General features: G+C 37.8%; 4 protein-coding genes across 10 annotated transcripts; 3 read left to right on the top strand and 1 right to left on the bottom strand.

Annotated features, from left to right (window-relative positions):
- The first annotated feature begins 14,098 nt into the window (after nt 1–14,098).
- LOC108674936 (vegetative cell wall protein gp1) lies at nt 14,099–24,067 on the top strand. Its single transcript, XM_018162921.2, has 4 exons — nt 14,099–14,180; nt 19,897–20,258; nt 21,303–21,474; nt 22,563–24,067. The coding sequence occupies exons 1-4, from the start codon at nt 14,144–14,146 to the stop codon at nt 23,666–23,668; spliced, it is 1,677 nt and encodes a 558-aa protein (XP_018018410.1). The 5' UTR covers nt 14,099–14,143; the 3' UTR covers nt 23,669–24,067.
- A 385-nt stretch (nt 24,068–24,452) lies between these two features.
- On the top strand, nt 24,453–28,988 carry LOC108674941 (proclotting enzyme). Of its 2 annotated transcripts, none has more exons than XM_018162929.2 (6): nt 24,453–25,707; nt 25,967–26,018; nt 26,877–27,078; nt 27,283–27,569; nt 27,807–27,958; nt 28,202–28,988. In XM_018162929.2, the coding sequence occupies exons 1-6, from the start codon at nt 25,276–25,278 to the stop codon at nt 28,370–28,372; spliced, it is 1,296 nt and encodes a 431-aa protein (XP_018018418.1). In that variant the 5' UTR covers nt 24,453–25,275; the 3' UTR covers nt 28,373–28,988. The 2 variants fall into 2 exon arrangements, with proteins under 2 accessions (XP_018018418.1, XP_018018419.1); XM_018162930.2 differs by having other exon boundaries at nt 24,454–25,707; nt 25,970–26,018.
- Nucleotides 28,989–33,729: 4,741 nt separating this feature from the next.
- On the top strand, nt 33,730–51,892 carry LOC108674937 (cholinephosphotransferase 1-like). Of its 4 annotated transcripts, none has more exons than XM_047880233.1 (10): nt 33,730–33,935; nt 36,786–36,917; nt 38,009–38,156; nt 38,499–38,621; nt 39,146–39,249; nt 42,239–42,379; nt 45,694–45,804; nt 45,943–45,990; nt 47,412–47,537; nt 49,463–51,892. In XM_047880233.1, exons 1-10 carry the CDS (start codon nt 33,840–33,842, stop codon nt 49,637–49,639), a joined length of 1,206 nt encoding a protein of 401 aa, XP_047736189.1. In that variant the 5' UTR covers nt 33,730–33,839; the 3' UTR covers nt 49,640–51,892. The 4 variants fall into 4 exon arrangements, with proteins under 4 accessions (XP_047736189.1, XP_018018412.1, XP_018018411.1 ...); XM_018162923.2 differs by having other exon boundaries at nt 45,694–45,822; nt 45,961–45,990; XM_018162922.2 differs by lacking the exon at nt 45,943–45,990 and having other exon boundaries at nt 45,694–45,852.
- Nucleotides 51,893–54,639: 2,747 nt separating this feature from the next.
- LOC108674939 lies at nt 54,640–66,370 on the bottom strand. Of its 3 annotated transcripts, none has more exons than XM_018162926.2 (10): nt 66,056–66,370; nt 64,811–65,799; nt 63,786–63,886; nt 63,067–63,148; nt 62,461–62,600; nt 61,749–61,882; nt 61,089–61,175; nt 59,248–59,418; nt 58,395–58,405; nt 54,640–56,493 (listed from the first exon to the last, which is right to left on the bottom strand). In XM_018162926.2, the coding sequence occupies exons 1-10, from the start codon at nt 66,110–66,112 to the stop codon at nt 56,415–56,417; spliced, it is 1,851 nt and encodes a 616-aa protein (XP_018018415.1). In that variant the 5' UTR covers nt 66,113–66,370; the 3' UTR covers nt 54,640–56,414. The 3 variants fall into 3 exon arrangements, with proteins under 3 accessions (XP_018018415.1, XP_018018416.1, XP_018018417.1); XM_018162928.2 differs by having other exon boundaries at nt 56,437–56,493; nt 58,367–58,405; XM_018162927.2 differs by lacking the exon at nt 58,395–58,405.
- Between the last annotated feature and the right edge of the window lie 5,719 nt (nt 66,371–72,089).

Here is a 72,089-nt window from a genome sequence, read left to right as displayed (position 1 = left end):
CAGCAACCTACGTTTATTTGAGAACGATCGCATATAGGCCTGTAACAAGCAAAATTATTGAATAGGTGCATTATTTATGGAAATGGGCACGAAAAATGTCACGAAATTTTTTCTTTCAGTATGGTTTTACACAAAAATTAATTCTTCTTAAGAAGCAAAATATGACAAAAAAAATTATTTTAATTTCTCGAGTATATTATCAATTACAAAGTCGGGGACATTTATATGGTATACTCGATCTGTATATTAACAACCTTGTCATTTTAAACCGAAAAATACTCGTTCATTATGTAAACGTTGATAACAAAAGCATCAATATACTAAATGATGTCAGCATAAACTCAGCTTGGGAAATTTCTTCATAAATAATCAAATTTTGTACTTGTTTCATGACTCGTATTTTTCATAATATGAATGGCGGGGCATGAAACTGTCTGACGTTCCGGCACGCTTCGTCGACGCTACCCCGTTATTTAAAATTCATCCCGTCTGTTCGCCCGTGCTGTAACTTATGCCGCCTATTCGTCTGTGCTATAACTTATCCTGCCGGTTGGTCTCTTATGTAACTTATCACTCCTGTTCGTCTGCGTTAGAAGTCATCCCTCCTGTTTTATAACTTACTCCGTCTGTTCGCCTACATTACACCTTTATACTGCCTGTTCACAAGTGTTCATCAGTAGTGTCGCAATGTTCGTAAGGATTCCCTCGCTGTTTTAATCTGAGATGAAGAGTGCAAACGCCTCCACGTCGCCCAGTTCGTGTAATGCTTTGCGTGAGAACGATGCGAGCAGAAATCTATATATTTCTTCCACGGTCTTGAACCTTGCATGTAAAGGCCACAAATATCGCTTGTCGTCGATACGCTTGTCCGAAATATTTAACATATTCGGAAGACGATGACTTTCACTTCGACACGGACTCATTTTTTGCCGGGTCGAGTTTAAAGTTAAACTAGAATTTGTTCCAATTAATCAAGAAGACGTGTCGCTCCCCTAACAAAATTTAGTTAGGCACGAGCGCGACTCTGAAACAGGGAACACCTAGAACTGGGGTAGCGTGTAAATCAGCTTCTATATGTCCGATTTTTGGTCAAAATTCCGATCCCAGGTCAGACAGCTACGAGAGTCTGGTCCCGACTATAGAGACCACTGATCAAGTGGCTCGTATACGGGGGTCGTCCCCGTATCCGGGGCAACTCTGGCCGAGTCTGACAATTTAATAAAAAATCTCCATCCATCCTCCGCTGTGGGAGGAAGGAGGGGCAATTGAATTTATGCGTTATTTACTATCAATGCTTGTGTCTGTAGCTCGCTGAGATCATAGAGCATATTAGGAACAGTCAGAATCGTGGGTAATAATGCTCGAGGGTAATGCTCACAACTGAAGAAGTAATGTAAAAATTTATCTACAAGACTACAATCAACTAATGGTAAACCAAACAATATCACTATTTTGAAGTTTCTGTTACGTGGGACGTTGCCACATCGAAATTTACCGAAGCAATAGAAAATGGACGAAAAAATAAACGATTGTGCTATTAATTTTCGTATGTATGAATTGATTGATAACTGCTTCACACTCTATGCAACTCCATAGGTTAGCATTTACAGCCATACAGTATATGCTAACATACAATTGCATACATACCCTGTATAGCATTGCAAGCGACATCAGCAAACAGTGAAGAGTTAATATAATAGCTCAACTGCAGTCTGGTGAAAGAACTACCCGCTGCTCACAATTCTCGAACGCGGGACTATATGGACACATTCTAACACGCGCTAGGACAACGTGTGGGTTATTCAAAATTTCTGATACTAACTGATCAGTACTATGGACAATAAATAAAGTTTTCTTCTCTTGACTATGCAGAAAATAATATTTAAGTTTCCTAAAAAATACTATGGGCTATTAAATATACGCAGTCAAAAATAAATACTTTCATTTTATCGATGAGCGATTGCTTCTATTTCCATTATTCGGGAAAACTATAGATAATCGCGATTTTTTTAGCCTTCAAAAATCGATTTTTTAAATAGTGGTTCCTAAATTTCGGTATGCGAGAGTATTTTACAATATATTAAATTACATCATTATTCATTATGTTCCCTGCCAGCACGCGTGAGTACCTGGCAATGATAACAGTCGCCACACGCCGCCATCATAGTCCCAGTGACACACCATTAAGTTAGAATTGAATATTTACTTGATTCTCTTATATTAGAGTGTTAAGAAGAAAGAAATACAAATATTAAATTAATGTTATTGTATAAATCGCAAACTTATGCAATCGAGAACGAATGCTGACTAGCTCGTCCATGTGCGTCCGGGCGGTTTCAGCCCACTGCTTTTCTCTGTGAGCTTGAAGGACAGCCCCTGGGCAGTTTACAGTCTCGGTAGGCTTGGCCAAGCCCACTCTTGCCATACTTTAAGGAAACTATAAGATTGGTAAGGCAATTCTGACTGGTCGCTGATTGCGATCGGGGCCAACAGGAGCCAGAATAACTTAACCCAACTAAAGCGAGCCTGCCGCACCGTCTATAAAAGCATACCTCAAATTTTGTTAGGGACAAGTCTATTTTACATTGTAGCTATATCTTTTAATATTGTCCATTACATGAATTTATTGGAGAAAAAATGCGTTTGAACAAATTCTTGCCCGAATTTTTAGATTAGTGTACGCCAGCTGTTTCATTCTTGATCATATTTCTTAGAGTAAATGCTCTATTACACGTTTCTAAAGCGCGTAATTATCCTTTAATTCAGTCGTGCGAGAGCAGAACCATTTACAAGAATGTGTAGGTCAAGGACTCTCACGACCTCAGTTGCACACTCTAAAAAATAACTGAGATTGTCCAAATTGTCGTGCACTTTTTATATTTATTCTGGGTCAACCTGAACAAGGTGGTCCGTTAATTAAAGAAGAGGATTAATGCAACGTCCGCTCTCTGCTCGTGCTCAGGGAATGAAAGTGTTTCACGATTTAGAAAATATGCCCCATTCAATTTTATGAGTGGATGCTTCACACACACCAAGGGAAACCCGCTAGAAGGTTCAACTTGACGACGCACCCCGCCATGTTTCCCGCTAAAAGCACAGTAATATTTCCTTCAAGAAACAGCAATTGTTGCGCGGTGTCGATCCTTGGGAAGATACAGCAAAAAATGAAAGATCAAGCCCTGCAGTGCAAGCACTCCCAAGCACCGACCTCATATAGTGAGGGATCTTCCTTTGTATCAATATTCTAATACTTCAACGCTTTTCACATTTTTCTATTACATGTATTTCCTCATGGTCTATTTTTATTTAAATGAATAATAGATACATGTGAGATTCATCATAGCTTTATTCATGGGAATATGAACAGTAATATAACACTGTCTCTTAGAATTGGTACCTCATGGTCTATTTATAATCCAAAAAATGAATTAACTATATGATTTTATTCATAATATCTCAGGCAGTTAACGCAAATTATCCAGTAATAGAGTGCGTGAAACACGCGAATGAATTTACCCAAATATCGCCTAATACAAGCGGTATAAACATCTGCCATCAATCTTTAATTAGGCGCGGTGAACGTATGCGGTTGTATACTTGATTTTATTGGTGTTATATAAAAGTTTTTTTCTGGTGAAAGTAAATTGTAGTCATGCAACAAACTATTACCTTATCACAAATAAAATTCAATTATATTGAGCTAAAATTTGCTTAACGTTAAGTTTGTGTTCCACGAGCAGATTCTATGACTGCATCGGAGATATCATGTCAATCGAAAATGCATCACCTTCCCAAACTCGTGATGAATCTTTGGAAATTACGACTATATCACATTTATGGGCCCTTGGAGAGCTAATGGAATGTGGTGAACGCGACTGTGATCGCTGTTTTCTCACTTATCGATGTCAGACCAAAGTCATAACTCATATCGTATCACGTCACGTAATCTCTATAAAGTTCGATGTCACTGGTAATGTGATCTATCGAACATGTGATGAAATGGGTGTTGGATAACATTATCAGATTAGTATTCATATGAAAAAGTTGTTGATAAAGTCTCCACGAAATTATTTCTTAATTTGTTGCGAAAAAATCTGGGCTGTACTTCCCAAACGATATCATTAAAAAATATGAGGATATTGTATATATTATATAATTAATAAAATAAGATATGGATTTATACTTAATTTTAAATCTATTCATTTTATAACAACATCCTAGTAACAATATCAAATGTTATAGAAATTACGGCAGTATTTTCAATTAAAATGTTACCTCGAATTACTGTATGAGCAAATCACATCCTGAAGGCATCTATATCACAAAATACCACTTATGGTCTATGGCACGAACTATTAATTTTGTATTGACTTCATGAAGCCTGGCATTGCATGGAGGTCAGATTCCTTATTCTTTTATTTAGTTATATATTTCATTTTAGTTTTTTTATTTTGTTATGGCTCGGCGCTTAAATCATGTCCACGCATCCTCGGTGTTGGTCTAATAAAATATGCATGGTTTTATAAAATATTTATTTTTTTTAAATAATACACCATCGGCAGCAACTGAAAAATCATTGCTTAAGCAATTACCATGTGTTATTTTTAGTTGCTGGAGCAATATTCTTACGTAATATTTAGCAGTTGTGCCACTATAAAAATATCGTTCAAAGCTGTCGGATTACTAAATAAATATCATCTATAGCTGAGCGATCAATATCGATGCTGCAACAATATCAATGTATAATATTTATCTCCTGTATCCAGGTATAGTATTCATAATATTTTGCTTCGTGAGTAATATCCGCATACACAAAGCCAGCACAAGACGAGAGCAATGCTTCCAAATTTTTTATACATGAAGACATTACGTAGCTGCCATATACAGCAGCATGCCGTCATTCCCACGCTGTCATTCCTCGCTTTATTTCGTAGACGTCGTGTCACAAGATGAACGTGGACAGAAGGTCAATGGATGCAGTGCAAAGTTCCGTGTCATGTTCCGTCATTTCCATATAATTAGTTCACTGGAGTCACGGAATAAGATTACGTCGGGTTTCTTTTATCGTCCTCGAGTTTTTAGTGATTCAATGTTTAGTAGTAAAATGAAATTTATTGTATCTCATTACTATACGTTTTTAGATTCACTTTCTGGAATTCTCGCCCCACAGCTCATGATCCAAGACCGCAAACTCACGCAGGTCATGACAGCAATTAAGTACCGCCATATTTTTGCAAGTTATCCTGCACTCAAGAAAATTAATGTTAAAATTGTCCAAATAGTGAAACACTTTTTTATCCACAGCACAAGCAGAAAGCGTACGATGCATTAAAACGCAATTTTGCTGGTACAAACTGGGTCAAGATAACCCAGTTTGTAATCAAGATGACGCAATGGCTAAATTTGCTGCTTTTTAGCGCATTTTCTCATTTATGGAAAAAATGCACTATTGTGCTCGCCATGTCCGTCTGTCTGTCCGTCCGTCTGTCCGTCCGTCTGTCCGTCCGTCCGTGACCTCAAGTTTTCGTCGACGATAAAATGCGCTCTCTGTCACTCACTGCAGTGAGTGCTGAGATATATTTTTTAGACATAAATTTACTTATTTCTTCAAGTGTTAACAGGACCATTGCACGGGCATGCATCAATGCAGGACATGAACTTACACGTTCAGTAATATTCATTATTTCGGAGGGCAGCGAGTCACGGGAACGATGAATGGCCCGCGTTATAAGGTATTCACGCAATTTACTGAATTTAATTGGTAATTAAAGATGTAAAAAGGTCGAGTCTGGGCACGATTTACCAGTTCATCGTGAGGATCGTAATGATAGTTCATCGTGAGGGTCGTAATGATGAGATTGAGGGCATGAACTGCAAGGGCCAAGGACAGCCCTTAATGATGACAATGGAATGGGCTTCGTTGGCCTGAGATGTAACAACAAAAAATTATGTTTTAGGACTCCAGATGGCTACTCAAAGGACATTTTAGGACTGCAGATGGACCTTTTTTAAGCACATTGAATGACACCAGATGGCTACTTTAAGGATATTTTAGGACTCCAAATTTATATTTTAAGGATGTTTAATTAGACTCTAGATGGCGGGTGAAGCAAAATCATTAACATAATTGTTACCTAACAGTTATGCAATAATTGTTCAAAAAGCGCTTGATTTATTTACTTAACTATATTTAATTCTTTAGCAATGAAGACGAGAGTATGATTTTGACACAATAAAAACTTTGAAGCGCTAGGTAATGAAATCAAATTCAACAAGATGGGAAAAGAGCGAATAAATTCTGAGAAGAACAGCTTTGGGAAGGTAAAGGAATTTGTTCTATTTGTATTAATTGAATGAATGCATTCCATGTTTTTTGCGCTGATATAAAAGCGCATGTCAACGCATCTGCAAGTTACAAATCTAAACATACTTTCAAATAATTTTACGAGTTTTCTTGACTCACTCGCCATTCGATTGAAACGCTCGAGCAAATACAAAAAAACGAAGACGTCTCGTAACAGATACGAAATTTAATAATATGGTATTAATATTAAACTGCCTTGCAGTTAATTTTAGGAAAAGTTATGAATGTTTTTATATTGGTTGCAGTTATTTTTGCAGTGTGCACACAGATACCGCCCTGCAGTTTATTTTTGAAAAAGTTACAAGTAATTTTATATAGTTTACAGTTATTTTTGCAGTGTGCACACAGATAGCGCCCAGCTGTTCATTTTTGAAAAATTTCTAAATAACTTTATATTGTTTACACTTATTTTTGCAGTGTGCACAACAATAAACATGAACAACAGAAACAGAAGATGTGCTCAGTACACGTGAACGTGACCGCGCTGCGGTTGAGGTCCTAGGTCATGTCAGGTCACGATGTCACCTCTTGATGTTGTGGCCACCAGTCCCCTGTCGTGAATGTTCATGTTTTATTCAATAAAATAATAATGACTTTGCGTACGATATAAAATTTTTAAATTAAATCTAACATTTAAATCTCAAATTCATTGCATGCATCTATTTTCAATTTGTATTTCGTCACTAAACGTAACAGAAATTTAAATTCGCGAAGAAAAGAACCAAAAATGTCTATGCAAAACATTTATCCTTTTTTATAAGCAAACAAATGATAAAGGTACTTATATTGTTTTCAGTTGTAATAAATTCATTAGTTATTTATTAATTATTCTTTAATTATTTATTCATTAATAAATTCATTATATCATTAGCCACTAACATCTTTACGTGGAATGAGTTTTTCCAGACTTCCTGGACTTAATAAACAGCAACCCTGTGCCATCATGTCTTTAACTGATGAGTCAAAAGTTCTTTTCCTTTTTGCAAGAATTTTGTAATTACTTCGTTTACATTCAACGTCAAAACCCAATTAAAATCTTACACATGCCTGACGAGCAACAAATTTGTTCAAGTTTTCCTCCGGGAGTCCGCGCAGCCATTCGCCAAACATATTTTATTATTCACTGGCTCCGAATAATTGATTACTCTTGAGGAAGGTCATTCTTCAAGACATCAGTGAGCTGTCTTTGCAAGAGCTAATAATGATTTATAACTTGCCATGACTTCACTGCTTCTTGACTCATTTACATCAACTTGAGTACATCTTTCAAAAACCCGGCATGGGTGAGTCGAGCGATCATATTCTACATTTTGATATCTTAATGAGATATGAAATTTAAAATTTAAAGTAATTGCACAATTTTAGGCGAATAAACATAAAATATTGGGTAAATAATTCAGGTTTAATGTGTTCCAAAAATTTGGATTTTATGATATAAATATACAATCTATTGGTACGAGCAAAAAAAATGGAAGGAAGTACTGTACGCATAATGTTCATGATGCATGGTATTGCAGACTAACAAATGCCGTTCGTAGGCATAAAAAAAATTAAATAAATTCAAACAATTTATGTTTGAATCATAATTCATACGGTGATTAGTGATCGTATTATAGATACCTTGATAAAATAATTGTCCGTAATGCAGATATCATTTCAATGTTGCAGTATTGCGACTACCACTTCAACGGGATGGTCACTGGACCAGGCACTCAGGCAAATCAGTGCGACTTCGTCCAAATACCAATGCACCTTTTCACTGGTGTGGGTCATCTTGACCCGGTTTTTTTCTGGAATAAGACGTATCGTTCCGCAGTGAAAAACCTGTATGATGCGTTGATATGTTCATAGGAAATATCATCATTCGGGCTCAGTTGCTGGCTCAGTGCGCCGCCGGCAACGCTGTCTGCGTAGAACAACGTTTCTCCATGGGTAGAAACAACATTAATAACGAGTTGATTTCATTGAAACATCGCTTAATCAACGTGATTTCATCGTAAGAAGCCTGGTGTCAACGCTGTCTGTGTAGAACAACATTTCTCCATGGGTAGAAACAACGTTGATAATGAGTTGATTTCATTGAAACATCGCTTTATCAACGTAATTTCAACGTCAGAAGCCTGGTGTCAACGCTGTCTGTGTAGAACAACATTTCTCCATGGGTAGAAACAACGTTGATAACGAGTTGATTTCATTGCAACATCGCTTAATCAACGTAATTTCAACGTCAGAAGCCTGGTGGACAAACCCGGTGATGACATCACCCACAGCGTGACGCTGCATCGCCCGCCTCCAAAAGTTCTCTGTATTTTATCATGTGCTAAAGACGCTGCCGAAGATGGCGAGGAGTAATGGAATGGCAGCTAACAAACAATCAACGGACTTACCGTGCTGCACCTGACGCGCTTGTGGAAGAGCATTGCCTGGGTTACTGGTATTTGAGATGAATATTACGTTGGTATTTGCATTCAATTGGTATTTGCATATAACTGGAATTTGCGTACACTTGGTATTTGACTGCAACAATATTAATGTATAAATGCAATTGATACTTGCATGTAACTGTACTTGCATGTAAATGTAATTAGCGTGCAATTGCTATCTGAGCACAATTAATGTATGAATTCAATCGGTATCGGAATGCAAAACTTTGGAAAATACTTATATGTACCAGATATATTGCAGGGAAGTTCTTCAGCGCAGAATAAATTTCCAAATTCTATCAATCGCGCTATTCTTTCTTAGAACCATCCATTTTCTATCCCATTCAAAGCTGCCTATTTATGAGCCTGCCGTACTCAATGGCATTACTCTCCATCTCTTTACCCATATATTGATTCAGAAGTTTTTATTTTTTTACAGAAGTTTCAGAAGTTATATTTTTACATATTTTTTCTTGGATCACGATTTTAATGAAACAAAGAGCAGAGATGTCCAACTGTAGTCCGCATTTTCATTTCAATTCTCCCAAGAGCCGTGGAAATAAAAGCTTGTAGGTCGCAATCGATGTCCCATTAAAACCAAGCTATTTTCTTTTACCTTGCCTTCTTCTTCAGTTAACACGCAACACGGTTCGATCTCGTAACGTTATGAATAATAAAATGTTTCAGGCACTGAAAGCCTTGGCAAACTCACTGACATATTCTTGCAACAAAAAATACCTACTATAATAATTTTACTACGACAAGGCACTTCCAAACAGTAAAATTCAAAACAAGATTTTCCATGAAAAATCATCGCGATCAACGAATTTTGCATCTTTGGAAAGCCTTGCAGGGGTTCCTATTTCATTGGCAGCGATCGCTCACGACAAGCCTTTATGTTCACCATATTTGGGGTCCCAGGTCCTGGAGAATATAAAGCGACCACCTCCATTAAAGGTTTGAATTTCGCCCGTACAAAATACAGGGACGTTTAACACTCAAACAGCTTGTAGCGCGTCAATGGAATGCCGTCTACTGGAGACCGCGAGCCGGATGTTAGGAACCTTTACGTGAATTCACCTTCTAATTTCCTTGAAACATTACAAGCTATTTAAAGTAACATACTGGATATTATTTCATACTGGTAACCCAATAAATTTTGTTCGCTGTGGTGTGCGGAAATAAGTGCATCTACACTAGTATCAAATCTAGTATTAGTATATTAAATCTACACTAGTATTAGTCCCATACTAGAGGAACTAAATGCACGTCAACGTGGCACTAGATGTATAGTTTATTTAAGTGGTTATACACTCCTATTATCTAACAGCTATATATACTATCTATATAAATATTATCTCAACCTACGTAAGAAATGTCATCGCATCAGACCACAATTTCAAATTATCATTGATCGGATCTTTAGTTCAGGGTTGAGATGTATTGGTTGCTTCAGAAATATGATTGTCTGTCGCACTTAGAATACCACAATCTTAAGAGTGTCATAGGGATATAACAGTCATAATCGTAAGACTGTCGTAGGGATAAAACAGTCATTATCTTAAGACTGTCGTAGGGATATAACAGTCATAATCTTAAGACTGTGGTAGGGATAAAACAGTCATAATCTTAAGAGTGTCATAGGGATAAAACAGTCATAATCTTATGACTGTCGTAGGGATAAAACAGTCATAATCTTAAGAGTGTCATAGGGATAAAACAGTCATAATCGTAAGACTGTCGTAGGGATAAAACAGTCATAATCTTAAGACTGTCGTAGGGATAAAGCAGTTATAATCTTATGACTATCGTAGGGATAAAACAGTCATAATCTTATGACTGTCATAATCTTATGACTGTCATAATCTTATGACTGTCATAATCTTATGACTGTCATAATCTTATGACTGTCTAAAATCCGCATAGCCCACTCCGCGTTGGCGCTGGAGGGAAGCTCATCTCTGCATGCCGACAGCCGACATGATCAGCATGGCATTAATGTCATATAAATTTCATGTATGGGGTTGAAATTAAATTATAAATCTTACAGGATATTCCTCTCATTCCCACAGTTGAGGCTGAAGGTTAATAAACGCGATTGATTATGCATGCATCATTGAGTGAAAAAAAGCAAATAAATATTTCAATTTTGTTGTGTAATTCAGTTTAAATTTACTAGTAATTAAAATAATTTCATATAAGAGATGTAGAAAATTTAAATCGTCTCCTCAAAAATATAAAATAATCTGATTGAGTTATAGAAACGATAATTATCTGAATTTAACAATTGTGCTTGCTTATCTATTTGTATTTTTAAAATGTGTAAAATTCAACGTAAATCAGACAGCCGAATTGAAAATGATTGTAATAGTTCAAATGTTAATGAGATGCTCGTGTAAACCTGCTGTGGGTCACGGTTACGATCACTGCGGGTATTCGGCTAGTGCGGTTGCTGAATAAACATACTGTATAAAAATAGCGCTTACGCAATAATGTTATTTCGTCGCGAGCCTCTAGTCTATGCTGGAATATACCATCGTCAATGGCAAGATTCCAGCCAATGACCAGGTTCGTTATGGCGTGTTTGGGATAATGACGTTATCACGGTTCGTTCAAATACGGCGTAATAATGTAGTCTTAGTAATAACATTTCACGGTTTGTTAAGAATTGCGTCTTGTATGACAGCCTGACAATCGAGGTTGACGGACGAGCCAAAAGTTGTGTCGTGCGGGAACGAATGGTCGAAATTTACTTCAAGCAAATTACGCTCAAATTAATGTTTAATCAACGTTATTATTTCAAAGTCAGATGCCCGGTGAGTAGGAATACCGATGTTTGATTTATAAGACAAAATGACGTGGAAGGTCCCGGCCTTGGGCACACTGACCTTGGGCCATACTGACCATGCAGGTCCCCAGGGTCATGCCTAACTGGTTGGCAGGTCCTGCAAGACTCATAAAATCTGCATGAAAAGTGGACATGCATCACTCAAAAAAATATAACCCAGTACCCACTGCAGTGAGTGACAGAGAGCGCATTTTCTCAAAATCGACGAAAACGTGAAGTCACGGACAGACAGACAGACGGACGGACAGACGGACATGGCGAGCACAATAGCGCATTTTTTCCACAAATGAGAAAATGCACTAAAAATGGTTGAGATTTTCACCAAGTAACGATGCTTTATTTACACTTTTTATTGGTAATTTGGACCAAGTTTAGCTCTTCAAAAGGGAGTATCAGTGCTCCATGCAGATGCTGAGTCACTATTTGGACAAAATGATCAATTCATATTTCTGAGTATAGGCGCCGTGCATCACTTGCGCTTCAATGCAGAAGCTGAGACTCCCGCGCGTAAAAACCGGTTTGAGGTGCGTTAAAAAACTCTTCTTGATCTGCCTTTATAATTTCCTTGTCTCATAAAACAACCATGAATCAAAACACGGAATTTATACAGCGACTTGTGAATGTTTCTTTTAACTTAGTCTGAAGCACAGCGATCCTTGCAGGATGGAATACCAAAAACTTATCAACCAAAGGATTTTATTCCGAGTAAATGCGCTTGGCTTTCAACACGAACCTGTACCAAACAAATGCAGATGAGATGAATGAATAATTAGGAATAGGTATTAATTCCGCATCAATATGCGTTTTAAATTGTTGTAAAATATCGTCCTCTCCTCACTATTGATCAACTGTAATAGGAAGTTAATGTTGGATAAAAACTTTAAGCAAAATCAAGCATTTTATAGTAAATCAGGCAGCAGTGAAATTTCAAAAAGTGCATTAGTTTTAGCTAGTTTTGAGCATTAATAATTAAGCAGACAAATTATTTCTGAACTTTGGCTTGAAATTTTGAATACATATATTTTTTTTAATACCTATATAGATGTAATTCTTCTGCGTTATTATTTACACTTCGTACAAAGAACATGCACAGAATTAACAAAAAATATAAAATAATTTAGTATATAGCACTTACAATAAATTAGTATTTGGTACTTAGTATAATTTAGTATTTAGCACTTAGAACAATTTGGGGGTATTTTAGTACTTAATACCTACCTAGAATAATTTCGTATTTATTTGACTAATTTAGTATTAATACTTAGAATAATTTAGTATTCAATAATCAAAATAATTTAGTATTTAGTATTTGGAATTATTTAGTATTAAATGACTAGAATAATTAAATATTTAATGCCTATAATAATATAGTATTTAGTTTATCAAGATCCTCCTGGTATTGTGCCCGTCTAGTGCAATAGTGACAGAGATCCTCCTGATATTGTTCGCCTGTGATACAATAGTGACAGCTTATCTTAGCAAATATAAATAGTGGATTTTCGAAAAATTAAGGAAAATTTATGTATTTATTTTGCTTTTTTGAAATCGTAGCAAAATGTTGGTTTAGTGTCCTTAAAGAAAATGCTGCGCGGAACAGTCCACAAGCGTACGATTCAATAACTCTTTTTATACTCATTTCAATACATGAAGAAATTTATACTCCTGATTAGCGAAATAATCCGTCATTACCTGTGATTCTAAGCAGGGATAAGTAAATTTATTAAGTAAGACTATCATGAGCATACTCGTATAAAAATTGAGTGTCATTCGCTTAATAATTATTCATGCATTTAACGTGTCTTCAACAATTTACCATCTCCTAAACAAATATCGTGAGCAAATATCTCTTCATATATCTATATTAAGTAATCAAATATCCGCTCTGCCTTCATGTGAAGAAGTGGGCCATGAACGCCTTCTGTCTCTCCCCTGCGAAAGATTAACGCACTTTCGGCGTGCACTCTTACTTTCACGCGGCGTCCTTCCTCTGCACTGCAACAACAAATGCGAGCGCGATTATAAACGCGAAAAAAATGGGATCGTCTTCCTGCCTGAAGCGGCAGAAGCTGAGAGTCTTCAGGTGCTGAGGCGGCAAGTCGTTCCGAGGCCAACCACATTCAATTAACGTAGCCTTTAACAGTTCTGTAGGGACCAGGAAACCCGAATAAAGTCAAACGAAATCGTTTCAAGGAGGACGAAACACAGCCTGTGAGCCTGCCAATGGAGGGGGGGCCCGTGAGATCTGAGATCTATTATCAAGAAACTTAGGTTATTGTTGTATGAGAGTAGCGTGTAATTGACGCAGTCGAACAGGAAGTTGGTTACCCACAGCAAAGGATGGCATGGGGTGAAGGCACCAATGGCAGGGCCGATGCAAGTCACGTGGTCTTCTGGCAACACTGCACGCGTCTCTTACGAGGTATATAAGGGAAGGGTAGTGCATCTGCAGCCTCGAGTCGATTATTGTAAGTTGTGTTGTAAGGACGAGCGTCAGTACAACTCCGGGCGATGAGGCTGGAGTTAACTTATTTGGTGCTGGTGCTCGGTAAGTGCGCGGTGTACAACAAAGTAATGATGTCTGGAAAGTTGTAGCGACTGCTGCAATATATTTGCGTATCTGGAGCTGGTAAGTAGGCCATAATGCGGCAAATGAACTGCAGTAACGCAAAAAAGTTCAAGTTGGGTAGACATTTCATCAACATTGAACGCACTATATGACCATTATCCGTCTTACCAGAATCCGGTCAAGTTACTGGAAGCTTTCAGAAATTATTGCTTGGAAATTAATTTGATGGAAAGAGATAATTTAAAATTGGCAATACAAAGCCAATCAAGTTTTACGAATTGATGAACAAAATAGTAACAATTAGTTCTACTCTACGTGTTAGCAACTCAATTACCTAACGTATAAAAGGTATCAGGAAAAAATGTAAGAAAGAGGGTTGCGATAACTTGTACATTGTCAGCACACATCTGAGCTTGGATACAAGGCACTTTTACAGACAATCGCCAGAAACATTAACATATTTCTTGAATAAAGGCAAGCTACCATTAAAGGTCATCTACCAGTATTCTCAGTTTACTGGTAGCAAGATTTAAAAGAGATTCCTTAATGAACTATCTAATCGAAAAAAGTAAGGTTTCATTCTGACGCATTTCAGCGAGCGACTTCGCCCTTCAACCTAAGTTATTCATTGATTTGACATAACTTTACGATGCCATCGTTACTCTGCGAATGTTGTAAAATTTTGATATTCGTATACTTCATGTCGAAAAGCGACACCACAATACTAACGGCGGACATTTGATTGTCTGTCACTTAAGGATCCCGCACCGCAATCGGACAATCTATCGGTCAGTGAAGGATCCTACCACGCAATCGGATAACTCACTAATTGGTTAAGGGTTCTACACCGCAAACGGAAATCCATTGGCTAGCAGCGGATCACGCATCGAAATCGTGCAATCCATCTGTTAGTAACGGATTTGCAACGCAAATGGACACTCCATCGGCTAGAAAAGGATCCCAAACCGCAATCGGACAACTCATCGATTAGTAGAGAATCACACACCGCAATCGGACAATCCATGTGTTAGTAAAAAATCTTTCATTGCAATCGGACAGTCCATCTGTTAGTCAATCCATCTGTTAGTATAGAATACCGTACCACAATCGGACAATCCATGTGTTAGTAAGGATCCCAAACCGCAATCGGACAACTCATCGATTAGTAGAGAATCACACACCGCAATCGGACAATCCATGTGTTAGTAAAAAATCTTTCATTGCAATCGGACAGTCCATCTGTTAGTCAATCCATCTGTTAGTATAGACTCCCGTACCACAATCGGACAATCCATGTGTTAGTAAAAATCTTTCATTGAAATCGGACAGTCCATCTGTTAGTCAATCCATCTGTTAGTATAGAATACCGTACGACCATCGGACAATCGACAAAACATGCATCCGTCACAATTCTGGGACGATAATACATTCAGAAGAAGCTTCGCGTAGAACACAGCCATGGAGCGTGACAGCGCTTCTGTCGCAACCACAGCTCAATGGCGAGCCGGGATTAAGCAGTTTCGTAACTCGTTTGATACTAGGAATAAATTTGCATTTATGAAGTTCAAAAAGTGTCGTAATTCTTGAGATACCTGCAGAGAAGTTATCTCTACAAAGTTAAAACGTCACTAGTCAGTTGTGTTACTTTAATCGCTTCACCAGGAATTTAAAAGCTAAGAAATCTCAATGAAAATTCACCATCATCAGTTTAAAGATTTCTTAAAGAATATATAAGTACTATGTCAGTTAGATCCTGCTGCTGATTGTACTTGTATTTTCTAAAAGGTTTTGAACTTGTGATTAAGCTGGTGTCCGAAACGTTATAAAAAATTTGGTAAATTTCTTACTTCAAGTTTTCTTTGCTTTTAAGTTCTTTAATTGTGACGTTAACATTGCTTTGTAGTTCTTGAGATACCAACTTCCGGCCAATTGATTAAGTGGCTGTTCTTACAACTATTTATATGAAGTAATAGTAAGAATAGCTAGCATGCTCACAATTGTTTTCTCCATCTATTGTGATTTTATAATTTTTATTTAAAATTACATAAATGCTTATTGCTTTAAATCTGTCTTGCACTTTTCCGCGAGATGAACTTGCTGAAGTTCATAATAATACTTATCCTGAGATTAAAAATCTAAACGGATTCACTATGAACACTCATGTCGAAATATCAGGTTATTTTCTACTATGCATCACCTACGGGAAATTTTTTATTCACAAAAGGCAGCGAAATAAATATCTTATTATTCACTTACTGTTCGTATTGCGACGATCCCTTGATTCTATTATATTTTTGCCCTCATAAAAACTTGGAAGATTTGGCAGGGTGGTGAGGAACTTAAAATCTTTTTCCTAAAATATCAACATTACATTTCATATATGATAGATAACTGAAAAATGCTCGACCAGCGTGGACAATGCAATGATTGTGATTAGCAATGAAATCATGTCATACGCGAAAAGTTTGAGCGAGACAAGCGCGGCAATTGGCATTGAAATCATGCCCATAAACATGAGACTGCATGAGCGAGACACGCGTAGCAAGCTGCGAAGAAATCTTGTCATACATGTAACATGAGTTTGAGCGGGAAAAAATGTGGCAATCGCAATAAAATCATGCCATAAAACACGAGTTTGAGCGAGACACGATCGGAAATTGGCATTGAAATCATGCTACAAAATGTGAGTTCGAGCGAGACTCGCGGGCAATACTAAGATACATGCACCAAGCAGGAGAAATTCTATCTTTGCCACAGACTTAGGCCGACCAGTATTTACCCAGAGCTGACCTTGGCTGCACATCAGCCTTCAGCTTTATTTGCTGAAGAATTTATTACTTGATCCTGTGGGCCTGTCAGTGTGAATATTTAGCCGCCATTTCAAAGACATTTTAGACAAATTCTCCTAACTTTGTGGAGACTTCGATCGTATTTTTTGTTTGTGGTGAACCTCCCTGTCAGCTTGTAGCACGAGATCGTTGAATCTTGATTCTTTATTAGCAAATTTATACTTATATGTCTGTCAAAATTATGTTCCGCTTTCTAACAGTGTAATTTATTGCATCAGAATTCAATTATTACGAATAGAAAGAGGCAATTACAATAAACGCTAACAGTTATTAATGTAAAAGTTCGCTGTCGGGAAACGTACACTTGACTTTAACAACTTTGCCATGAGCAGCAGTCATAAACTCACGTACGAAATTCGGTGTTCATCTTTGAAAGTAATAACAGCTGTTCACGGGAGAATGTTCCCCGGTTGAACTACACTAATAACGGTCACGGATAGTTTGTTTGTAACTTGCAAAAAATATAAATATAACAGAGTGCGAGCCTGGTTCTTTGCGAACAGTACAATTTTTTCGTGATCTCTGTTGCAATATTAATGTGTATTAATAATAGAAGGTCATTATATTAAATCATTCCAGATTTCAGGCAATAATTGAAGTTGTAATGTCTTCAACTCATTTCCTTTTCCTGCAAAATAAAATGATCCAGCTAAATTCTTGAGAGCTTGTGTAGGTTACGATAAAGGCAAACAATAACAATCATGTAAGATGTAAGTCTTCTATTCGATACATCCTTTGAATGTGTTCTATTATCCCTTGTATACAATAACTTCTGACATTGAACTTTTAACAAAAAGTAAGAGATTAAACTGAATTATCATGTAAACGAAATGACCGGGGGATGAATAGATTGTGAAAGGTTGAGTGGTGAGAATTAAATCTTAAAAATAAAAATATTTGATGAAAAAGAACTTTCAGTACTTGAAAGAAGGAACTATTTAAAAAAAAATAAAAAATAAAAAAAGCGTTCATCATCGAAGCGCCTAAATTTTGTTTTAACTTCATAATTGTGACGCCGCAATAAATAGGGCGCAGCTTTGCTAAATCAGAATTAGGTTGTGTTTTCTATTTTTCATATATAATATATCTTGGATCAATATATACTTCAGTATATACTACTGCAGTATATATTGCTCCAATATATATATATATATATATACTGCTCCAAGTTTAGCTGTTGCTGTTCTACTACTACATAAGCACTACTGCAGTATGTAATGCTTATACTTCGTTTCATTCACATTGCCTGCTCTCTCAAGAAATTATCTTAACATCTTACTGCTCGAAGTAAATTTTCAGGGACCAGGCTAAAGACAATTATTATACTGGAAAACTTTGCCGCTGGGAAACATGCAGTTCTGAATTTTGGTTCCGAGAGCCTTTGTATAGCAGCCCTTGAAACGCTTTAACATTAATGCATTTATCTCATAAAGTATGCAGCATAAAACATATATTTTGTAACCCTAACAACTATTCTTCTATCTACACTATGAGTTAAAATAGTCGGTCATTCATATTGTTTGCATCTACACTTCGAAAATCCCGTTCCTTCTTTTAGACAATTATTACCACTGAATAAATTATAAATCTTCAAGACAATAAAACTAAAATGTGGCCTTAAATCGCCCATAAAAGTCCAGTTTTGCCGTGCTGACCCGAGTGTGAAGGCCAACTTGTGAGAGAGCATCCCTGGTCTGAACAACGTCCAGTTCCTGCAGGAATTTATCATCAGTCGTCCTGCAAATATAAAGGGATCCCATGCAGCGGATCCTATCGTAGTAGTCGTCCTGAAAATATTAAGGCATCCTCTTGTATCCTATCTTGAGGCTGCAGCGCGTCTTTTGTATGCCTGTCGGGTCGATATTTCCTATGTCCATTTCCATTCAAGTCCCAGTGAGGCATAAACTGTGGTAAAAACTTCAGGGATACATGAATTGACTCACAAAAACGCGAGTAAAAAGATGAGTTCAAGTTTTTCAGTAACGACATCATTTCTTAAAATTAAAAGTCTTGTGCCATTCTTCTCCAACTTTGTGCCATATTCTTCTTCACTGAACAATTTTCCCGTAATTCAGTTTTAAATCCCATAAGTCGTGATGTCGTGAATCAGAACAGGTTGAGCGCTTAACCAAAGAAGATAAAAACACGATATAAAGCAGTAAACCAAGGAAGGGGGGTAAAGCAAGGAATGTAAATATGAGAGGTAAACAAAAGAAAGTGAAGATGAGCGGTAAATCAAGAAAACACTGATCATCGATAAAGTACTCTGCGCGTTCAGGCCATCCAGTTTTCGGAAATGCGGGAAAATTTTTCATATAGGATTTCACGCCAAATGGGACTCTTTTCATGTAGGACATGAGCAAAAATGTAAGTTACTCGATGTGATTCCCTGCGTATTTTTGTACAGAACTCGGGAAGATTTTTCGTTGCCCAGAGTTACTCAAGAAGATCCGTTCGGGATTCGAGACAAAGAGATCTTATAAGGCGATAGTTTGACCATCGCTGAAAACTCTGAAGTCTGCATATTTTAGCAGAAATCACGACCCCAAAGAAAGAGAGAACAAAGAGTTACCACGCAAGACTACATAAACTCTCTGAGCTTGTCAGTCGTGGGCCACAAAAACGCGCCAGTGAGCAAAGCCGAGTGTCGAAAGGGAAAGGATCGGCAAGCATATGCTGGGCGGACCTTGAAGATGAGTAACGCTCCGTCATGCTGTGGACCCGTTATGATCAATGCAAAAAATGCCTCATCGACGATTTTATCGCTTGATATTCTATTAAACTTTCTCTCTGGCTTCAAATAAATATATATAGAGTTTGGCAACTGACACAAGTTTTATTTGCAGGTTTGGCAGCCTTGGCCGGCGCACAGCAGCGGCCACAGTATGATTACTTGCCGCCTGAAAATCCTCTCGAACCTGGAGCGAGCGGTCCAGGTTTCGACTTCCTAAATCTGCCCCAACCGCCTGCTCCAACACCACCGCGTCCAGCACCAACACCACCGCGTCCAGCACCTACACCAGCGCGTCCAGTGCCTACTCCAGCGCGTCCAGTGCCTACACCGCCGCGTCCAGCACCAACACCAGCTCGTCCAGTGCCTACACCCCCACGTCCAGCACCAACACCAGCTCGTCCAGTGCCTACACCAGCGCGTCCTGAGCCTCCGCGTCCAGAGCCCCCGCGCCCTCGTCCAGCTCCTGCACCTACTGTGAGTATGTCCGGGGACTTAGAGATGAAGGTCCCGCGAGTATATATATGTTCAACTGAGGACAGGAATTTGATGACTATGTGAGGGATAAGTAACCCTAATAAAATTCGGGGTCTGCCTAGGCTTCGGACGAATAGTCGCTACACTCGGCGCAAAGTTATTCTGGGTCCGCTTGGCCATCAGATCGAAATAAGTTTCTGGTCAGATTCTCCTTTTCAACTTTGTCGCGTGATAGTATGAGAAGGGTTGTCCGAGGCGAGTCATAACAAGCATACATGCTGCCCAGAGGCTGCCGCCCTTCAAACCCTGAGCCAAAGCGGACATGAGCAGCTGATTTAGGAGCCCCCCGAGTCCTAGGCGTTACCTATTCGAGAGTCAGACCCGTATCTAAATTTTGTTAGGGGAAGAGCTAACATCTTAAGATATGTCTAAAGGCAGAAAGATCTTCTGTCTTAAGACGTATCTTAATACGGGGTGAAACGTTACAATCATTGCGGAGGTACACACTGATTCATGGCTAGCACCTTCGACCGTAAGGTCGACATACTTCTAATACAATGAGTACTACATCGTTGAGGTCGCGCACGCTACTGGGAGAGGACTTATGAAAACGCCCAGCCCTTTTATAAACCTGGAGTTTCCGTCATGTCGGGAAGTGATCTTGCTCTCGTGATGTTGTTAATACTGACTCAGCGTCCAGCATTTCAGTAATCTCTGTCGTTTCTATTTAGAGCATATTGCGTCTCATATTAAAGATTCTCTGATCTAATAATATAATTAGAATGAGGTGCTTTACCCCTGACACCCGCAGTGAGTAATTGTTTCTCCAAAACTTTCAAGTACATTTTGAATGCAGTTCTGCAAGTATTTTTCGCCGGAAAATATATTTTTTATTTTCTTCCGAGTGATGGTGTATGACGAGTTTATCGCAACCATATGAAAGAATTTGTGAGAAATTTCGATGAATCTCAATCTATCTCCTCACTTTGTGTTACTAGAATCGGTCCAGAAGGCTTTTCTTTCTACTCTGTTTATTTCTAACAGCCTAGCGTTGATCACCACCACCACCACCATGATGATCACCACCACCATCATCACCACAGCGATGATCCTTTGGAATGGCTACGTGAAGCCGTGCCTGGCGAGCCTGGCGACGACTATCCCATTTTCGGCGTCATCCCTCAGACCTCATTCGTTTGTGAGGGCAAAGTTGAGGGTAAGCGAGAACTAAGATTTGTGAGGGTAATGCAGAGAGTAAACATAATTAAGATTTAGGGGTACAGCAGAATATAAGCACCACTCCAGGCAAATAACTTGAAAAAAATGTTGATTACGAGTAGATTTCTTAAAAGCACCTTTTAATCACTGTTATTTCAATATTAAATGCCCGTAAATGGGAAGGCAATGATTATCCAATATAAAAAAGAAGGTAAGCAAACCTCCATGTAAATGACGTTGATAAATCATTAAGTACGAGTAGGTTTTGTAGAAGTAACGCTTAATCGATGTTATTTAAACGTCAAAAGCCTAGAGAAGGCCATGGCTTTACGGGGAAGGGCAGAAGCTATAGGCATGGTCGGAACCCCGATGCCTTTAGCAATGGTGGTCTTTAGATGCAGGTAGAAACAGTGCCAAAATTTATGCCAGGTCTTGTTCGGCAAAACATTGAATAAGGATCTCACAAGTTTAATATTTTGTGTGGATCATACAGATAAAGTTAAGGTTGACGCGCTAGGGGGGCCATTTTTTATACGCTTCTTGAGGAAAATTACCTTCAGAGAGAGAAACAAAGGATTTCGATTACAAAAATAATGTTACTTCCAATTATGCTTTTACTTGCAAAATTAACTGGCGCCAACAGTGAATAATTTCATAATTTGAACCTGAACGATTTAGTTAGTTCATGATTTATTGGAGCGAAATGTAGAGTACACATTCATTTGGCAAGTATTCATAGATTTTAACTCTGCTTTTTGGATAAACAAAAATTTTATTGGCATGGACTCATAGATAATTACAAATTCCTCTCAAATTTGAAGACACGGAAACTATTGTCTATCTTCAACGTGGTTTTTGATCGTCAAACTAGCGCAACATAAATTCAAAAACCTCAAAAGTCTTCTTGGTGTACCTCAAAAGTCTTTTTGTATGAACAGTTAACTTTCTTGGAGGTTCTGAGAAACAACGCTCACACATTAAAAATTCTTATATTAACAGTTGACTTTCTTGGGGTCTTCTCAGCAGCAACCCTCACAAAACTCATGCCCAAAAAATCCTCTTGTCCTAACGGTTTTTTTTTGTCAGGATACTACGCGGACATTGAAACACGCTGCCAGGTCTTCAGGGTTTGCTCCCTCAACTCGAAACTTCAAATGCAAACTACTTCTTTCCTCTGCCCCAACGGAACGATCTTCCATCAAGAACATTTCACGTGTAAGTGGTGGAATGAAGTAGACTGCAGCGTCTCACAAACTTTCTACTCCCTCAACAACGAAATTGGAGTGACAACTCCGCGGGCTCCAGGCTCGCCGGATGCCATTCCACCACAGCGTCCAGGTGCGCCTCGGCCTGTTCCAGCACCCGCTCCACCTCGACCAATTCCAGCTCCTGCTCCACCTCGGCCAATTCCAGCTCCTGCTCCACCACGGCCAATTCCAGCACCCGCACCACCTCGGCCAATTCCAGCTCCTGCTCCACCTCTACCATTTCCAGCTCCCGCTCCACCTCGGCCAATTCCAGCACCCGCTCCACCTCGGCCAATTCCAGCACCCGCTCCACCTCGGCCAATTCCAGCGCCTGCCCCACCTCGGCCAATCCCAGCTCCCGCTCCACCGCGGCCTCTTCCGCCTCCAATTCCAACTTCACCTCCATTTTCTCCACCCGGTATTGGATTGCCGTCATTCAACACTGACACTCTGCTCGGACTGCCTCAACCTGCATACGGCCCAGCACCAACACCTGCTCCCCCCACGCCTCCACGTCTCCCTCAACCGCAACCCACTCAACCTCGTCCTACGCAGCCCCGTCCCACTCAACCTCGTCCAACTCAACCCCGTCCTACTCAACCCCGCCCCACTCAACCCCAACCTACTCCACCTCGGCCTACGCAACCCCGTCCCACTCAACCTCAACCCACTCCACCTCGACCTACGCAACCCCGTCCAACTCAACCTCAACCCACTCCACCTCGTCCAACTCCGTCCCGTCCCACTCAACCGCAACCCACACAACCACGTCCTACTCAGCCTCGTCCAATTCCTACTCAACCTCCTCGTCCTCCTCCACCTCGTCCTACTCCAGGTCGGCCTGAACTCTCTCCTGGAGGCTTTCCAGAAACTCCAGGTTACTCCTACCCTGACCCTCCATTCGGTCTTTACCAAACTCCCAATCTGGGCAAACAAATTTCGTGAAAAAACTGCTTACTGAAACCAAATTTACGATATTGACCACTTGGATTTGAACCCCCAAGGCTGCATGGATTTCGTTTTTCATTTGACTTAACTCTGCAAGCCATTGCTTGATTAGAAACACTTAAAAATCCAGAAACTGTGAACATTTTTGATTGGTCATCAGATATTTTATTGCAACACATGATACAGTGGGATATTTGATAGACAGCATATGACGCTCTGTAAGTTACAACTTCAACATGTACAAGGAGTAAACTGTGATAGCTACGTAGGTTACCTCCACGCTGTGTGATTCTCTGGATAGAATGTACAATACTACGCTCTTTTCGATAGCATTAAGAACAACGACTTGTACAGCGCACCATTTACCACTCGATTTGTATTAAATAATTATGAACCTAAGTTGTATCATTCATCCAATATGATGAAAATTTCATTATTGTATACCTTTCTGAAACGAGTAAAATATGGAAGGTGTGTTAGCGCCCAAAATATTCAAAACTTTTTGCCACTTTGGCCAAAAGTTTATAAGTCTAGCATTCATTTACACGTTTCATTTAAAAAAGATTGATGTGGCAACATCAGTGACTGCGTAGAATAAGCTTTCGCAAGCCTGTTCGAAGAATGACGACGTGGAAAAAGAATATGTTTCCCACGCCTTCCCGTTTCTAACTATGAAGCTCCGCCTGCTCTCAACAAACTAATATGATGAGAGTCATTGTCTGTGATGTATCGTAAGTTTTCAATTGGATCAAAGGGTTCTTAATGTGAATATCTCGCATGTAAATAATTTAGGTAAACTCTGTATGTGGGAACTTTGGGCCGGGCCGCCGGGATCTATATCAATACAATAAAAATCGACGATAGTCAAAATTAGGCCTATTCCTGAATGCAGTCAATACTGTTCTTGGCCATACTAAATTATGTTAGAGGTGACTACTTACTGATGTGATTGTCTCAAAGATCTCAAAGGTTATGAACGCTTAGCTGCTAGTCCTCGTGTTGATTTTCTAGTTGATTTTTAACTTTCGAAGGTACGGTTCTTCATGGAATGAAAGCTCTAATAGCTTGTACTCGGCAGTGTAATATAAAAGAGCGCATTTAAACAGTTTGGGCTGGTAACTAAGGGAACAGATGCCGCGCAGTCATTTCAAGAGCATTTCAAGCCGAAATGAACCAGATTTATCGCACTCTGGCGAATCTAGATCAAATTGCAAGTATAGAGTAGAATATACCGTTTCATCAAATAGTGTGAACATAATTATTTTATCATTTCTGTTCATTCGTGCAATCCTAAATCACGAAGCGTGTAATACAAACAAACTGGAATGTGTGATACTTTCATTGTACCGTAAATTTCATCTTGTGCACGCAAGGCTTGGGAAAAGCAGTAGTTAAGAACGGCTGGGATATCAGCTCTAAGGTTTCTCCAGTGGACAACACTACTTTGTAGGTGCTGGAATTTGTCCATTTGAAGAGATCCAATTTAGATGCTGTGCTGTAGAAACTAAAGTGTTGAAAATCATAACTGCCGCAGTGCTTTGTCGCGGTTTGCAGGAAAACTTGCCTAACTACATTTAGAACGTGGATACGTTACAAGTTCTGAAATGTTTCCCTTCGATCAAGCCTACGTGGTACCTTACTACGAACATGTTCCACCGTCTGTAAGCCCTGATAAGCTGCACCTGGCGACTGAGTATCACGACCCATCCAGTCCACGTAACATCCAAGGTATATTCAAAAACCTGTGGGAGAAACTACTCTCTGCCATTCCCATTAGCCTAACCACAGGTGGAAGACCAGCTCCTCCTAAGCTTGGGCCTGATGATCTATATTGGTTGAATGGAGCAACATATGCCGTCAAACCTAACGAACTTGAATCTTCGGAAAAGTCGGCGATTTATGAAAATGAAAGAGCAAAGGAGTTTTTGGACAGAGTTCATAAAGAACAAATCGCAACCAATAGCGACATAGTTTATTTCAACACACGACGGTCCATTGAGTATCCTCTGGAGAAGAGCGTGACGCAGAAAGTCCGGGTGAGTGAGTGTCAAGGGATGTGATATCCAGGCAGAAATTTTTAAGGAATGGAATCAATGTGATGGAAATGAGTTATTAAACTTCAAATTCACTAGTTTGCCGAGAGGAAATTTCAGTTATGTGTCTTATTACAAGTTGTTTGCTGTTGAACAGGAACGCAGTCGTGTTAATTCAAATGTATGACCTAAGTACAGCATGAAACAGTCCTGCACAATAATACTCATGCTAATGATTTAACGATTCTCTGAAATTTCTCAGCAGGATGCGATCTTTCCTCCCAAAGAAATGTCGAGAGAAAGATTGTCTCAAGGTGAGAAGCCAGAACCTTTTCTTTTGGTTTCATTTATTTTATAACACATTCTTGGAATTCAATCCTGGTAGCCACTTCAGGCCTCTGATGTAGGAGCAGTTTTTTCATAATCGCTAGTCTCGTATTTTAGGTAAACGAGATTTTCCAACCTCATTTCCCTTGTAATGACATGATATGCTTTTATATATATAGCAGCATTCACTTCTCAAGCGGCCTCTCCAATATGAGGAATGGAGACTTCCAATATCCTCTGTAAAAGCCTGCTCCTTAAAAGTGTATGAAGGGTAGTGCCTAAAGGTGCAGGAAGGGAAATGGATAAGTTTCCGGTGTGGTGGTTTCATGTAGACTGTTGGAGGGTGTGAAAGCGTTGCAGTCAGGGGATATAATTTGTCATATCAGTGTGGGGGCATACGATACGGGGGGTATTTCAATTGAGTGCGGAAGATAAGAGCGAAGAAGTTTTTAGAAGTTAACGGCTCGATCGTTTGCAATACAATGTCAGGATGATGATGAATAGTTCGTTGGCCAGAGGAAAGTGGGAAAGATAAGGTTGGCGAGACCAGACGCTCCAAGTTTAGCTGTTGCTGTTCTTTATCTTTTTCACAAATTGCACCTGCACTCGGCCATTACTTCCACTCTGTCCTTGCTACCCACGCATCTTTCTCTCCATCTACTAGCACTGTTCCTCGTACTGTAATTTCAGGAATATATTGAGATTAATTTATTTACGACCGTGAGTACGAAGCTTGACGGCTATCATTGGGGGAATTGTTTGAATCTCTGGAACTCATTTTTTTCTGAATGTTATTGAACTTTAGCATGATAGCAACCGCTTTACGGTAATCTTTTTCCTCTCAGTGTGTGGCATATCTAAATTTATTCGTCGAAGCCGTCGTCTCGTCAACGGCCGTATATCGGCGGAGGGACAATGGCCGTGGATGGCGTACGTGATGGGCAGCGCCACTACCGCGAATTCTTTATCGTTCCGTCAACGCGTGTGTGGCGGGGTGCTAATTACGGACAGACACGTCATTTCTGCGTCTCACTGCTGGAAATTACCGTGAGTGGTCTGTTGGCTGTTGGTCAATCGTCCTTTAAGAACTAAAAAGCTAATTGATTTTATCTTATTTGGTGATACTCTCTGATTTGATTTGCATGCTATGTGCGTTGTACATCCATTTGGTGTGATAATTTGTTGAAAATTTCTCTTCATCTAGCTTGGTAAATCCTGAATTAGTCGACAGCTTTTTTTGCTCCATCACAGAGAAGGGGAAAACTTTGCCTACGACTACAGAGTTTACGTACAACTTGGCACGACTGGAGTGTACGACGCGAGCAAGATTGTGTTCCACCCCGACCGTTACTTGATAAAGAAGATGTATAAGCACAAAGGATTTGACGAATCTCAATACCTGTTCGATATCTCCATTTTTGAGCTGGTGCATCAAGTAACCTTCACAAAGAACGTTATCCCTGTTTGCCTGCCAAAACCGGGACAAAATTTCAACAACGAATTAGGCTTCGTCGTTGGATGGGGTATGCAGCAATACAGTAAGTCGACGCCCGATGTGTTTTGAAAGACATGACCTCGCTTGAGGTCATGTCACTCAAGTTGGAATTTAGTTAATAGGGAAATGAATATATATTGTAACGGAATTAACATGTTTAAAGTAAAGAATTGGCATTTTCATATCTACCCTAATATTCATGAATATTTTGTCAATTATGTCCCGCACAATATCTCGCAGCCTTTCTTTTATTAAATTCGGTCACATCATTTTTTTCCAGACAGCACGCGACCCAGCACAGCCCAACGCTACGTTGATGTTCCGATCGTACCCCACACAGTGTGTCAGGACTGGTACGGTGAATCCAACATCACCATCTCCTCCCAGCACCTGTGTGCTGGCTTCCAGGAAGGCGGAAAGGACGCTTGCAAGGTTACTCTGATAGAACGAGAATAATAACTTTTATATGAAGATAATGGTAATTATCTTTAACGTACGTAGAATTGGATTAAAAATTTTAATAAGAGATTTCGCCTGCAGTAAAGCTAACGTCTTCAGAATTAGAAGCAATGTTTCCAAACATAACCACTGGTCTAGAGACAATTTTGAGTATTTTTGTGCATATATATTGAAGAACTAATAGAGGATATGCGTTATTTGAATTTTTTCTCTCAGGGAGACAGCGGAGGTCCCTTGGCTGTGAGAGGCATGGACGGTCGTTGGACGTTGGCCGGCACGGTGTCGTATGGCTTCGGATGCGCGGAGCCTCGCAAACCGGGACTGTACAATAACATCACGCTCTTCCTGCCTTGGATACATAACATCATCAACCGCCCCGCCGACTGATGGACTAGAACCTATATAAATATTAAAGCTAATATACATGTGTTTAGAAAGTCGGAAAAATTATCACTCGTTTATGGCAGTAACGTAAAGGTTATTTTGCAGCAATCGCTTGCCAAATGTCTAAAAATATTTCGTTTCTAAGACTTGTATATTTACGTTAGATCACTTTTAAACCAACCACTATGCTGATGATATGAAAATGGATATATTTGAGACTAGCTTAAATCTTCTATTATTAAATTGTTCTTTTACATGATTTAGATAATCGTAATGGAAGGAATAATCTTTATCTGTGAATATTAATATAAGCGAGTATTAATAATTAATTAGTGTCTAATTTTGTTCAACTAGGACTTGCGAGCGATCAGCTAAGGGTAAAAGCATTCCAATGCTCCTAGCCATGGAATCTAGACGTTTTGGACAGCTGGTTGCAATTCGACAACAGTGACAAGTTTTATGGTTTCCAAATGGTCCTCTAATGTGATATTGGAGGTGAATACTTGAACATTTATATTTAAGAATTAAAGCGTACGTGTACGAACGAAGGCTCAAAATAACCCAAAGGTTTTAATCGTGTACAAATATTTATCAACTATTTTAATAAATATTTCGTGAATGTATATCATACTTTCTCCTTGGGTGAAGTTTAGTTTGAATAGTGACAATAAATCAATGTTCTACTGATAGCGAAATAGTTCTCTCACGATTAGACAGAACGACCTGTAAGTAGGATAAGGTCAAGAGGCCCAATGTTAATCACATCAGTGATAACGATCCATGCGTGCTAAGTCTAGTACCTCACGCAGTGCGCAACCTGAAATTCCTTGGTAATGGTGACACAAACTTGCCGCAAAAACGATTTCGCTAAACATTTTTTCCGTTGAAATTATTAGTGCAACGCTGATCTAACTAAAATCTAAATGCACCGGCTGGATTAAACTTTGTTTTGTTCAGCTGCGCTCATTGATCAAGTTTTTACCTTTTTTGTAGTTGGATTCATCACGATCAGTGTTTTACTGGTGGTTCTGAGTCAGATTCTCCATTTCACCAATCGAAACTCGCCCGTAATATTTTAAAACTGGGCATCAGTATCGAGACCTATATGCACTCGAGGCTATATGCGTCAATATACTTTTACGATGTATGCAAGTCGTGATGTACCAGGAATTTTAGGAAATTGATGATCACTGTGTATATCTCTTTCTGAAAATTAGATAGCCTTACAATTGAAGTGAGTCGTCGTACGGAGAAAAGTTTCCCCGTCCGCACATTAACGACTTAAAACTTGGAACTCCATAATGTATGAATCATTTTCACTCGTGCACTGGCGCTAATATAGTAACTTACCACTCAATTTTGAGTGCGGACTCGAGACCTGAGTTTGATAGTATAGAATATTACGAATGAAAAATTTTCTGTAAAATTTACTTTAAAGATATCAATTTTTTTTGGCGCTGTGCCGCTGAAGGATAAAACGAGATTTCTCAGCAAGTTTACGTTAGCCAATCCGTAATCCATAGATAGAACATAGCCTAGTCTGTAAGTTTGTAACTGTAAGTCTAAAGTCTGTTGAACTCTGTTCAATGGTCAGAAGTTCAGAACCATAGAAAGTTCATAAGATGTTTTTCAATAAAATTCAATATCCTGACTAGTAGTAGGAGCTATCGAGTGCACCTACTAGGCTACTAGGCCTACTGACAGTCTGACACTAAGTCTGACAGTAACTGAATAACTGATGTGGCCCTGCGGCCTGCACTGGCGACTGGTGCCTAGCCTAGTAGCGTAGTAGGCTAGTAGCTACTCATTCTGGAATCTGGATCTGCAACTAAAGTCTAAAGCTTTCTTGATTCTTTTGGAGCTGCAAATTCCTGCTGGCAGGTGGCAGCTATATGAATTATCTTCTGTGAGTGCCGAGCGGTTCTGTCTAATCATGGTGGCAGGGAATTATTGTGAGTACTTATGCGTTTGCATGGTCCACCCACACCCCACGGCCAGTGTAGCTGTAGCTGTCAGCTCGCTCAGAAGTGTGAAAGCTTTTGCCGGTGAAGGTGTGTTATACGATCGGTCCATAAAGAAGTGTTGATCGGTTCAAAACGACATAAGAACAGGTTCTTTTGAATAACCTATGGATTGGCACCATGTGTCTAATTATCAATATTCAATAAAACTTTACATGTGGGCTGCAAAAAAAAAAAGTTCTAAAAAATTTGTCACTTTGGAGGGAGCTGCAGCCTGCAAGATTCCATTCCATACATAGGAAAATTTCAATTTAGTCAAATTTAATTAAATCTCACAGCATATAAAAGAACCTGATCTTGTAAGTTGTGACATTTTGAACCAATAGGCTAAATGCTTCTTTATGACTGACTATTGCACTGCACAACACACTGGTATCTTCTTTATTCTTGAGGGCAGACTTGAGCAGTTGAGGCAGACTTGAGCAAAAGCTGGTTAAGCACTGAACAAAGAAATGTGTTCATTGTGTTGGGCCAGTTCTGTTGACAGCAAGCTCACTAAGCTCAGCTGCGCCAGCAGCAGCGGCACTTAGCCTTTTCAGGTTAACTGAATTGTGCATTTTAAATAAAAAGCTAGGTAGGTAGGGTAAACACACCATATTCTGACACCTTAAGGACGTAGCAAGAAATGAATGGCTATAAATAGAGCACCATATGCACAACTCAAGTTCAGATTGTTTTATGTTACTCTCAAAACACCACAGTCCACACTATGCGCCAGCAATGATCAAACATTACAAACTGAAACTGTTGCCATATTTATTTAAAAGCCTTAAGAATTCAAATCTACAAAATTGCTGAATTCCGACAGTGACACTGTGTGTGACTAAATTTGGCATATTGTAAGACTAATTCCAACAGCGCTTTAAAAATCGTAATTCGTAATTCCAACATCCTGTGTGAGTTTTGTCAGAATACGACACAGCTTGGAATACGACAAAAACTATCTCTTAAATTAATCATCTATTAATTTATTTACAACTTAGAATCAGCAAATACACGTATACCTAAAGGATTCCTAATATATTCACAGTCTCACAGACTTATTTAAAAGTCTCAAACCATAATATTCTTTCTACACAAACAATTTATCACTATTTAGTAAAGCAAGGTCAACTATCAACTTTAACATGTGTTTCGATGTTCTCTCGGGCTGACGTGGAGTTTTGCTCTGCGTATCTTGAAATTTTCCTGCCAGACCTAGTGTTTTGCGGAAATAATGCGCGCAATAGTATGATGTCACTATTTCAACCATCTATGCATGCGTGGAACTAAGACCAAACCTTAATATAAAGGAAAAAGTTGAGAGGTGTCAGAATTACCCACAGTATCGGAATACGGTGGGTTTACCCTATATGCACAAATGACACACAAACCTCAACAAACTAAGCAAAATGGTGGACCGGCAGTTTTTTTAGCGTGCATGCAAGCACGGAAGACATTTAGTTTTTAAAGTCTATTTGCGCACATAAAGTCGATTCTAACTAGGCTAGCAGATAATTTGACTGGCATAAAGAGAAATTTGCATTGTCTATTTAATGACCAGGCCAGTATTTGCAAAGGGTGCCACTCTGTGCTAAAAATAAACTGTGATATCATATTGTTAGGTTTTTAAAATGTAATATCAAATTGAGCTAACAGTTTTTTGAACATTCTCTTCAAATTTCAGAAATCTGCCTTTAGTCACACAGTGATGGTAAAAGTAAAAAAATGACAATTTCTGAGTCCAATGCACGGGACAGAGTCAACTGTGTGAGGTCATGAGACGAGACATAAGATGAGACAAGACACAAGACTAGACATGAGATGAGACAAGAGACAAGACTAGACATGAGACAAGACATAAGATGAGACATGGGACAAGACATGAAATGAGACGTGACTTGATCAGTATTCAATATTATTATTAATATCAAATATTCACTAATATTTATTGTAATTAGTTAAGATTTAATATCAATATTATTATTAATTAATAATATTATTAATAGTTGATTTTATTTCTTTATTCTAGTTAATTTCATATTTTTAAGCTCAATTATGGTGCCAAAACCATGAAAATGAAATTTATTCAATCCAATTCTATCTTTAAGTTAAGTTAAAGCATTCATATCTATCAGTTGCACCCAGTTCCCCCAACCACCTGCAGTCAAAGTCTTGACTAAAATGTTTTATCCTAGTTAGAATAGATAGCCTACAACAAGAGCTTTCTAATGGTGCATGAATATCTGAAATTGGCTCATAGGAAACCTAGAAATGATAGTTAAAAAAAAAGTGACAGTAGTTGCTCCATTTTCAGGGTGAAATTGTAAATGGGGAAAAAATTAATGGCATTTTCAATTTTCAACCTACTCCACTCATACTTATATGATATTTTTCTAAATTTTTTTCTCTTTTCAGTGGTGTAATTTTCATTACACCAAAAGAAAAATTTTTTTGTGCAAATACCTACAAAAGACCCGGTTTCAAGCCCTTAAGAGCTGAAAAGGCCCTAAATTCCAGCCTAAAACATATTAAAAACTTGTATTTCTGCATGGATTTTAATGCTGTTAACATTGAAAAACTTCATAGTATCTCTCATGCAAGTAATACTCACTAAATAAATTTTAATTTTGATATGAATGTCACTCCAAAACTAAGCAATCCAACTTGGATTGCTCAGATCACTCAGTTTTCAAGGGTGCACAGAGTGGGTGAATGTTTGAAGATCTTTGGCAACTCATCAGTAGCATAATCTATGTCTTCAGAAAATTTTGCAACACATTCAAATATATCTTCATGTGTACGGTACCTATTTTTGTCAAGGAGTATTGAAGCACACAAGAAAAATATGTACCTTTTGAACTGCACTCAAAGCTTTTGTGTCATTTTTGGAGATGCAAGATTCCTGCTAGATGAATTATATACCTCTAAATATTAACAAAAGTGCCTGATGGGTCTGTAAGACTCCAAGTTTTTGAAAATTTATACCTTTGTTGCCATCACATTTCATTCATATATAGGAAAATTTCAATCCTGTATTAAAAGTTTAGGTAATTTTGATAAAATATCCTCAGTGATACTACTGGGCAACACTTTTGGCCTAAAAAGAGGATCTTGACAACACAATTGCCAAATTCCATATAGTGAGAATTCGTAATTGCCAAATTCCTAATGAAAAATTTCTGCCAGTAGTACATTGTTGATGCATCCATAACATAACAGCTGATACATTGCTGTGTGGCAGTGAGATGATTGTTGACAGCATATTAGTCAAAAGTGAACTGTCCTAGAATCTGGTTGAATGGTGTTGCTGCTGCTGCTGCTCATGTCAAAATGCCATGACTTACTATATTGTTTCAGTGTTGGGAAAAAAAAGCCTTCTTAATTTTTACTTCCAAACTATTCTAGATTCTATAATTCTAATTTTCTCTAATTTGTTCAGCTCTTGAAATTTTAATATCAAGTTAATAATGGTCAACAAAGAACTTAGCCCTCAGCAGCTTGCTAAGCTGAAGCAACACACATACTCCTGTACAAACTGCAGCCTCTTTGATCCATTCATGCAAGTATGTTTATTTTTAAGGTGTTTTGTGTAAGTCTGAGCTTTTAAGTTTAAATTATTTATCTTTTAATATAACAGTCATGCATATTATTACCTATGTAGAAGCTTCTTAATTTCTATTAAAATTTTCATAAAAACCTTTATTGTTTACCTCTACTTTCACTGGGTATTGCAATGAAATATCCCTATGTGTAATTGTCTGATGTTTGATATGAAAAAGAAACTTGAAGGTAATTTAATTGCCATGCAAGTTTTATTTCATTGTTTTGTTTGGAAGAGTTGTTCAAAATGAAAATTTTAAAGAATTTTACCCTCAGTTGCCTTAATGAATGCTTATAGTTTTTCTAAAAATTTTCTATTTTTTATTTTATTCTTTATTTATTTATATTTTTTTACTAGGTATCTTTACTATTTTCAATGATAAAGATTTTTAGTGAATATTAAAATATAAACAAGGTACCGTAAAATGGGGTAACTTTGACCACTTTTTTTTCAAAATGATGCCATTTTTTTACTAGATAAGTTAAACTTAAATTGAAACCTGCAAAATACAGATCTATACTCTAGCTTTGCTTACCATAAATTGCTGGCTCCTGCCTCTCATAGTTTTCATGTAATTTCAAAAAAAGTGATGGTCTTTGTTACCCCAGCTCTTGGGGTTTCTTTGACTGGGTGGTAAAATCAATTTTATTTTTTGGTAAAATAACTCTAAATAACTCCAGGTTTTGGTGCATTGTAGTAGAACTCTTCTAGTTACATATGCAAATGACAAATTTGTGGAAAGTGTCATAGTTTGCAAATTGGGGGCGCTGCCCCCCAATTGGCAAAATGTGACTACCTAATGGCAGCCGTGACGGGGTAACATTGACCGGCTTGGAAATTAAGTTAAAATTACCATATATAAGACTCTATAGAGTCTGAAACATAAAGAAAAGAACATTGATAGGTGTATCAAACATAAAATATGTTATATAGGTACCTATGGTAATTTTAACTTAATTTCCAAGCCGGTCAATGTTACCCCATCACGGCTGCCATTAGGTGGTCAAAGTTCCCCCATTGGGGGGCAGTGTCCCCCATTTGCAAACTATGACACTTTCCTAAAATTTGTCTTTTGCATATGTAACTAGAAGAGTTCTACTACAATGCATCAATACCTGGAGTTATTTTACCAAAAAATAAAAAAATTTGAGGGGGTACTCTAACAGGCTTTAAATAATAGCTCTTTTTTGTGGGTCACATTATAGTCAAATGGGGTAAGACAGGATCGCAGCCTTCATGGGGTAAGAAAGGACTGGCCCATGGCATGCATTCTAATTGCACTGAATTTAATTTGACAAAAGAATAAGTTAGAGCAATCATTGCCTGTCATTTCAGTGCTTGTTTCAACCCTCTTCTGCAAATAATGAATTTCTGGCTAATTTTCAAAGAAAACCTATGTAAAGAAGGGTCACAAAATAGTTAACCCCTGCCTGACAACTATTCTAAAATGGGGTAAAAAAGGACCGGACATGGGGTAAGACGGGACCACTAAATGATCATGTTTTACCCCACAAGTGGTCCTATCTACCCCATAAATGGTCCTGTATTACCCCACAAATGGTCCTTTTTTACCCCATAGTTTATCAAAAATAGCTTTTAAATGAATATATTATTGTGCATAAGTACCTATACATGGAGTATTTTGGTCAAAATTTTCATCTTTTGCGTAAAATAACCATTCTAACTTGTTAGTTTTTTAATTAGATAAATTTAGCATACTATTGTGAATTGCATCATGGGGATGGAGAAAATAGGGATGTCTCTTCCCATTAGTGAGCTGCAGAACAATGTGCAAGAGTGGCTGGGGGAAAAAATCATTGTGTGAAACATAAAAAATAATTATTATCACAATTTTGTGAGAGGGCATGGGCTATGTTTGAAGAAGTGCACCACAAATGCAGTTAGCAAGAAAACACGACATCCGACTCTTAAGTTATTATCCATTGGTTTTATTACCAATTTGATAAATTTTCAGACAATGACACTAGTGGAATATACATGTAGCATTTGGCAGTGCTCTACAATGAATCAAAGCCAACCTACCATTTCTATGCTTAACAAAGTTTGCTCGTGGCAAAAACTCCAATGTGACTGATATTAGAGTTGACTTCCTGCAACACAAAACAGTAACAAGTGGAGTTTTAATCAAATAATGTGTTTCTAGATGGATAATATTGAATATCAGATTTATATTTTTACTAAAAACCTTGTAACATAAGAATTACCTGTTGGTCCTTTCTTACCCCAGCCTGGTCCCATATTACCCCAATGGGGTAAGATGGGACCAGCTCACTTTTTTTAATCTGTACAGAAAACTGTGTTGTATGCAAAAAGTCTGAGTTGTAGCTTTGAAGCCCATTGCATAACCACACCTTGTGATAGGTTTAGGGTTTTTTAGTTATTCATGGTATAGATGCTACAGGCTTGTTAGTGATTTCGGTCCTGTCTTACCCCATCTGACTATATTAGTTTTCTAACCTATTAGATATGCAAACTTTTTAAATCTTTCTATTGTGTTACGTAGCCTCAGTAATAGGCCTTTGATGGCCATTGACAAAATTTTTCTATGTCAAATCGTTTTTGAGTTTTGGGGGTTTTTGTTAAAAAAAAGAAAAGTGGGCAAAGTTACCCCGCCGGTCAAAGTAACCCCATTTTATGGCATTAAAGCATTCATTCTCACACAGCCTGTGTTAAAGCATTGAGGTCATCTATTTATTTGCCTCATTATTGATATATTATTCTAAATTTATTATAGTTATATATGTAAGATAGATTTCTGCAGCATATAATGATGGTAAAAATGATGCTCCAGGTATGGTGGTGCTGGCTGGTACAACAGTTTCCCCTCAACATAGCACCCAACCTCATCACGGTCATCGGTCTGCTGGTGAATGTCCTCACCTCTTTACTCATGGTTTACTTCAGCCCATATGCTGACCAGGAGGTTTGTGCTTCAAATGAGTGACTGCAAATGATAATTCCTACTAGCTTTAAGCCTTGGTTAACAATTTAATATTATTACTTGGGTGCCAAAAGATGGTTTTATTGGAGTATTTCTACAATTGTAGCTCTGATGCAACCCTTCTCCCTTTTCTGCAAAGCACTTCACCAAAAAAATTTATATTAAACATAAATTATTACCAGCCTGTTTCATAAGCCTAAGCAAATTAAATTGCATTGTGAGGAAATTTCAGTTGATTATCAAAATTTCCCTCTGAGCGGCAGTTGGAACAATGTACTAGCCTCATTTTATATTTGGAACTCCTCTTCTATTAGTGTCTGGATACTACAGGTGTCATTTTATATTAATGACAATTTAATATATTAATTTAATATATTAAATTAATATATTAATTAATTTATATATTAATATTATATTAATATTAACATTTTAGAGGCAGTATAGTTGATGTGTTTGCAGGTAGGTATATCTTGGTGAACTAACCTATTTTTAATGTTTGTATTTCTTCTACCAGTTTCTGGACATGACATAGGTATGATGATTTTGATATATATATAACTATATATATATATATAACTATATATATATAACTATATATGAACAAAATTAACCTTTGAGACAATTATAGTTGTTGTGTTTGGCAGGTAGGTATATATCTTTGTGAGCTAGCCTATTTTTTCCAGTTTAGATTTCTTCTACCAGTTTCTGGTTACTACATATAACAATTTTGATTTATTAATGTACAAAATTAACCCCCAGCAACAACCATAGCTGTTGATGTTTGGCAGGTATAAATCTTGATGAGCTAGCCTATTTTTTCAGTTTAGAGTTCTTCTGCCAGTTTCTGGACTCTACATATAAAAATTTTGATTTATTAAAGAACAAAATTAACCTTCTAGAGACAATTATAGTTGTTGTGTTTGGCAAATATATAGGTAGGTATCTTTGTGAGCTAGCCTATTTTTCAGTTTGTACTTCTTCTACCAGTTTCTGGACACTACATATGACGATTTCGATATATATACGAACAAAATTAACTTTTTAGAGAGAATTTTAGTTGTTGTGTTTGGCAGGTACCACGATGGGCTTGTCTTCTATGCTGCCTGGGTCTCTTCATTTACCAGTCGCTGGACGCTATAGATGGCAAGCAAGCCAGACGCACCAACAGCCAGTCTCCACTTGGCGAACTGTTTGACCACGGATGTGATAGCCTCAGTACACGTCAGTGCCTTGCATTTTAACTATTAGGAATTAGATTTAATTCATTTTTAATATGAAACTGATGTTACTGGCTGGAGTAACACACATGTTACTCTTGAATTATATGTGTAGGTAGTCAATTCAGTTCCTATGTCAACATTCCTCAACCTTATTTTTCAGATAAGTTGACAGGCTGGCCTATTTTGTTTTCATTAAGTTGTGTCTACTTTATTTTATCAGATTTCAAATATCCAAAATTTTATTTCACACTAAATTGCCAATAATTAAATGTAGATCACATTCATTTCATATTTCTACAAGAAAATTATTTTTATTGAAACTAATATATTTTTCACTGTGCAGTGTTTGTGTCAGTGTCGGTATGTTGTGCTGTACAACTAGGCAAGCGACCATACTGGCTGTTCTGCCAGTGTATGATGGCCGTGACGCTCTTCTACTGTGCTCACTGGCAGACTTACGTGTCAGGTACTTTATCTTTATTGAGGCACTTAACTATTAATTCTGTGAATCTTTTGTAGAAATGAGGTACCGTATACTTCTCAGCAAGCTTTAAGGTATACCTGTTTATTGAGTATCAAAATCAAGGGTTTTTGTTTTTTGTCTTTAAAACTTATCAAGTTTTAGTCGAAGATGTACAGGATGAATTCAACCTCTATTCTGGCTTGGAACCTATTAAAGCGGTTCAATAATCAGTGGAACATTATCTAATACCAACGAATGTGATGCCCTCAATTCCTAGTCTAGTTAGACACCTATATAATAGGTAAATACTCTATTAATCGTTCACTAATAACAACGTATGTGATGCCCTCAATCCCTAGTCTATGTAGCTGTAGGTACCTATACAAATGGTTATATACTCTTTAAATCGTTTATGGATCGTTCACTAATACCAACGAATGTGATGCCCTCAATTCCTAGTCTGGCTAGGCACCTATAAAATTGGTTCAATACTCATTAAATCGTCTATAAAATGTCTGGTTGAGCAGGCAAGTTGCGGTTTGGTCGCGTGGATGTCACCGAAGCCCAGTTCGGCGTCATGCTCATACTGCTCATCTCCACCTTATGTGGCTCCTCCTTCTGGAGCTATCAGGTGAGTGCTTGCTGGCTCCATACTCCAGTGCTCCATACTCCAGTGCTTGCTGGCTCCATACTCCAGTGCCCCATACTCCAGTGCTTGCTGGCTCCATACTCCAGTGCTCCATACTCCATACTCCTCTCATGATTGAAGGCAGTAAAATGATGAAAAACTTCCCTAAATTTCAGTGCCTTTAAAAAAACAGTAAAATGAACTGCCTTAAATTTCAGTGCATTTAAAAGGCAGTAAGATGATAATAAACTGCCTTGAATTTCAGTGCCTTTAAAAGGCAGTAAGATGATGATAAATTGCCTTTAATTTCGAATGAAGTAAGAAGATTGGTATTTTCTAAAAATTGTCTCTCATAAAATAAATTCAAAATTGAATTGACGATTACTGAGAATCACGGTCTTGTAATTTGGCCTCTACTGGTAGTTAGAATTACCAATTAATGTTTCTTCTATGATAACCTCATGATGATTATGGTATTCAGCAAGTGTTTGAAGGTACCTCTTTGCTGGCTCCCCTTGGTAATTTTTTTAATCATTGATGTTCTTTATAATACTACGTGTGAACGAAGGTGATGCATTCATTCATTTTCTTGATATTCCAGGTATGCGCAAAATCCATAATGCATACTCAACGAAGTAGTAAAAACGTACTTGAGTATATTATATTTTAACAAATATTTACAATTCGTTTTGTTTCTTGCGTCACTTTTTGAACCCGTTCAATAATCAATTATGATAGGTTAATTATTCTACTCAGCAATGCAGCCTGCAGCTCTTATCATATTTACGTGCGTTATGTATTAATATTGTCGAATGTGTTCATGTTGTCATATTCATTTCAGACGTAGTATGTTTTTTGTTTGCTACTACTACTACTTCAAAAATTTGACATTAAATTACCACCTTCATTTTCGATCTTGATACCATAACTTTTAAAAATTTTCAGGAACATATCATTTTCATTGGTACCCTTGAAAGCATTGCAGTTCCAGGTACAAGTTACTGAACTATAAGCACGTTTTTGTGTGCCAGTTTAACCTTGTCTATGCTCGAACGCAAGGTTCCTGCCCTGGGCCTGACGCTGCAGTGTCTGCCTACAATCTTTGGCTTTATTGCTGGTTCCATAGCCCTGTTTAATAACTTCCAAGTGATCTTCATAGAGAGAGGAGCAGGCAGGAATGGATCCACCGTCGCTGTAAGTCATTCATATCCTATATTCATGTATATTATGAATGTATAATACATACATTCAGATTTTCTGCATTGCCTGCTCCCACTAAACGCCCGCCTAACTCGCTGTACTCTCGCAGTCCGTGTCGCACCGTCATTATTTTCTCCGTGTTTAACGAGTGATAAATCAAAATTATCAATCTGCATGCTGATAAATTTGTTGTTATTGTCAGTGTTGTTCTACTCCTCTGTTTTTTTAGCATGGTGCTCGGTTTCTGACTGCTATATCTACGAATTTGGTTTGCATAGTGATTTGAATCCTGGATTTTTCGGTTTCGCATTTTATTGCTCCGGTACTTCTAATGCAAAGGTTTCTGGTCTGTTTAACTATACTATTGTTGCTTAAGTTGTGTATTGAGAATTTTCTCGTCTGAATATTCATTAAAATTGGTCTGATTTATTTTGATATACTGTCGAATGTGCCGTTTGAGCTTGGAATGACGATTGATTTTTTTATAATTTTTTATATTTTCTCCTGCCCTATTTTCTTTTGCACACTCTTCATTCAAACGTGTGTTGAATCTCAGCGCGTACAGAATTCATCATGCTGATCAATAAAATGAGAAAAATAATAAAACCAAGCTCATCAATATAACAGAAGTAAATCTAGTAAAGCAAACTGTGCTTAGTGACAGGTTCTTTGCTTCGAGCTGCGTTGAAAACGTCTTCAGAATGTCTAGCGATTCTCCCATACATAATCTGTTCGTACTTCTTCTATCGACTTTATTTTAATATTGCACACTGAGGTTGTCAATTTGCAATATTTTATTGAATTTGTCACATTAAGTTTCCTTCACCCTGTCAAATCCTACGCATCGTGATTCAATTCTTTAATTTTGTATAAAACATTTTCTGACAAGTACATCCCATGGAAAATATTCGTTGTGATGCGGCGTTTTTATGTAGTTGTGTATTAAGTTATTGAAGAGCAGAACAGTAAACTTATCGCCATCTCGTGGATCAGATTTGAGGGAACTATCCCTCCAGAACTCAGTTCCTTGAAAATTTAGATGAGACATATCAGCGACAGACCAGTCTTAGTAGGTATCACTTTCGATTTTAATGTTGCCTCGACAAATATTTATTATTGTCATTATTGTGTCATTTTTTTTTTTTTTGCTACTGGTTATGGAAACGTAGTAAGCAAAGGATGTCGTAACCAGATGATATTAGGCTATTGCGTTGTGGTTTGAAATTTGTGCCGCTAAAACTGCGTTCCCTGTCTACTGAAGATTGAATTTAATTCCAAATAACATTAATTGTGTAAATGCTATGAAAATGTGAAAACCAGCGCCCTGTGCCATATCCTCTACATGTGATGCTTGTGTCATTGCTGGTCATCACGAGCTGAAGGTGTACAGGTTTATCATCTGTAGGTGTAGAAATAGCTTTTATTTATGCATTGAATTGGATTCTAATAGAGATAGACCTTAATACTGATGTTTATAATCCAATCAATAGTTGAGTATTGTTTCTTCAGTGCTGTTGCTGTTAGAAATCATTTGCGCGCACTATGATGGTGTTTATCAGTTTTTTTTTAAATATTCTGGTCATTGTTGATTGTGTGTTGGGTCGCTGGATTTGTTGAGAGTTCAGCGCCTGCGATGCGTGTAGACGCAGTCTGGGTCCAGGAGGCCCAGTTTCAAATCTCGTCATAGGATGATTTACAGACGAAACACCAGCGTGACCGTGGACAGAGCCGTTCAGAACTTAACTTTTTATATGAGACGTCGTGTGCTGGGGGTGATGAGTGTTCACCACAGTTGCTGGAGGTGCTGGGAGTGCAGTTTTCTGTAGTGGACGTATACTTGGCCGCGGGTTGCCTGCATGTCGCCCAGCTCCTCTACTGCCACGTTCCCGTCGTGCTCTGTGAAGGAGTCGGCAAGAACGGATCGTCTGTCGCTGTACGTTCACGCTCATCTTCTTCAAGTTACTCCACGTGATTACAATGTTATCGGGGCACGTTATCACTTCATGCTATCTGAGAATCGTTTCATGCAATCTTTGAATCGTTTCATGCAATCTTTGAATCGTTTCATGTGAGCTTGAATCGTTTCATGCAATCTTTGAATCGTTTCATGCAATATGAACCGTTTCATACAATATTTGAATTGTTTCACAGCTTTAATGTTGAAGAGAATGTATGACCGCTTTTTTCATTTTGGGAAATTTATTGATGTTTCAAATTTTATAGAAATTCAATGCGAATTTAAATCTAATGCATAACTTGACTGCCTGTAAAATCAACCAAAGCGTTTCATGTATTTAGACATGAACTTCAGTCGAAACAATTTTAGAATTCGTTGCATTTCTGGTTTATTGTCAAGTACTGCAAATTCTTTTTTATATGTATGTGGAGTTTGCTCAACATCCTGTCCTTGAATTTTATTTGACGACTGTTGATAATAATGCGATTTGTTGGGGCTGATTTTGTTCGATACTTCTTGTGTTTTGTAGGATTACGAAGCATGCGATGGGAATAGGCGCTGTAATTCTATGTATATTCTCAAAAGCCATTGCTACTATATTTTCCTTAACTGTACAAGGCCTATGCATCGAATTCGTTCTTTTCGCTGTTTCATGTTCATGAACTTCTTCACCTCTTCGTAATACGTCAACTTTTATACATACTTTGTGTTGATTTATAGGTATGTTATAATAATGTACTCCTTTGATTTTCATTTCATTGTCTTCTCGTTCTGAAGTATTCATTTCAAAAGTGAAACAATTCGTCCACGGAAATGTTTCAATTTACGTGGATGAATGCTTGCTAGTACCACCAAGTCGATTTATAGTCATTTGTCTACGGATACTTCACCAGTCGTCAATAATATTCCTACATAAAGGCATGGTAAATGATATACCAGCCTAATGGCCTGGTGAAGAAGGAAATTTTCAAAGAACTGAGACCTTGCGCTTGCGCGGTGATACCTACCTAATTTTGACTTCTGGTGCGAAGTAGCTTAATAGCTCAAGCGTGAGTAAACCATTATATTACTTGTAAACCATTCTATTACTTACTATGAAACTACTCTGGTACTCTTATTCTATTTGTCGTCAGTAGACAAAAGGTTCAACCTTTGCTCCACGGATGCATTAACCGTCGTCAGTTTTATTCGCACCTCAACGAAAAGTTTCGCCAGCTGCACGGCGTTTTAAACAAGCGTTTTGTCCAGCACATACTGGGCGTGTCGCTGCTGGACTTGCTGAGCTGCGCCAGCTTGCTGTACCAAACTTCCCATCTGCTGTACCAGCTGAGCTTTGCTGTGCTGCCTGGACAGGGAGCTGGACACAGAGGCGCTTCTCTTGCTGTCAGTTTTGCTTCATGTTAGCAAGGGAGAAATTTGGTATTTTGTGACGTAAAATCGCTGTGAAGCCTTCAATACATGCACTAGAATATTGCCTTCAAAGCGTAACTTGCAAGGAAACCTTTTCTCAATATGGACGCTTCAGTATTCTTTCATTTACGCCTCAATATTACCTCTGAAGCGCAAAATTGCTGTGAAGCCTACAATTTAGGCCTGAATATTGCTTCTGAACCGTGAATTTGACGTTTAGCGCCTAGTAAGCGCGTGGATATCACGCCTCTAGCGTAAATTTGTATTTGCGCGTATATTATGTCCTTTTGTAGTGAATAGTCGGCGTGTAGCTTTGACATTCCGCTTTCATTTACTCATGTACATCAGTAAATACGCTCGTGTAAATTACGTCTATCGAGCAGTTACCGTTTTACAGCTAGTCGAAAGTTACTTTTCCGATTTATCTACAACCTAGCTTTGATGATTAATCTCCTATCGTGTCGGCACCTAACATCATCATTAGCTCTTCCTGGTCCTGGCATTGCTTCTGTGATTGAATACTTTAACGCAATTTAGATTATTATTACCCCTCAGGGGGGACTTTTAACGCGTGTCTGTGCGCGTCAGAAGTCCTATGGGATTTCGCGTTCCTAGGGGGATTGTTCCTGAGCGCCCCACCGTTGAGCTCGCGGTGTCTGACTGTAGGTCTCAGTTGTGGGGTTAAGTTAAGTAGATAGGGTTCCTTACATTAAGTTATTATGCAGGTAGGATCCCCTTACATTTCCCTTCTCTGTCTCTCTCGTGCGGGCGGCCGACGTCCCGTGTAAGCGACCTCTTGTTCGAGTGTTGACCGTTTAACTTATATACTGGGACCTGTTCTTGCCTAATACCATTTGTTGTAATTATCAAGGACCGTTTAACTTATATACTGGGACCTGTTCTTATCTAATACCATTTGTTGTAATTATCATGGACCGTTTAACTTATATACTGGGACCTGTTCTTGTATAATTCCATTTGTTGACATTCTCAATAACTCTTAACTTTTAGCTTTCAAAGTATTTCTATCTAATTTCATTTGTACTGTAATAATCTGCAATTATTCTTCCACAAGATTTATTGTATTTCTGTACGTTGTGGGCTCCTGATTTGGTTTGTAGTGATTCCTTTATATGACTGTAACTGTAGTGCGTCTCATTCGACCATCTGCATCTACAACTACAGTAGCTTTCAAATACGCAGTTATTTCCTTATTTTTATTCCAAAACTTTTTTATTTCACGGTTATTGTTGTCAGTTATTTTATTTCACTGTTATTTGTTGTTTGGTGATTTGACTGCTTGGCATGTCCATCTTACCCTTAGCTTTCTAATCCACTAATATCAGTTTACTCTTTAACAATTAATCTCCTCACATTAAGTTTTATGTGATACCAAGCTTGTGGAGTTGGCTTCTTGCATGTTGCCATGTTTGTAATATTTTACTTGCTTTTTTATTACTTTTAAATTATCCAGTTTTTTTTCTTTTATAACCTTCCATTCTGTACCACTATATTTTGTCTCCATTTCCATTCTTTACCCATGTCGTTACCTTCTACTTCTCTATGCGCATAGTCTTGGGCCTAATATGCATTCCTTATTAAAAATTAGCTTTCCATGCTATATTATTTTATATTATATGCAACATTACCGTATATAAAAGCTCAAACTTACGTCATGACGTTGATGTAAAACTTGCAATATTTTTTACATTCGTGGGGCGTAGCTTGTCAATATGTTAGGTCTATTTATTTAATGTTTCTGTGGACTATTGAGTATGTAATAATGTTTATTAATGTATTACATATAAAATGTATTATATAATGTTTTTTAATGTATCACATAATGTTTATTGATGTATAATTGAGTGTCTATAACGTAGGGCACGAGCGTGTTGTCGCCGATGGTGCCGCTGTTATACTTCATCGTACCAGCCCTCATGGTCGCATGGAAGAGCAGCGACGCTATATTCTTATCTAACCCGCTGCTCTACATGTTCACTTTCGGCCTGGTCGCCGCCAGGGTCTCCAACAGACTTGTCGTGAGTCATGCCATCTGTGATCTTATTAAGAAAACTATTTATTTAAGTGGGTCTATAGTGAAACTATCTTTGAAAAGCTTGCCTTTGTACATGTTCACTTTCGGGCTGGTCGCCGCCAGGGTCTCCAACAGACTTGTCGTGAGTTATACCATCTGTGATATTATTTAGAAAACTATTAAAGTGGGTTTATAGTGAAATTATATACGAAAAGCTAGCTTTTGTACATGTTCACTTCCTGGCTGGTAGCCGCCAGCGTTCCTATCAGACTTTTCGTGAGTCATGCCATCTTTGATGTTATTAAGAAAACTATTTAAGTGGGTTTATAGTGAAACTAAACCGTAAAATGGGGTAACTTAGACCACTTTTTTTTAATGATGCCATTTTTTTACTAGATAAATTAAACTTGAATTGAAACATGCAAAATACAGGTCTATACTCTAGGTTCCCTCACCATAAATTGCTGGCTCTTGCCTCTCATAGTTTTTATGTAATTTCGAAAAAAAGTGATGGTCTTTGTTACCCCAGCTCTTGAGGTATCTTAGACTGGGTGGTAAAATCAATTATATTTTTTGGTAAAATAACTCCAAATAACTCCAGGTTTTGGTGCATTGTAGTAGAACTCTTCTAGTTACATATGCAAATGACAAACTTGAGGAAAGTGTCATAGTTTGCAAATGGGGGGCACCGCCCCATAATGGGGGAAATATGACTACCTAATGGCAGCCCTGATGGGGTAATATTGACTGGCTTGGAAATTAAGTTAAAATTACCATATATAAGACTCTGTAGAGTCTGAAACATAAAGAAAAAACATTAATAGATTGTCGAACATAAAATATGTTATATATGGTAATTTTATATTAACTTCCAAGCCGTCTATGTTACCCCGTCAGGGCTGACATTAGGTGGTCTAAGTTCCCCCATTTGGGGGCGGCGCCCCCATTTGCAAACTATGACACTTTCCTAAAATTTGTCATTTGCATTTGGAGGGGGTACTCTGGCAGGCTTTAAATAATAGCTTTTTTTCGTGGGTCACATTTTTAATTTTTTAACCTATTAGATATGCAAACTTTTTAAATCTTTCTATTGTGTTATGCAGCCTCAGTATTAGGCCTTTAATGCCCATTGACAAAATTTTCTATGTCAAATAGTTTTTGAGTTTTGGGGGTTTTTGTTCAAAAAACGAAAAGTGGTCAAAGTTACCCCGGGAGTCTAAGTTACCCCATTTTACGGTATTTGAAAAGTTAGCTTTTGTACATGTTCACTTCCTGGCTGGTAGCCGCCAGCGTACCTATCAGACTTTTCGTGAGTTATGCTCTATGTGATTATATTAAAACAATGATTGAACTGAATCGTGATAATGTACATATTGTGACTTTTCTACAACCAGCACAGCTAAGGGCCGGATTTTAACCACACACAAAAAATAAATTTCCATTCTTTCCATTTTCATAAACAAGTGAGATGATGCCGTCTATTATCATCATGGATGCTAACATTAATAAGATGATACTGCCTACCATCATCATGTATACTAACATTTACCATGTATGTGTCAGGTGGCACACATGACTAAGCACGAGATGGCCTACACGGACTCGTCAATGCTCGGCCCCGCAGCGCTGCTGCTCAACCAGTTCTTCAACTCCCCCGTGCCTGAACACTGGCTCCTCTGGCTTGTATTTGTGAGCATTACATAGATTGATTGGAATTTTCACTGTTCCCTTTACCACGTTTTACTGATCTCCTACAGAGTCCTCTTCACCCTAGAAGCGGGCTACGGCCCTAAGATCTGTGACAAGTGTTCAATCAGTTTTGCTAAAGTGACAGTTGCTAAAGTGATAATGCTCAGTTTTTCTGCTAGCGTTTAGGAGTGTGACAAACAAGTGTTGTAGGTTTGTGCTGGTGCCAGGCAAGGGTGGAAATACTTGGCTCTTGGCAGCTGGAACTCCCACACTCGTCACCCTTACGTCACTGCTGTGCTGACGAAGCGTCACTGCTGTGACTGAACTCCACTGATTCCTTTGGTTGGCTCAACTCTTCCTAGCATAACTGGACAGGTTTATGCTCCAGTGAAGAGATAGTGAATGCGTCAACTGTTCCTCACATAACTTTGATAGATTTATGTGCCAGTGAAGAGGCGGCTTTTGCCAGTGAAGAGGCGGCCAGTAAAGAGGCGGCTTTTCAAGTGTTCCGTTGGAGTCGAGCATCAAGTATTCTCCGACTTCAGCGGTGTTCTTCAATATATTTTTGTTATATTAAGCCTGTCTGAAGGGTAATTCTGAACCCGAGAAGTGTCAGTGAACAGCAGCTAGTGGAGGAGGGGAAGATGGCGGATATTGTAGCTGGAGGTAAGGGAGGGAGTGGTGCAGGGAGGGGTCCTGGAGCGGTCAAATGCGGAATTTGCTCAAGGAGAGTTCTGGTGAAGGATAAGGCGCTGCAATGTGAAATCTGCCTTGTATGGTACCACTGTAGCTGTGAGCAAATAGATGACCAAGCCTACAATTTAATTTGTGATGATACTGGAAAAACTGACCCACTTTTCCACTATTTCTGCTCCAAGCAATGTAATAAGCCGGCGTCTAATTTCTCCGTACACAGATTGTTACGTTCCCCATACATAGATTACTGCGTTTCTCCATACATAGATTACTACGTTTCTCTATACATACAATATATTACAACGTTTCTCCGTACATACAATATATTACTACGTTTCTCCATACATAGATTATTACGTTTCTACATACTTAGATTATTACGTTTTTCCATACACGGATTACTATGTTTTTCATCGTTTTATCTTCAACTTCATCGTTCCTGAGCGCTGGCTCCTCTGGATTGTATTTGTGAGGATTACATAGATTACATATCAGTTGATCTGTAAGAGGTTGCTTTTCTGTACATATCTTATATGAATGGTAATTAAGTAATACCTGAGGGTTGGTACGGTTGTAGCAAGATCCGAGGATATTGAGGAACAGCATAAACAATTATATAGTATTATGTACGACTAAAGTTCAGCTTACAGTATAGAATGATCTAAGTTTATAAATTGGAGCTTCAACACTGATGTCTTCGGCGTCCAGTTGAAATACGGATATGTCTAGACTCTAGAGTACCTATATCCGCTAGGCCGTTTTCTACTCAGACGTTAATATAAGTTTATTGTCCTGTTTGATAAGGACAGAAGCAATGGGTATACCGACAGCGGTCCTCGCCCAAGACTGAAGCTAATCACTCGCGACAGAGCTTATATAACTTCGCTATTTGACGTCACCAAGAGCGTGACTTCATTAACATGGAAGGCGAACAAGGAAATGTTTATGAACATATCGCAATGAAGGAGATTATCTTTCTGCAAGGAGATATCAATGAGGAAATATCCAGGGACGAATGGTGTTAAACATTGCCACCGTACAGATCATAACTCATGGATTACACTGCACACTCAAAATTCATTGTACTTTTTTTGCCTCATTCATATTTGGTTTTGGCGTTACCCATACTACGCTTTAAAAATATTTTGCCTCGCTGTCACGGCCCGTTTGATGAATCACATGACGCACGCAAGTCGTTGTTCTTCCATAACCCTTATTTCTCTGTGCAGTTCTACGTGACATTTGACTTGCTCCGCTACGTACGCAACGTTTGCATGGAGATCTGCGTCTTCCTGAACATTGAGCTCTTCAGAATACCGGGGCCTGGGGCGGGGGGCAACAGCAACGGGAGCGCCGCCCCCGCCAAACATGACGTCCGGGCTAAAGGGCGCGGCAGGCCCGTCTGATCCCCTCCTCTTTTAGCGACTTTAACTCATCATCTTCTCACTACTGCTTCACTATTCACTCTATTACGAATTATTTATCTGTTTCTAAGTTCTTCATAATCTATTCCGCTACATTCATTCTTCAGAATTTATTTCAGATGTTTTTTTGCAGTTTCTAAACAATGTAATGTCTTACGGATATTTTTTGCATGGTTCTCTCGTTCACTTTAATATTGATTATTTACTAATTTCATTACCGCATAGTCATACGCGAATATAAATTTAGCGTAATTATTTCCGCGAATGCTTGAAAGCTATAAATCATTTGACGCTTTGCTGGATAGCAACAACAAATATTAATAACAATTTATTAATATTTTCTTTATTTATTTAGCTTATCCTGATGCTACCAAATCCTCATCCGTGCATTATCTTTAAGATGAGAGCCTGATGCCTTCAGTGCATCAATGATATTCTTACGGAAAAGTTTTATGCGCCCCAATTCCAGAGCATAAACCCTTCTCTGCTGAGAATATTTGTATGTATAGTGTGTGTTGTTATGGGGATTTGTTGTAGAGGTGAAAGTGTCCGTTGTATTGTATAATAGTTCTGATGACGTTAATTCATAATTTATCATCCCTTGCTGCACTGCAATGCTAATGTTGCCATGTAAGAGCACGGCAGCACCATGAGTTATTGACTCTTACATCGTTATTCTAGTAATGTCACCAAGACCAAGTTCAGAATATAATTCATGAGACTAAAATTGCTTGCATTAGCAAAATTCGTCGTATTGGCGCTAAAAATATTAAATTTTCTGCAAGTAATGCCAGTCGTAGTAGAGTTCCAAGCAATAACATGCAAGGGAGTAGATCTGTAGATGCTGTAGAATGTTTGTTCCTTTATAGTTTATAGTATAGTAGATTATTTTAGGTGTACGTCCCTCAGTTAAATAGAATAGAAATTTTCTTTATGAAACAGTCACATCTCGGTTTGAATTTTCCATAAATTAGTCTTTTTGTAAATAAGAGAGTCGTGATCTAGTAACTTTGAAACTTTGTGTGCGTTTACTGCTGAGTTTTGAGTTCCCTGACCTACGAGGCCGCCACCTCGATTTCCGTTTTTCATTGTAAGAAAATAGTATAATATATATTTTGATGTTAGGGAAATAACCCATTTATTCCCTCGCCTTCATGTGTATCTCCAGTAGCTGATCAATTTTGTTCTTGCGATTTCGTTTTAATTCCATAGCGACTTACGCTCCTTGTACGCTTTTGTTCTCGCAATTGAAGTCCTGTTTTTATGTCCATCATTGTACTGCTCTTACAACGTCAATTACCTAGAGAAAAGTTGTTAACAATTGCAACATTATTTACTTAAATTCTAAATGGAATTTATTATCTTTTCATTGCCATCGTTACATGTGAGCCAAAGGAAATTTGTGCTAGTTTGATTTGAAGATCGAATAATGATTGGTAAAGTGATACATGAAACAATGATGATTGATATGTAATCATATTGTTGGTCGCTAAGATCTGACACAAAAAACGATTGCATGCAATCTAAATGCTGACGATGATGTCAGCATGCATGTCAGCATTGAAACTTAGGCATGTCTTCCTTGTAAATGATTGGCCAGCCGCATCATACTGTAAAGTGCTTCATCGCGTTGTAGCTGTGCATCATGCAATGCAGCATGCTGCATCATGTTGTATCCATACTTCATGCAATGTAGCGTGCTGCATCATACTGTAGCTATGTAGCATGCTGCATCATGTTGTAGCTATGCATCAGACAATGTAGCGTGCTGCATCATGTTGTACCAGGATATTAAACAGTGTAACACCCAGCATCATGTGTTAGTTCAATCAAAGTAGATGCGGATTATGATGCTAAAAATTGCGCTCTTCAGCAAGTCATTTTTCTCGGTAGAATGTATTTGCATGTATGGAGCAGGGGCTTCATTTAATATTTTTTCTGTGTATTATTGAGCGAAAAATTATTTTCTGGCAGTGCATTGATGATCATTGTTGGCCAAGTCTCACGTTCACTAGTAAAATTAGGCAAGCAACATATTTTTTTTTTTTGCTCTGCGCACCGTGATTTACATAACATACATGATTTTGTTATCATGCAAGCTGTGTAAATTTTTTTTAAACCTAGGCTACAATTTGTCTCTATGATTCATGAAGGCGATATTATAGATAGCCTATGTTGGAATTATGTAATGTTTTGTAAAGTTTGGAATTATATTTATTAAATCATTGAATGTATTCTCATTTATTATTTAGAAGATTAATGCACTGCTATGACGTTGGTGAAATCTATTTCACGTAACCTGAATAGATTCGAGCTCTATTAGGGTCTTTAAATAACTATTATCTGATTCGCTTAGTTCATACGTTGTGAGAGAGATGTTTTCTTGCTTGGTTATTAAATGATAAATCAATTTATTGTTTTCTAGCTTGCTTATAACAAATTTTGCTTTAAATATTTGTAGACTTGCGTACTTTTTTTGAAGGCGTAATCTCGCCCAGAGTTGAATTAATATGTTCAAACTTCTCAACGTTCAAGTTTTTTTTCACTTTATAAACTTTTTCTTTTTAATTATATGCGAACATTCTGAGCGGTATTGGTCGGTTGATCAGTTGCTGTTGAAAATAGAACGTAAACCGCCTTACTGACCTCAGGTCATAGTCGCCTCTCTTCATATCATCTCCCCTCTTCACCTCATCTCCCCTCTTCACCTCATCTCCCTCTTCACCCCATCTCCCCTCTTCACCCCATCTCCCCTCTTCACCCCATCTCCCCTCTTCACCCCATCTCCCCTCTTCACCCCATCTCCCCTCTTCGCCTTATCGCGGTCACAACAAAACTTTATCTAGCCCGTCTCAAGAAGTTTCGTGTTTCGAATTTAACCCATGCTATTTTACCGCATTAATTTTGTAAAATAAAAAAATCACGACGTCATACTTTTCGTTCGTTCCACCAAATAGTTGCTGTGCGATGGAAACCTTTCTGCCGCCCCATTGCACTGCCGTTGAATTCAAGCACCTTAACGATAATCAATTAATTAAGTAGTTAATTCAGAGAACTGTAGAAACTTGTCAGGACTTAGCTGAACTTGTTCGTTCATTTATTCGTAATTTATTCAGGATAGATTAATTGGGGGTAAAATTGTAATACGTTGCTGCGGAATACTAATCTAGCTTCGTTGCTGACAAATTTCCGTGTTGGTCGTTTTAGGTTAATTTTGGCTTCGCTTGAATTTGTAGTTTGAATTTAGCTACGACCCGAGGTAATTATGATTCTTCTTCTCTTAGCACTCGTTAAATCAAGCCGAAATTTTTCCTATCATACCTCAGGATTAGCGGAATTCTGGATGAATGTCAAAAAAAATGTAATGAAACAGGAGCTGTGACTCTCAGCCACGTTATGTACGTAAAAGAGACACACAGCAGTGAAGACTGTAATGGGCAAGCACGACTTACAATTAAAATTTAAGGCCTTGAAAATGAATTGTATGTGGTGCAATGTTTTGCCACGGGTAGCGTTGTGCTCTCTCTTCTGCGTTTCTAATAAACATTTACTTCAACCTTGTGCGTTTTTGTACGTTATAAATTTTGTATTATGTATGTTTTGCTTGATGGCTGATAGACGCGGCGTGGCTGCGAGTTCTTGTTAATTGTCCGTTACTCTGGTTATATTTCTACATATTTACAGTGCGAGGGAATGCGTTAAAAATTATTCAAGAAATGGAATTGAACAACGGCTATTCACTTAACATCATGATCCTATCTCGTCAATGATCGACTTGATTTTATCAGATAAAATCTTTTTCTCTTCGTCTACAGCGCAACTCCATTTTCTGTCCACGTAACGATGCGCTATTCCACTTTGCGTCTAACAAACCTAATGCAGCGTGTTAACAATTCCACCTTGACATCCCATCCAGTAATATTGTTTGCTGTAATATTCTATGCTTCATTTTCTACCCAATTCTGTACAATAATATTATTTACAGTAATATTGTCTATTCGGAGGCACCTCTTACCACTGGTTTAAGACGCCGGGCCAATTTGCTGTGAAGGTGATAAGCAGTCGTGGATCGTATCTATTTTTGAACGATCAAAGAAACGCCTTTCTTGTGTACAGATCAAACAGTCAACCGTTGTTTTTTCTCCTTGATAGTTTAATTTGTCAAAGCTATGACATTTTCCATTTTTTTAATTGTTGTACACAGCCACTGTCGTTCGTGACGAGAAAATTAACAGCAACTACAGACGGCAAGAGCATTCTCTCCAATTACATGCCTAACTGATTCATATCGAAACGAAAGAGCAGATCGATTCCCCAGAACAAATACTCCGGGTAATCTAAATTTAGTAACTGTCAAGAGATGAAAGGATATGGACCCCAACAATAGCAATATCTTGGATTCCGAACACCCTTGCACCTGAAGTGAACTCCATTTCAGTTAAGCTTCGACAGCGCAGTGTTGAAGTACCATACTATTATTAAAATTAGCGATCAAAATATCAATCTTCGTAAAGTTAACCATCCATTACGTAGAATAAATTTGTCGGCACTGAAGAAATAGGCCTACGGCCTGTTGCCGATTCGTCTACTTGAGTAAAAGAAACTTCATTGACTTCAAGGATGAGAACAATAATTATATTATATTAAAGAATTTATTAAAAAAAACACATCCCTTGGGAGAGTCGTATCGAAATTGCAGCCTTTTACATTGTTAATAATGGCGTCCTTTGGTTACCATTGACGGCATATGATGATATGAGAACAATTTACATTTAGTTTAGAGGCCCAATAATTTACAAGCGCTTCAACTGTTCAGCGACCTTGTTTGTCACAAATTTCTCAAATCAAAATCGTTCACCCACAAGAAATTCATCGCCCCGTTGCGAAAGGAGCAGCGTTAGCATCTCAAAGAGACTAACAAGGAGGGACAGGTGAAAAGCAACAGAAACGAAGACACTCGAACAAGAGGTCGCTTACACGGGACGTCGGCCGCTCGCACGAGAGAGACAGAGAAGGGAAATGTAAGGGATCCTACCTACGTCCCCTACAACTGCCCTGCCCACACAACAACTCAACCCCACAACTGCCCTGCCTACACAACAACTCAACCCTACAACTGCCCTGCCTACACAACAACTCAACCCAACAAATGCCCTGCCTACACGGCAACTCAACCCCACAACTACCCTGCCTACACGGCAACTCAACCTCACAACTGCCCTGCCTACACGGCAACTCAACCCCACAACTGCCCTGCCTACACGGCAACTCAACCCCTTAACTGCACTGCCTTCACGTTAGCTTAACCCCACAACTGCCCGCCTACACAGCAACTCAACCCCTTAACTGTCCTGCCTTCACGTTAGCTTAACCCCCACAACTGCCCTGCCTTCACGATAATTTAACCCCCACAACTGAGACCGGCGTTCAGGCAACTCGAGCTCTGTGGTGGGGCGCTCAGGAACAATGCCCTAGGAATGCGAGATCCCACAGGAATTTAGACGAGCACAGACACGCATCACAAGAGCCCTCTTAATTGCAGGGAAAAAGAACCATACAAATACAGGGCCAATGTCCAAATCAAAATTATTATATACAAGCCAAGTTTTCATACCCATAACCTTTTAATTATTATTGGTGTGAAGTTTGTTATTTTCATTACTCGCCTGAAACATTGAATTAGAATATTAGATGATGGCAAAATAGTGAAAACAACGTGCCTCGCTCCTTGGACTGAAATTAGTAACACTAATATTGCACGAACAATTTAGTTCGAAATTTTTCCTAACTTATAACTGTTGTTAAATCCTGGCACTAAAAACTCGCATCGACTATTCAAAACGCAGCCCACTATTTGCCCAAAAACGCAGCCCACAACAAAATGTCAATATGAACGATTAAATCTAACAGTTTATTTATAAGGCAGATTACTTACGAATATAACGTTAAGATAAAACTGAGTATTTACATTGACTAGTAATTTTTCGACAATGAACAAATCTAAACTGAATATTAATTAGGCAAATGCTTCTTGTGTGACGGAACAATGATAGCTATTAGTCACAAATGTTATGGTTTTTTGTCGAGTGAATGATTATGAATAATGACAGGTAGATATCATAGTTGTTTGTCAGTTTCATGGTAATTAGGCACTGCGGATTTAGTAAGGAAAATTTCGTCTCCACCGCAGACTCAAATTGGGCAATGCTGGCCTCTGGCATGCATCCTGACTCAAAAACGGATGATGAAACTCGGGACTGAAAATTCGCTCTCATGAGATGAAAAGACGGAAATTATTGTCAAAGTCGATACGATAAACTGTTTTGACTGTTTCCAGAAAGCTCAGCACTAAGTCATTCAAGACAACAAATATTTCTGTTAAATAGCCATAAAGATTTTGCATCACAATCTTAATATATATTCATTGTTAAAAATACTATGAAAATTGCAACTGCAGTTACTGCCATCACAGACGCAAATGTTTGTGGCTTTCTGTAACCGATAAATTATTGAAGAAATTATTCGAAATCGTTTGTCTTATTGAAGGATGTTCTGTACATCAGATAAATGTTTGTGACTTAATTCAAATTGAGATTTAGTTCAGAAGATGCGTATTGCCCAAATGTGAGTCATCCTGACTCAGTTTGGTCCGGCACAATGGCGTATTCAGTGCTACGTCTGCTCTCAGATTTTGCTGCGGGTAAGATAGTGTGACATCATTTGGACAATATGGCGCTTTATTTTTCGTAATACTATTTCAGAGATGAGTGGACATCTCAAAGTCGCTCCGTGTGTGACGCTGCCACTCACTTGGCGGTTGCCCACAGGTGCTTGTGCTGCAACACAAAGATTTTATTAAATTATTTTATTTTCGTATTGAATTCTGCAGAGTTATTTATTAGCAGATAAAATCAATGTTACTAAGCCATAATTGCCTTAAATAAATCTTCCAATTCCGTTTGTGGGTAAATAACATTTTGGACAGCCCCTCTGATCTTCTCAGCAAGAAGCGAGATCAAACGAATAATAGTTGCTGAAGCTCTGTGCGACATTGGAAAACTTCCGCCGATAAAACGCTAATAACGTTTGATTTATTAAACAAAAATCGGATGAATAAATTTGAGCAAAACACTTTGGCTTTAAACAACCTGTTCAAGATGTTAAAGTCGGACCGAGTGTTGAATTGAGAGTTGAATAAAGCTAGAACGCTGCCGCCCACATATGCAGGGTGATTCACGGAAACTTCCCATTTGAAAGCTCAATAAAAAAAGGACTAGTAGAGAAATCATTACCATGTAATGTTATTGAAAAACATCACTTGAAATTTTGTATCATTTATTTTAAAGATCACATAGGGGAAATGACGGCCGCCATTGTCAATGCTTTCAGATCCGTTCCACTAGCTGAAGTATATTGACGGGTATGTTGGCAATGGCTAAACGTATGTTGTTCTTCAAATGGGGGAGGGTCCTTGGACAGTCATTGTAAACAACTGATTTACGATAACCCCATAAAAATAAAACAAATAAAAAAACTTAAAAAAAACACGTTTTCTTAACGGACAAAAAAGGAAAACATTTACTCTTATATAGCATTTAAGTTATGTAAAATGTTATGTAATGTTATGTAAGAGTAAATGTTTTTCTTTTTTTTGTCCGTTAAGAAAACTTGGTTTTTTAAAGTTTTTTAATTGTTTTATTTCACTATTTTTAGTTTTGTAAAAACGAGAAAAACGTGGTTTTTAAAAATATTTTTATATTTTTTTATTTTCTACTTTTTAGTTAGCAATTTTAGCAATTCAAATCAATTTCCAGGGTTGGCAAGTGTGGATGTTCGAAAAAAAACTCAATTACAAACCGTGAATTTTTAGTGTTTTTCTTTTACTTTCTAATTTTTTTTTAATTATTATTTCTGATGACCAAATCTTGAATTGTTAGGCAGCATAAACATGCATGCCAAATTTCAACTTACTAGGATGTTTAGAAGTACTCTAAATTAAGGTTTGAATTTTTGATGACAGACACACACGAAACGAAGTCAAGAAAAACGTGTTAATAATTACACGGAGCCAAATCGGGAGATCGGGCCAGTCAAAGAAGGCCGATACCTCTCAATTAGATGAGGCCCTCTGCAAAATGTTTTCATGCTGAACGGTGAAGAGAACGCAGAACGTCTTGCTTTCTTTCTCTACATTTTTTAGTGTAGTGGCAGTCCTCGGACCTCTAGACCCTGTTGCATTCACACTTCCACTTGCCTGAAATGTGTCCACCCACGTAATAATCGATTTTCGATCAGGAACCCGAATTGAAGACGAATACGGGACCGAGTACGGAATGCGATCGTTGAGTAGCGATAATGAAACGGCCATTAGAAAAGTGCGCCTCTACAGCAAACGCACGTTGCTCGCTTGTCTAATGCATAGTGACAACTAATTAGACAAGAAACAAAACTTCTTCACCCTGTTTTTCATATGCGATACTCCCCGATCTTTTCCTACAACATTGTGCTGCTTGGCGCGGAATACAAAAGAGGAAGTTTCCGTGAATACCCAGTACAACGATGTCGGCATAGTCGTTGGGTAAAGTTATTGTAAATTCTACGCATTAGTATAGCCAGTGAACAATAAGTAAGCATGCGTTAAACGTTAAGGCGTGAAGGCATTCTGTTTTAGAGTGATTGTGAAGACTGTAGTTATGATGAACGTCTTACCGTGCTACTCAGTGAAGGCAGTTCTCACCGTCTCTTATCCTGGTGAACAAACAAATTCCTACGGTGAGTATGTACAATGATTTACAATATACTGATCCAAAATACAATGTACTAAGATCCAATGTACAATGCTGTACAATGTACCAAGACCTTACGACGAGCACACAAATTGGATACATTAAAGAGCAGAACATGCAGACTACAATTACAGGCAGTTTCTACAACGATCATTTATTTGTAAAGTTAGCAATATTACATGATGTTGATTTGAGTTTATACACCATACAACAAAAGAGTAATACGAAAAAATGCTGAATAAGCAGTAAAAACTCAACGTAGTTCTCCTGTTATTTGAACAGTGAAATATTCAGTTCCAGTTCCTCTCCAAGATCCTTAGAAGGAAAATATATTTTGAAATTAAATATGAAGACAATTAAGTCATTGATGGAAAGTAACTAAAATATAAATAAATAAGATTTGCTTAATTAAAAATTTCGCTCGACATGGTGGAATTTTGTGCAATATTTCTTCCGGAATATCTTAAATTTTAATAAATTATTCCACGCGGAGAAACATTGTACTTTTGATTTATAAGTACTTCAAAATTCAAAAAATAAATGCAAGAAAGTACAATGTAGCTAAGCATAAAATTAGAGGGTTAAGCACATAGAATAATATTAATAATTACTAACTTTTTATGCAATTAGCATTTAGCTTCAACTACTACAGTATAAGCTATGTACACAACACTCACATAAGATAGATATGCTAAAACGTAGACATGATTTACTCTATGAAGTATATGAACACTCTACATTTATGAAGCACAATATAGCTAGCAGCATTGTACAGGTGACAGCATAACTGATATTCGTACTCACGGTTATGTACTGCATTTCGTATGCGTCTGGAGCATCGTAAGTGATTTCGTATGGCAAGGTCTGGTACGCTTCCATCACGAGTACCAAACACAGGATGAGCACCACCACCACTGCAGTGCCAAGTACCACCAACCACCAGCACCACAGCAACACCCCCTCCTCCAGCAGTCGCTGTACCATATGTCAAGTATATAATTGTGCACGATATTAATGATCATATAAAACAATTAATCAAATAAAATTGATTACTTCAACAGCAATAGAAAACCAGCCTGTTCAGCGTAGACTAAAATAATAAGCATGACAAGCTATAGTGACGTCCGACCCTTCTTACTTCAGCGCCAGCCAGATAAAGTAGTCTTTTAAAAAGCAGGAATGTAAGTTCGGTATTTTCTATACTTTATTTTTAACACTTAAATTCCAGCGAAGAAACTGACGAAAAAACAATAATAAATTCAGAATGAATCTAGAAAGAGTAACCCAGCGTCTGGATCATACTGAATCTATTCAGAGTATTGCTTGTAGCACTGAATTAAAATGCGAGGTTACGACGACAACAATAAATTTATTATGAATTAGAAATGAATGGCTCAGCCTGAGTTATTCCTAATAATGTAATTACATTCCATTCATAAATATCATCAACGTCAATTTTGCATATCACATCAACGTATTTCGCAGATGTTACACCAACAGTGGTGCATTAGTTCAAGACTGAATGGTTTGAAAGGGAAGGTTATCGAACGATCGCGAAGAACAGGACTTTTCCGTAAATTCTAAATTCAGATGAAAGTAAAGACCGCAAGTTAAAACTCTAATAAGATTGAAAACAAATTTAACATCTCCCATATAAGAAATAACTGTTGGAATGATCACAGAAACTCTTGGACAATTGAGGTACAAATAACAACACACGGAGGGCGCCCACAAGTGAGAAGTGACCAGCGACTCCGAAACTAGTGCATTGAAATTGGTGCAAACAAGTTTCTCAAAACTAGTGCTTTAAAAGTAATTCCTGATATATAAAATGAGTAGTTCGTAAGTAAAACGAAATGATTTATATTCAATGGAACTCAAGGAAGTCACAACTAGGATATAAAAAAATAGTGAGGCAGCAGTAAACTAGAATTTTGTGAATGAAAACTTGTGAATGAAACTCGAGTGAACAAAATTACAGTGAATGATAACAAAAATATAAAGCAAAGAAATTGTCAAATAATTCAGCTTGAGCACGAATAAAATGGTAATAACGGACAGAAGAAGAACTTCAGATTAAACCGAATTGAAGCTTTGAATTTAAACTATTTTTGTCTTCAATGGGAAGATTTTAGGTCAACTTTTAAATATTGCGAGTATTATTCGCCTTGATTCTTCACTCCATTGCATACTTTTGTTTAATATTGTGACAGATGTTGGAAAGTCAGCATTGTAATGATATTTTCAACACAAATTTGGCAAACACAAATAAATTGACGTCCAATAGACTTTCATGTAATTCGTGTTGTTAGTATGACCAAATCACTGCGGAAAGCATATGTCAGAATTAAAATCTTAAACGAAATGACTAAATGACATGGAATTTTTTTTAATTTAATGCCACTTAACTATTGCACTTCGACCATGAAATTATTCCACCGAATCATTATGGAGAACGTACGCTATAAAATAAATCTACCAAAGTATTTCCACCATGAATCAGTATAGCCAAAATTTTGCAAAAAGACTACTATGGAATATAACGATTTAACTAAATGAATAAATAACTTGAACTATAATCAACTCAATGCTAACTGAATAAATGCAAATTGATCTTATTTTCGACTATTTCAAATTCGACTCACCCACGTCAAAACTCCCACCACAGCGATGGCCGAGAGCAGCGACACCCACTCCAGCACCAGCCACGGCAGCATCAGCTCCTCCAGCCTCTGTGACAAAATTACGATCAGGGTCGCCTGGTGAGATATACTCGGCACGGAGGAAAATATTTCGATCATACTGGAGTGGAGCGTGGAGTGAAAATGGGAGTGGAGAGTCGAGCATAGAGTGAAGAGGGGAGTGGAAAGGGGAGCGTAAAATGAAGAGGGAAGTGGAGAGGGCGAGCGTAGAGTGAAGATGGGAGTGGAGAGTCGAGCATAGAGTTAAGAGGGGAGTGGAGAGTGGAGTGTATATTGATGAGGGAATTGAAGAGTGGAGCGTAGAGTGAAGAGGGAATTGGAGAGTAGAGTGTATAACGATGAGGGAAGTGGAGAGTGGAGTGTAAAGAAGAGTCGATAGTGGAGTGAAGAAGAGATTGGGAGCTGGAGTGGAGATTGGAGTAGAGAGTTCAGTGGATAGAGGACTAGACACTAGACAGTAAAGTGGAGAATAGAGAGAGGATTGAATTTGAAAGAGGTGGAGAGTTGAGTGAAGATCGAATAAAATCCGTGCGATATTCATTCATTATAGAAGGTAAATATAGGATATATCATGCATATACACTAAACCTTCATCATTCTCACCCAGATGGCGGCTGAGAGTAGCAGCGTCGCGGCGATGACGCACAGGATAAAGTAGACCAGCAGACCCAAGACGCAAGCCCCTGCCGTCAGCTCGAACAGCAGCGAGCTCAGCTCAGGGTCTGTTTCAGGGTCTGCTGAAAAATGGATTAAGGTCAATTTTTCAGAGCTAGTTTTGATTGTATCTGAGCTAACAGGGTCTATTTCAGGGTCTGTGGAAATATGGATTAAGTTCTAATTTTTTTATATTGTTTTCATTATTTCTGAGCTAACAGGGTCTGTTCAAACATTGATTATGGTCTAATTTTGAGGATGATATTAAAAGTATCCACGTTAACATCAGTCAAGAAACATGAAATTCTGAACAATAAATTCTGTTGAAAAATCTTTTTTATTATGTTTTTAAATAAATAGTGTAATTTTGATAGATTTATGATGATATTGTTGGTGATAATTATTAATTCTAAAATCAAGTAAAATATATCTAGAAATTCAACCGTAATCTTAGTATTCGAATGTTTCCATATTATTTTAAAAGTCATGGTTCAACAGTAGCATCACCACTCAGGAAAGGAACAGTTGTAATCAATTAGTATAACAACAATTTATTTTAAAATAAATAATTATAATAACTGTTTAATATATAATAACAATTATATTGAATAATATATAATAATTCTTTGAAACATAACAGTAATAAAAAAATCAAATTCACCAGGATTTGTGGACGTTAGAACTGCCGAGATGAAGCCGGTGGTGGTGACGATGGGAGGGATGGTGAAGGTGAAAGGCTCATCACCAGAATAATTATCGTCTTCTAAAGAGAAGTTGTTGCTGTGGTGCATGCGGCTAAACCTGCAAGGTATAAAAACAATTATTCTATGCTCTTAAATATCAATAATATCCCCCAAAAGACGCTCTCCTTCCATCTCCTTTACGCCTAGTAGCGCCCTTTCATACTTCCTATTTATCCACTTTGTCCATTCAATCGTATTTGTTAACGATTCTAACTTTTACATATATCGCAGTTTGAGGTGTCCACCCAAATGCTTCTCTAGTTCTCAACGTGACTACAAGTTAATAACGTTAACGTTCAAAAAAATCTTTCATATTTCCCATTGCCTTCAACCTACTTGCTACTTTTGCTGTCCAATTTCTAATTTTGTTCATTTTAAGCATGGTAGTTCCTGGGTTTCGACCCATTACAATATTAAATAAACTTTTATTTTAAAAATATAGCATTCTTGAACAATTTATAAAATTTGGTCAAAGCCAATGAGTAATTGCATTGTACTTGACAATAATTTCGCCAACATCTGACCTCGGCTGGTCGCCGGACCGGAGTGGCTGGGCGGTCGGCAGGAGTTCGGTATCATCGAATGAAGAGTTAGACCGTTCATTATCTGCGATTAAATACATGAATGATAGTATGCATAATGAAACACGTGTATAATGATTTTAATTTCAAAGCATGTAAATAAATATTTTACCTTATCGATGCTATAGCAAGTTGATATACGACGCGTCAATTCGAGGGAACTGCAGAAAATGATAATATACTAAAAATTGAGCTTTAGAATATTTTCAGAGTCTGTCAATTGACTTTTATAATTATTTAAATAAGTGAGAATCATCACATCTATTTGTAATTCACTTATTTTTTAATGAAAATAATTTATAGTTTCCTTCATTACTTACTGTAAACTTATGCATTTAATGTATGTATGTAATGCATTTTCGCACTCGTATAACATTGTGTAATACATGAAAATCAATAGTTTTTTATACTAATATCGACAAATTTTCAATACATTGTAGTTTTAACACTACGACAAGTCAAATTATTCCCTCAACACATTGATAAATAATGTTAACAATAATCTCTTAATCTATATAATTTATTAACTTAGTCACTTGAAACAAAACAAATAACTGATATTTAAGAAATCAATCAAGCCTAAGACCACAGCGGGCATCCACGACAGTATTATTCAAAATGTCGTGTGTTAAGATTTTATGTTATAAGGTAAAAATAATCACCTGGAGTTGTTGAAGTGCTGGTAACCACGTATCCATCGGGAGCTGGACTGCTGCTGTCAAATCCATTTGTTCCTCCTGAAGAACTGCCATGAACCGCGTTGCTGATGAATAAATTAAATTTTTAATATTAATAGTAATGCCAACGAACGAAAGGAAATATTTATTAATAGAAAATTTTAGAAATACTCAATGAGAAGAAAAGCAGGTGCAAAAATATTTATATATCAATCATCAGCCGAGGGTCTAAGGCATTCATTTACTTCAGTAAACTTTTTGGCCCTTCGAACCCACACAATGAATGCACACACATATAAATATGTAAAAAAAGTAACCCATATTGCCGTTTTTGGCGAGTAAAAAGGAATCGAGAGGTTAAAAGCTAAACGAATGTTTTTTTTACCATACACAATGTTTGAAGATACATATTGAGTGAATGAGGCAATATTTAATGTTATAAAGTACATGAGACAAGTTTTCCTTGTCGACTCCTGATTTAGCTTGTTCTCCATATCTCTATAATGCCAAGAATTTCGAAAGGAGAGCTCTATATAATTTTGAATGAAACCTTGACCTTCATATAAGAATAGATTCAATTCAGGAATTTTCTATAATATAATGCGAATATTTCAATTTTCAAAATACACGAAATCATATCCTGTTGAGGCGAGTATCTTATAGAACAACCTGGTATAAGTCACATGTAAAACTCTACGGAGCTTGATACCAGTATTTTATTAACTACTTCGCTATCTTGTATTGTTCTCATGAAAGCCCAGAAAAAAAGATTCAAAAGAGCAATGTTCCATAGATTTCATAACGTTACCTTATTAGTATTTATTTCTTCATTTTTCTTTATTAATTGGAATAAACTTGGAAAAACAATCAACATTACTAACTTACCGAGTTAGAAGTCAGACCGAAATATTTATGTAGGTATGCAGTTCCGTTAAACGTGCCAGATGATTATTATTATAAAATTAACAACAACGTCTAAATTGCTTCAACCTTTGCAACGTTTTACTCACATTAAGGAATCGGTCGACACATTTGACGGGCTTTCAGAAACGATTAAGTTCGGACCTACTGAAGATAATTCCGTGAAAAGAGTATTAAACGTTGGAGTCACAGCACTTCTCCTTGTCACAGAAACTGACATAAATTCAGACGATGTTGGAAAACTCTCTTCCTCAGAACGTAAAATCCTCGGCGTTGTTAACTCCATATTGTTTCCGTTTCCTTCAGGCCGATTTGAACTGAAAGTATCCTGTATATCTGAAATGTTTGTAACTTTGTGATCCGGAACGTCAACGTATAAAACATGCGGGTCCAGGATAGTTGTCAGGTTATTCACTTCCTCATTCCCACCCAGGCTGGCAGAGTTGTTTGCAAACATTTCATATTCATCTTCAACAATGGGAATTTCAGTCACGTTCAAGTCATTTTCCGCCAAGCTATAATTTTCTCGCGAAAAGCTAAGATTCGAAGCTCCATTCCCTACATCATGATCTGAAAAATTTAGTGGTAAGTATCCATAGAAATCTTCGTTAGATCGAACGGTCTCATTATCTACAGATCCTGATGCATTATTGTTCAAATATAGAAGAGTGTTGGGCTCATTTTCGTCAAGAAAATCTTCATTCTCTTCATCTTCCTGAAGGAAGATACCTGTTCTCTTGTCTATAACATCAAGTACTCTAGCGTCTGAGCTTTCGTCAATGTCAGGCACAAATTCTCTTTCTCCTGAAACGTCATCTTTTTCTGGCTCGTCAGTCAACCGAATTTCGTAAGCACTTCTGCCCATCGGCTCATCGTCTCGGTGGTCTGTTCCACTGACGAGGATAACTTCAGAGCCGCTGCGGTTGCGGTTCGTCACTACATTACCGTCGGCGTCCACCACCACCGGCAGATGCATCGTCGTCAGTAGCGTCCATGACTGCGTCAAGACGAGTTCCAGCTTCGGGCCCTCGAGCGTAAGCAAGTAACTGCACAGTCCGATGCAACCTAATGCTCCGACCTGAAAAAAGAAATTTCGCTTGAATTTATGGGACTGTTAGAATACTGGTGAAATTTTCTACTCAACTGGACGATAAACTTCATACAATGCTTAATTTTAAAACATCTCAGACATGAGTTTGAATTTGCGTTGTGGTAATTATAAGTTCACTCTTATAACAAATTTTAAACATTTTTATCATCACAAACTTTGTTATATATATTTAGTGATAAACCTAATTTCGATGATAATGCACATTTTCATTGGCAGAACTTACGAGATGCAACACTGCAACACCCGCAACGGTGGTGCGGGGAGACGAGCAACAGCCCATGAGTAACTCCTGCAACGCTCTAGCTATCCAATTAACAGAATAATAAAGTTATAACTATGCTGCTATAGTTATAACTCTGCTTCTAAAAAAATTCAAGGGTCGTTTCAGAATTTTTTTTGTGTAGATTTAGATTTATTTCTTCCCAAACAAAAGCTAGATAATATGTGTGAGCTTCGGTGTTTGACGGATGCCGGCTGCTTGGGGATAGTGAATTTCAACTAATTAATAAACTATCACATTAAAAGATTGCTTCTAAAGTCAACACAAAAAAACTAAAAATAAAAAGCGAGATTGAAACAGCAAGCAGATATTTTTTAGTAATAAATAAATAAATATTTGGCTAATACATAGATGATGTGTTAGCCAAATTTTAAAACGCTTCTTTCAAAATTGGTTTTGTATTCGTACGTTTGTCTCCATATTACAGAAACAAATAGCATGTATGATTGATAAAAATATAAGCATAATGTAAAGATTACTCCATCTTGCATTAGATTTTATTTTATTAAATTGATGTCAATTCAACCAAAAGCTATTCCGATATTGAAAGGCTATTTCGATTGAACTCGTCACACTCATCAATTTTAGCTGAACCAGTCACAACTGAAAATTTTTGAAATGAATATTTTGTATTATTTTTTAGAGGTACTTTCACCCACATAACACCTTAAACTACTTGCGACATTCGTACTCTTTGCACAAATATCACGACTTTTCTGGTAAGTCTCACGGTAAATAGATGTTCGATTATTTAGTCATCTTAAAATGTATAATATAATAATAGTATTATAATGATAATTACAAATGATTATATAATATAATAATGATATAGTTCGTTATTATTTAGTCTTTTTATTTCAATTGGACAAGATTTCTAGAAAATTCCACAGGTTGCCAATGGCATACTTGAACCATCCCTGTTATATTTTTGGATTACTACTATATATTTTATTTATTATCGTAACTACAAATTCATCCTATCGGAAAGACAATTAATTTGATAATTTTCCTTGATAACATCAACATATTTCAATAGCTATAGCTCGTCAGGTGACATTTTATAACAGATGCTACTTTCAGCTGTAAACAGATTTTGCTCTCTGCACAGGAAAATCAATGTAACAGAGGCCTCGATACGCCATCAATGCAGCTCTGGCTGCAGCTGAATAAAAGCTGCAGTTATATACATATCATGTGCATCGAGCCACCATCAAGGTAACCCGTGATGCAGCTGCCTTATAATTACAGCAGTATAACAGATGCAGCGAGCTACCATCAAGGTAGCCCGTGTTGCATCTGCTTATAGTTACAGCTGTATAACAGGTGCAGCGAGCTACCATCAAGGTAGCCCGGGTTGCATCTGCCTTATAGTCACAGTTATATAATTAACAGATGCAGCGAACCACCATCAATGATGCCCGGGCAATACAGTTGCCTAACAGCTGCATCTATACATAACAGATGCAGCAATGTACCACGTGTCTCCGCCCATGGTCACACATCTCGACCTCGCACAGACGATCTCTGTTGTGCTCTCAGGGACACATTGAAGCATTCATTCTATCTACCTGTGCCTGCAGTGGCTTTATTAGATAAGCAAGCCTTCGATTTACTGGCAAGTGCTGGTGCTCGGCAAATTTCGGAATGCTAGCCTTTTATCTCACAGCTGAGCCTTTTGCTAGCCTATTGTATTGCTTCACGCATACTGAAGTTGAACACACTTTTTACTGCGATTACAATAGTCAGCCAGCAAGTTACCTAGTAAGTCAATCAGCTTACTAGTAAGCCTATTCAGCCAGCCAGCCTAGTAAGCCTATTCAGCCACACAGCCTAGTAAGCCTATTCAGTCAGCCAGCCATCTTGCATTAGCCACGCATTCAGCCAACTAGAAAGTCAGCCTGCCAGCCAACGTTATATTTTTTAATTTATATTTGTCATTAAATAAGTGAGATAAATTCGTCGAAAGTTAACTTTAATTTCGGAACAATTAGCGATTACACTTACAAGATCAAAATTTCGTTCCTTCTTTCATTTAAATATTAAAATAAATTTTTGATGTGGTTCGTTGTGCATAGAAACGTGCTTTGCTTCCAAGCTCCCCTCACCGAATAACGAAAGATAAATTGTAATAGGTAATAATTTGAACTATAATACCTACATATCGCTTAAAACTGGGACCAACAATCCATCTTCATTCCTCTTGCAGCAATAACAGATAACTTTTAGTTCAGACATTCCTTCTGTTCCGTCATTCTAATGCAGTAGAGTTAATTTTTGTGCAAACCTATAAGATATATTAAAATAGATTACCGAATTGAAGGACAATCATGCAGTTAAGTATCTCACAATGCCATTTCCAAAATCATAGCATTTACAATATGAAATATGCAGGTTCATTCAGCGACTGGGCCAGGCATATAACAAGCAACAACTCTAAAGTACTGCATCTATTTATTGTTCAGCAAATCATACATGTAGGAGGTCGCTATTAATGCAGCGCCACGCTCTGCACTCGACGTGTGGTGGTTGACGACTTGCAGGCGTGATGTGTACGTTGTTGATGCAAGGAAGCAGGTTTGTTGTTCAACTTGTTGGCTCAAGATCTAGCTACTGTCACGCTCATATACGGTGCGACAGGATGATTCACCGAGGACAAAGTGTAATAATGCCCAGTGTACCGTTTAATAAATATTTTTTATTAGGAATTTCTGGTTCGAGAATGAATGAATCAAGTTTTATTTCATGACTGGCATCATTGAAGTATTGAGAATGCAACCTGAACAAATCATATTCATATGAAGCGACTATTAAGATCAGCCGCACAAACACAATATATCAGATTATCAAAAGATTCACAGGATAATTCGCAATACAAATGTTATTCATGCTGATTTTTTAATTGAAGCACAACGATTATTGCTAAAATCACAAGCAATCGTTCGTAAACGAGCCACACGAATTGGAAGCTGCGTGCGAGGCTGCAATCACGAGACTGAAGAGAATCACCGACGCTCGACACCGCGGATTTCCGCCGGGTTTTTCTTCAGTTGCAGGTTACGTCACTAGAGGAAATTTTTGAACTTCACGCATCACTCGAAAATTTGGGAGTATTCTGAGTTATGTGATGAAATTTTTTAATTTCACGCATAAGTCGAAAATGCTGAGTATTCTGAAAAGTATGCTGAGTTATGTGTGTGAAAGTTCACTGAGGAAATTGATTGTATAAATATAATATGATTGCAGTTAGTATTTCGGAAATAATTTCGAAGGGGTGAGAAAATAAAATGTATATGACGGTCAATCCGCCAGATTTAAAAGGCCTCACTTCATTCGAAGACAGAATTTACCAGGCAATATCATATTGTAAGCAAAATCTAAATATTTACAGTGAAGTTCTGACTACAGGCGTCACTGAAGCTATGAAAGAGGGCCACCTGCACTAGCCGCAAAACAGCCTACACTCAGAGCAATGTAAGGGTAATATTGTACAAATAGCGACACACCATCTCTTAAACACACGAGTAGAGGGTAAACGTATCTCTGAAATGCTCTTGACCGGATCAAAACTGGCTTAGGATGACCAACACAAGCAAAAATTGCATCGTTATTTGGGAAAAGTCCCACTCAATTCTCTCAGTGTAGTGCATCCGACCTACTGGCTTCGATTGAGCGACCGCCGCTCGGCCCTCAAGAGACCTTGGCAAAACTCTTGGCAGTCTCGGGACTAAGCCAATGCCGCTCTATACTGATAACATTCTCTGGGCGTCTCTGTGCTAATGTCCCTGCTGCTTCTCTGATAATTTGAGATAACTAGAAGTGTTACGTCCGATGCAGCTCTTTATCTGGAATCAATTAAGGTGAAAATGAGTTCGCAACGCCCCGAACACAATTACTATTAGTTGACTCAAAGATTGCATGTTGTTGTAAAGGTAGTTTGTTTACACGATCATCAATGTTATGCCAATAAATTCAAATTTGAATTAATCAATTCATCACGCGGTTTATTGGGCAATATGGGTCTCACTTGCACTCAGTACCGGGAAGCAATAGAGAGCGCGCCACAATGATGCTATTGTTTCGATTATGCAAGGGAGATGAGGGTAGAGTCAAGATACTGATTTCTATCAATTGAATGATTTTAACTGAAAGTACTAAAGGGGCACATTTTGATTTGACGAGTGTGTATGAGATTTCGGAAAATGATAGCACAATTACATGAATTTAAATTATACATACCGGAAATAATGAAAATTCACTCGTGAATATAAAACAATTCAACCGAATTCCTTATATCTTCTCCTAATTCAAACCAACCATCAGGTATCTCGATACTTGCAACACTAGACACAATTGTGACTGCTAATGTCGTCATAACGATTGCTTTCGCCGCTAATAGAGCTGTGCCGTATAGAGCTTTACCGGGTTGATCTGATATCGCCTTGTGTGGCATCTAAAATTCTCGTATTCTATTGGCATTGCCAGTCAATCTAAATGCACCTAATGGCGCCTCTAGAACCATTAACGAAACTTATTTATTTTTATTTTATTTCCCGAGCCCATGCAATGACGCCGGCTGTATCAACCATCTTTATATAAATGACTCGCTTATTGACTGGAGATATCACTCAGCTTCCGAGTGCATCGACGCAAATATTTGCAGTGCCTCTGCATTGACGGACCAAAGCAATGAGCTTCATATCCTGCTAAGTTATAGTCACTGCTGATGAACTTTATTTAGTTGCCTTTATATCTTGGAATGCTAGAGCGCAGAAATAAATTCATGACACGCATGGCAAAAAAAAAAATCGGTTATTGATGAATCAAATGCTTTGAAGTCATTATGAATCAAATTGCATTCATTTCTTTCACTGATATGTGCCGGTTTTGATAAGATCAAGTATACAGAAGAAGCCATATCCCAGGTAATCATCCTTCGAAGTTTCCAAGTGCAATATACATAAATGGATATCAAATGCAGTTTTCTAAAATATTGCTTTATACTTGTAAGCGTTTTCATGATGCATGCTAATAATGCAAGAACGAACAACACTAAACATAATATTTTTACTGCTAATGTCGTCACAATAACCTCAAAAAGTTCAAAGGTTTGAATAATCAGCGAGAACCTTCGCTTCCAAACGTAATTTTTGCTAAGTTATCAATTTAATATGAAATTGTAGGGAGAATTATTGATAATGTTGCAAGTTTGTTGCAATAATTTGCCGATTTGTGGGAATTGAGTCAGCACAGAAATGACCGGACGGGAAGGAGCGAGAGGATATGACGTCATATGTGTTCGAGTACATGTACATTGTACAATTACTGAAAACGTATCCGTTAGCAGTTACCCAAGAACACATAGCTTGAACATAACAAACACTTCAAGTCTTCATTGATCAAAAGCGATTGCTAATTGATTACTTGCATAGTAATTTAAATTAAAACGTAACTTGAGAAGTTGACTATGGTTAGAGCCGAGTTCGGATTTCACCAGATTGTAATCTTTCTCTTGAAACTAATTTATCGTTTGGAGAATCTAGTGACATATTAATAACGTGTTTTAAATTATAATCATTAGCAAGCCAGTTAATTGTAGTCTTCCCTTCATCACCGCCAAATTTAATACCAAATAAGTTTGACGAATTGTGACTGGCCATTTAAAATGTGAATCACGCCCAATTTTTTGTTCAGGTGTCTTTCAATGTTATGACGGAAAAATATTCTTGGCATGCGAGTAGACCGAGCCCGAAAGCTAACCTTCATCGACGTACAGATAACTAAAAATAGTTACGTAAAACATGGGGAAATAAATTGAAATTAGAGAATACTGAATAGTTGAATGGACATGTCTTCTCCTCCAATCATATAACATAATCTTGGTGTGTATTTTATGGCTAGGACCTTTTTTACATGACTTTTTTTTTATTGACACTTGCACTTTCTGAACTATTATTATATTGAAAACCTTAATTTTGCA

Source organism: Hyalella azteca, unplaced genomic scaffold, assembly GCF_000764305.2.
Source record: "Hyalella azteca isolate HAZT.00-mixed unplaced genomic scaffold, Hazt_2.0.2 contig5032, whole genome shotgun sequence".
Lineage (NCBI taxonomy): Eukaryota > Metazoa > Arthropoda > Malacostraca > Amphipoda > Hyalellidae > Hyalella > Hyalella azteca.
Note: the sequence above shows the minus strand (reverse complement) of the source record. Positions and strands in the feature narration are given on the sequence as shown.

Excerpts from the sequence above, each read along its gene's own strand:
- LOC108674936 (XM_018162921.2), top strand. The coding sequence starts at position 14,144 with ATGAGGCTGGAGTTAACTTATTTGGTGCTGGTGCTCG. Across the intron at positions 14,181-19,896 it reads TTATTTGGTGCTGGTGCTCG|GTTTGGCAGCCTTGGCCGGC; the intron begins GTAAGTGCGCGG and ends TTTTATTTGCAG. Across the intron at positions 21,475-22,562 it reads TTGTGAGGGCAAAGTTGAGG|GATACTACGCGGACATTGAA; the intron begins GTAAGCGAGAAC and ends TTTTTTTGTCAG.
- LOC108674941 (XM_018162929.2), top strand. The coding sequence starts at position 25,276 with ATGTTTCCCTTCGATCAAGCCTACGTGGTACCTTACTACGAACATGTT. Across the intron at positions 27,079-27,282 it reads TCTCACTGCTGGAAATTACC|AGAAGGGGAAAACTTTGCCT; the intron begins GTGAGTGGTCTG and ends GCTCCATCACAG. Across the intron at positions 27,570-27,806 it reads ATGGGGTATGCAGCAATACA|ACAGCACGCGACCCAGCACA; the intron begins GTAAGTCGACGC and ends ATTTTTTTCCAG.
- LOC108674937 (XM_047880233.1), top strand. The coding sequence starts at position 33,840 with ATGGTCAACAAAGAACTTAGCCCTCAGCAGCTTGCTAAGCTGAAGCAA. Across the intron at positions 39,250-42,238 it reads CCTCCTTCTGGAGCTATCAG|TTGCTGGAGGTGCTGGGAGT; the intron begins GTGAGTGCTTGC and ends TGTTCACCACAG. Across the intron at positions 47,538-49,462 it reads GGCTCCTCTGGCTTGTATTT|TTCTACGTGACATTTGACTT; the intron begins GTGAGCATTACA and ends TTCTCTGTGCAG.
- LOC108674939 (XM_018162926.2), bottom strand. The coding sequence starts at position 66,112 with ATGGGCTGTTGCTCGTCTCCCCGCACCACCGTTGCGGGTGTTGCAGTG. Across the intron at positions 63,887-64,810 it reads GTGTCGACCGATTCCTTAAT|CAACGCGGTTCATGGCAGTT; the intron begins GTGAGTAAAACG and ends TTTATTCATCAG. Across the intron at positions 61,176-61,748 it reads TACTCTCAGCCGCCATCTGG|AGGCTGGAGGAGCTGATGCT; the intron begins GTGAGAATGATG and ends ATTTTGTCACAG.